Source organism: Centroberyx affinis, unplaced genomic scaffold, assembly GCF_046629955.1.
Source record: "Centroberyx affinis isolate AG114_WGS23_722 - 3 ecotype Tasmania unplaced genomic scaffold, CSIRO-AGI_Caff_v1 ptg000334l_1, whole genome shotgun sequence".
Taxonomy (NCBI): domain Eukaryota; kingdom Metazoa; phylum Chordata; class Actinopteri; order Beryciformes; family Berycidae; genus Centroberyx; species Centroberyx affinis.
This window is the reverse complement of record NW_027279009.1, coordinates 187,531-247,807: the sequence shown is the minus strand read 5'-3', so window position 1 is coordinate 247,807 and position 60,277 is coordinate 187,531. Positions and strand designations below refer to the sequence as shown.

The window sequence follows — 60,277 nt, the reverse complement described above, 5'->3', positions numbered from 1 at the left end:
TATGCAGTCCTTCATTATGTCTGTGGAAACACCTTTAAAGTGCAGTGCCCCTGGTGTCCAAAGTGCATATTACATCCAAATAGGCATTAAAACTGGAGTTATGATCAAACAATTATTTTTACCATGAAGGAATTTCATAAGTTTGATATTAACTACATACCATCATGCTTAAAATATAGATACAAGTGTAGTAATATGCCCACATGTGACTTTTTATCCCAGAAAATCTATTTACATGCTGTATCTATAGTTGCATCAATATCTTGGTAATTATATGTTCTATATGCTCTCTGTAATTACCACAATAAAAATCTGATTTTTTATTAATTTATTGCCTCAATTACTAACCCTAACCCATAAAAGTTTTGCCCCCCAAAATGACTTCTGTATGTTTAAAAGTATGTAGAATATCAACACTAAAGTTTGTCTTTATTTGTTTGAATACACAAGGATTAAAACAATATGAGGACAGTTTGAGACCTAATTCTAATTTAAGTCTAATTTCAGATGGAAAGACTGATACTGATACTGATAACTGATATTTCACAACAAGCTGTTCACATTCAGAAATGCGTTTGTTGCCTGTTACAATGTGTGACTCATGGCCAATATACTATATATAAAATACATACAATAAAATATATAATATATATGAGGATAATATATAAAGATTCTGTCTTTGGGAGGATTTTGTTACACATTACCTGATAAATGTTTCAGACCAACCAAATGCAAATGACAAAATTCACATTATGAATTTTATTTTAAATATATAGTATTAAATAGAATACAAGTACTGCAAGTACATATAATTGATGCCCATGTCTGCACACACAAACATGAAATCAAGCCCGTCCTAGATCCAATCTGATCCCTGCTTCGCTCTGATGTCTCTTCCTTTAGACCTGCTGATGTCGACTACCTCTGTCTCCCTCTCAGTAATATATTACATACTATACATAAGCATCTGTTTTCTGGTAGCCACGCAAATGTCAGTATTTTAATATTCAAATAGTGTTTTCAGATCTATATCATTTACAGGAATGGCAACATACAACATAGAGTAGCTTCATGTTTCCTTAAAGGAGAGGGGAAAACATAGACCATTGGTATAAACAAAACACCACTATTATCCTTTATCACTAGGCAGCTATGTCAAGCGTTCTTCACCTGTTTATTCTGTGTATTTTCTTTATGCTCATTTTGTTTTCAACATTTAAACTTTTTTTGCCCACTTTCGGCTTTGACTGCACGCCTGATCATCCTGGAAGGGGGATCCCTCTCTGTTTCATCCATGTCTTTTTTCCTAATGAGGTTTTCCTGGGAGTTTTTCTTTGTTCTCAACGAGGGTTTAAGGTTGGGGTGGTGTCGTTTTCATTTATCGTTTATAATGTCTGTGTTGTGAATCCCTGTGTGACTGTAACTGTGGTTAAGGCCAATACTCTGGATATTCCAAAGACGACAGAAGATGGTATTCGCTGATCACTTGTCCATCCCTGCGCTGTTATAAAACCGGGTTCACTGGCAGTAGAAGGTGAGGACATTCTGCTGGTTTCCTTGTATCAGCACCGTGGCGCAGTGGAGGCCACAGGTCAGGGTTTCCAGCCAGGCCATGTACAGAGCACTGGGGCAGTCGCTCTGCGGCACTGGGAGGCTCCTGGAACAACACCACATTTACACATGACCATAGTGGAATGTCTGCTTCGTTATGTCCTAGGAATGCATTATACCAGCTAATAAATGCCTTTTTAACTTGGTATATGATGAAAACATTACAAAAGTCAAACTTGCGTGCATTGTGGTTTGCAAATATCTAGTACATCTGAAAATAGCTACTTTGCCTGCATTTGTGTGACAGCTAAAACAAAGAGATGCATGTCCTCTAATCTCTCCCATCTCTCTCTTCTGTCTGAACCACACTGCCATGCAGATGGTACAATGGCTCTGTGTTTGTGTACAACTTTGCATCCCCTTTTGGATGGCAGTCATCTGATATCAAAACAAAGTCCAGTGATATACCAGTCTTTGTATTGTGTGCGCAGGTACTTTCAGTAACAGGTAATTTCATTTTGTACTGAGCCATGAAATCCAATCCTTCTTCAAGCATGTGAACATACCTGCCAATAGGATGAGATAATTTCACTTGTTTCAATGCAATTCTGCTTGTTTCTTCACCCGCTTCAAGATAGTGACATTTGTTGTATGCATATTGCACTATCAAAGAAGAAGAACCTCATTTGGCATGAATCCAACTTGAATGAGTTAGTGAATGAGCAAGGGAGAAAGCGAGGGAGTGTATATGCATGTGTAGTAGGTGCATGAGAGAGACTGTGTGTGTGTGTGTGTGTGTGCGTGTGTGTAGGGGTGTGTGTGTGTGTGTGTATGTGTGTGTGTCAGTACTCACCTGAGCCCCTCTAAGGAGAGTGATGGTCCTCATTTTTTATTCTCCTGTTTTTAAGTCTGATTAGGATTCTTGCTTACTGTACTGTACTGTACTGTTTTTGCCTCTTTTATGTTGCTTTTATTCTGATTCTGCCTTTTATTGTTCCATCTTGTTGTTATTTTACTTTTTCTCTTATTATTGTCTTTGAACATTCTTTTATTTTGACTGTAAAGCACTTTGTAACTGTGTTTCAAAAAGTGCTACATAAATAAAGCTGAGTCAGATTCAAAGTCCATGGTGCATGCTTTAGCTTGTTAATCCATGAGGACTGGTGAGGCATCACAAAACGCAGCGTTTTCCACAATAATAATAAATATTGTTTTATGTATACATATCATAGGTTGTGGATGGCCTGTGAGGCACAGCAATCTTCTTAGGTGCCGGTCTAAGCAGGAACACACACACTGCACACTGCTTCAGACCGGCATGCTTGACTATTAATGATCTATATATGCAGCAGTACAATAGAGCACACAATGCATTTCATTACCAGGCATCACCCGGTTTGCTCATTGTCATACATTTCTGTCATACATTTCTGACCGGGACTGGGCATTGTTTCCTTTGCTGTTTTACAAAGACAACCCCTACAGATTGGCTACAGCCCTTTAAACAAAGGCGTCCTCATAACATCCTCTCCTGATTCAACTGTATGAAAAGGTGTGAAAGGTTTGAAGCAAACCATACAACACAAACCCTGAAACTGACTAGAGAAAATCCTGTCGAGATACATATTTTATGTTTTTTATGTTATTTGGTTCTACAGATAAGAGGTTACTTTCAGGTTTGGTGATGACTGGATCTCATATCAGTGCTTGCCAAGTCTCTACATCATAAGCAAATTGGCAAAGCAGTTGCCAGTAGTCTATTCATTTTCTAGGAACAGACAAATTGACCAATGCGGACAGCATTGGCCAGATTGTTGGCAAGGAAAAGTTGGCTGTTGCCAGTCACATTTATTTTGGTGTATGTCCTGCCTATCACTGAAAGACTAGTGGCAGCAAGCAGTAATTTAAGTCAGTGTGTGAATGATGTGATTATTTGCTCTCTCAACACACATATGGAGGTGTTGTTACCCTAGAGCATGTATGTGACAAGGGATTGACATGTGAGGATGACAAATAAAGTGTCCCATTCTGTTGTCATGCATCTTGTCCAAATGTGGCCATCTCAGCTTCCTTACAGTCCAATGAAGATAAACATCATGGGCCATTGGATACAGAAACTAATCAGAGTTTTGAGAAAGTTCTCACAAACATTTGAAAGGAGTCTATTGTTTGAGGTTTTCTGGGGACAGTTACGCAGGCCAACCCATGGCTCTCAAAACATGTAAAATGATAATCCACAAGATTCTTGTTTTTCTTGATTTTGGCGACACCTTTGGCATGAGCGATCTGAGCTTTGGTGTTTTTATGATAACATGCTTTAATGATAAAACACTCAGTGTAGACTGCAGCTTCTTATACTAAATTGTAAATCTAAACAAACTGCTTTATCTCCACATTCCACACTAAACCCCGCATTATCTGGCCTTTGTGTATGTCAGTAAGTGTATATGACAAGAGAGCAACATTAGGTCAACTGATGCCACCTAATGTTGACTAACTATTTTGTGTAACTTTAGCTACCTTCAAAATGTCAGGTAAATTACATTTCTGAAGTTGAAGTTGCCTGTTTTTCCTTTCTGAAGTTGAAGTTGCCTGTTTTTATTACAGCATAGGTATAAATCTCTTAAAGGTCACCACTGTGTGTCATCATTCTTTTAACATGACATGTTGAGTAGATTGATGGTGAAATATTTATGCTTTTCAATTCGAACTCATGACTGTGACACAACTACACACTCACCGAGCACTTTATTAGGAACACCTTACTAATACTGGGTAGGTATCAGCTTTCAGCTCAGTGTCAACCGGCTGCCAAAGTGACATCCGCCTCCAGGTTGGACGTGTTGCATTCTGAGATGCTTTTCTGCTCACCACAGTTGCAAAGAGGTTATCTGAGTTACTATAGTCTTTCTGTCAGCTCCAACCAGTCTGGCCATTCTCCTCTGACCTCTCTCATCAACAAGGAGTTTCTGTCCGCAGAACTGCCGCTCACTGGATGTTTTTTGTTTTTTGCACCATTCTGTATAACCTCTGGAGACTGTTGTGCGTGAAAATCCCAGGAGATCAGCAGTTTCAGAAATACTCAAAGCAGCCCGTCTGGCACCAACAACCATGCCATGGTCAAAGTCACTGGCCCCCTTTACACCTTGTATTAAAATGCGTCTCGTATCCAGATTGTATCTAGATATGATTTAACCTGATTACATTTACACCTGGTATTAATATGTGTCTCCAGTGTCCACATTGAGATCCGATTGAGATCCGATCACTCTGTCCAGCTAAAACAACTGAACGTCACATCCTCCTCTCGTTTGCGTGGGTCCAAAAAAAAAAAAAAAAAGATGATACCCATCCGTGAAGCCGCGCTATTGTATGGACTAGGCAAATGGTTTCTGCGGTGTGCCTCTGAATGGTTTCAGAGGCTATGATTGGTTAATGGTTGCTATGTTAGTTGGTTACCAGGGAAGTAAGTCTAATCGAGCCAAGTGACAGCTGACAACCGGCAAAAATGGACAATAGGAGGAGATTCTGCGCTCTCCGTGAACACTGCGCTGTTTCCGCATTTACCATGAAATGCTGTGCCTCTGTGGAGAGAACGGTCTTGCCGTGAACACCGGGCACACCGCAGAAACCATAAATTTGCCTGCTTGCTTTTGGAAGTGGGGGAAGAAGCCGTCTTCAACAGCTGGAATGCCGAAGACGAAAGTCGCGCGCGATTACGTATTTCCGCCCACCTAGTTGTTGTATGTGGATTGAAAACGCAATTGCATTTACACTTGTGTTCAATGTGGTCACAATGCGTCCCTGACCACCTCCGGAGGTGGTTTGGCCAATCAGATCACAATCTGTCCTCAATGCGTCTTGGGTGCATTTACACCTGTACTTTCATGCGGTCAAGCACTATCCGATTGCAATCCGATCACCCAAAACGCATTTTAATGCAAGGTGTAAAGGGGGTCACTGAGGTTCCCCATTCTGATGCTTGATGTGAACGTTAACTAAAGCTGCTGACCTGTATCTGCATGATCTTATGCACTGCACTGCTGCCACATGATTGTCTGAATGAATAATTGCATGAATAAGCAGGTGTACAGGTGTTCCTAATAAAGTGCTCAGTGAGTGTATGTGCACCATTAAATGAAACATTTAATTTTGATGATCATGATGCATTATGACTTGACAATGTAAATCATAAGCAGGGAACAAATCAGGCACAGAAACATCTTTCTTTTTTGCCATTTCATGCATTATATATGATTGACAAATGCAGGGATTTCTACTAAAATGCTACATATACATTTTTGAAAACCTTTTTGAAATTCATCAATCAATATATCAAAAACACAAAAAACTATATTCCTAAAATCATTGTCACTGTGTAAGCACAAGTCATAACAACAACAACATTTAGTCAGAATGGGCATCAGTTTTTCTTTATATATAAACATCGAACAAAAAGTTCGGAAATTTGTGTTTGGTAGATTATTTCTCTGTTGTAACAATGCTTCTTGGCAATACATTTTATACCGTTGGAAAGCCTGTTTATTTCCCTTTTAAATGGTGCCCCATTTGTAAGGAACATGCATTTGTGGGATGAGCAGCACAGCTGAGTATGTGGGTTGCGCTCATGAAAAATTTGCCAAATCTTCTCTGCCAGTGCCAAACAGCTTATTCTGCTGTTGCTATTGACTCTTGTTTTGAGCTTCCGGTACCCCCAGGTGCTGACAATCAGGTACCTGATTGGCACCTGATTGGCAGCACCTGTGAGCATGGGCCCTGCTACAGTGGTCAATTGGTGTCTGCTCCAAGAATCGGCATGCCACGTTTGTCTCGATAAGGCCTGTGCGATAGGGCAACTTCAAGCTGGTGTTCCACAAAAGCAAGTTGCGGCATTATTTGGAGTGAGCCATAGTACCATCTCCAAACTGAAGGCCAAGTTCCATGAAACGGGGGATGTCAGAGACAGACCGCGAAGTGGGTGTCCCAAGAAGACGACATCCCAAGAAGACCGGTTCCTCACCTTTTCAGCACTTAGGAACCGTAGGCTGTCTTCTACAGATTTGCAGTCAAGGTTTGCAGGACGATATGGCACACGGCTCTCGGCCCAGACAATCCGGAACAGACAGCACGCAGCCAATCTCCGGGCTCATAGGGCTGCCAGGAGGCCTGCCATGACTGCCCTTCACCATCAGGCCCGTTTGCGCTGGTGTCGGCAACACCTGCACTGGAACCTGAACATGTGGAGGAACGTTATGTTCAGCGATGAGTCCAGATTCTGCCTACGGAAGTTGGATCGTAGGGTCAAAGTGTGGAGAAGACGGGGAGAACGCTATGCTGATTGCTGCACCGATAGAGTAATACCTTTTGGTGGAGGCAGTGTGATGGTGTGGGGCGGCATCTCCATCACTGGAAAAACGAGGCTTGTCATCATTGGAGGCAATCTCAATGCAGAGAGATATCGAGATGAGATTCTGCAACCAGTGGCAATCCCATATCTTCACAGTCTGGGACCGAACTCCATCCTCTAAGATGACAACGCTCACCCCCACAGAGCGGGGTTTATCAGAGACTACCTCCAGAATTTGGGAGTAGAGAGAATGGAATGGCCTGCCAACAGTCCTGACCTCAACCCAATTGAACACTTATGGGATCAGCTTCGGCGTGCTTTTCGTGCTAGAGTGACCGACACGACCACGTTGGCTGACTTGCGACAAATCCTGGTTGAGGAGTGGAATGCCATCCCACAGCAGTGTGTGACCAGGCTGGTGACCAGCATGAGGAGGAGGTGCCAGGCTGTTGTGGCCGTGTATGGTTCTTCCACACGCTACTGAGGCTCCTGACTGTTTGTTAAATGAATAAATTGTAAAATTGCCAATATGTCTTGTTTCTTCCTTGTTACTGATAGACTTCAATCATCCAATCCACCAAACAACACCAAACAAGAGTCAATAGCAACAGCAGAATAAGCTGTTTGGCATTGGCAGAGAAGATTTGGCAAATTTTACATGAGCGCAACCCACATACTCAGCTGTGCTGCTCATCCCACAAATGCATGTTCCTTACAAAGGAGGCACCATTTAAAAGGGAAATAAACAGAAGCCAAGAAGCATTGTTACAACAGAGAAATAATCTACCAAACACAAATTTCCGAACTTTTTGTTCGATGTTTATATCTCCTGAAACTCCTCATATATTCAGCAGCATAAAAGCATATGCATGGAAACCACCGACTTGTGTTTGCAAAATGTTTGCATTTTGAAAATGTATACCACTGCCATTGCCGTGCATTTCTCTTTCCATTTCAAATCACTCATGAATTGGCATGTTTTACTGGCAGACACACTCACAAAAACTTCCCAGCAGTCACCTGTCTAGACACGACTTGATCTGGGGTCCCTGAGGGCCTAAACGTCATCACTGCTTAGTCACTGACGACTGACAGGACCTTCCTTCCCAGTGAAGAGAACAGATAAATAGCCCAAGTACCCATTAAGAAAAGACAGCCTTCCACAATCAGGAAGACAGCAAGGAAAACAGCGAAGAGACCACAAAGTTTAAGCTGATCAAATGGAATTCAGGGCTTTGGTTCTACTGACCCTGCTGGGATGCCTGTCTGTGGAGTCAGCGCTTGGACAGAGAGGTGATATGGACATTGGAGAGTTGATGGCGAAAGTGGAGTCGATGAAGTACTTGGAGGCGAAACTGAATGAGACAGAGAAACTGCAGAGTGATCTCGAAGCTCTGGAGGCCAGGCTCAATGCAACAATTGACGAGCTGTCAGAGCAGAGAGCTGAAATGGACAGACTGAAGAAAGAGAATAAAGGTACAAGAACAGATGCTGTCTGAAGGCATTATCACTGTTTACAGGAGACTTGCTGACTGAACATTATGAGTAATTATGTAAAGTATAATCCATTCGCTCTATTGTCTTCATACATTGTCATTAATATTAACTTTTTTTTTACTTTTACAGACATGCAAATGAGACTGAATGCAACAGAGGAGGAGATCGAGAAGCTGAAACAGAGTGGTGGTAAAGGTAAGATAATCACACATACTGTATTTAAGTTCAGTGTGCAATATTTTGCACCAAAAGATAATTAGCTGATGTGTTACACTGTTTTCTCTAGGACTGCGACATATTTTTTAGTTACTATTTTCTGTAATTATGATTTTCTTTAACAATTGATTTTGAAAAGGCCTCTCTGAAAACTTACAAGGCAAATTATGGCTTTTTTTTTTGTTATCTGACACTATGAGTGTGAACATTCTGCTAGTCAAAAGCAGCTGATGATGGAGGGTGAAACTGTTTATTATGGTAAAACTGCAAAGAATTGTGAAATTTGGGGGCTTTTCCAGGGTATAACCCCTTGAATGGTTGTTTTGGGGGATTGCAGACTCACTATAACCCGTCTTCCATGGACTGCTATGTTTCCCATAAACACTTCAAATATCTCCTTGTTCTGTTCACAGCTGATCCTCAGGTAGCATTCTCCACCTCCTTGGCAAATTCTGGTGAGGTTTACAAAGGACCCTGCACAGACAAAACCCTGGTTTTCAAACAGGTCTTCTCCAACACTGGCAACGGTTACGACCAAAACACAGGTACAGTCTTATGTGTGTGTGTGTGTGTGTGTGTGAGTGTGTGTGTGTGTGTGTGTGTGCCTCAGCTCAGTCAAATAGTGCTTGTAGATAATTCTTAGCATTTGTTTTAACCAGATGGGTGGGGTTTGCCACAAAGGGAAATAGAAAGAGTAACTAGGAGGTTTAGACAATAACAGTAAATTATTTCAAAGTATAGGGGGGGGGCTCCACCCATTTAGCTTTTAACTCAACCAATAACAATATTTCTGCCTCCAGAGCAGCTCTGCCTCCGAGAAATTATTGCATAACTAAAACCCCAATCTGCATGTAATTTGGGTAACAATTCTGACATCTGTTTGTCTTTGCTCTGTTGCAGGTATCTTCACGGCGCCCGTGAATGGCCTCTACTACTTCAGCTTCAGCACCTATGGCTACAACACTCACCTCATGGGGGCCATTTTAATGAAAAATGGCATCCGTCAAGTTTCAACTTATGAAGACCGTTCAGCCGATGGCTCCGACAGCAGCAGCAACGCCGTTATTCTACAACTGGCTGATGGCGACAAAGTGTACATGGAATTGTGGGAGAATGCCAGAGTTTTTGGTAACCTGAATGGACATACAACCTTCAGTGGCTTCCTCCTTTTCCCTATGTAGATGGTCAGACGCATTCTACTTATGCATTTTATATAGTATATTGAGGATAGACACTCATGCAACAATATGATCTCTGTGAGAATATGGTTTCTTTATATTATAGCACACTGTCACTGTTGGACAACTTTATTAGCACACTTTTAATGTTTTTGTTTTGCATTTCATTGGATGGCACCATTTTAAGAATAAAAAAAATACCAAGATACACTACCACTACTATTGCTTGTCATGCCTAATATTGAATTTATATGTAAGATAGAATTAATCTTAAGATATCAAGATGTTGCTAAGATTGTAAACAAACCTCTTGAGAATGCTTTTCTAAATGATAAAAATAATAGTTATTGACATCAAACTCCTTACATGAAATTCAGCATAATCAAATTTTATATCAAACTATATTTTAAACATTTGCAAATAATGCAAATAAGTTTGCTTGATGTACCAGCACTGACATATCCGACCATATGTCTTACAATCGCAAATGTGGTGGCAAACACAACAGAGAGGCTCGTAGGTCATTGTTAGGCCCAGGCATCCTGCCCATGTTCTCCCATCGCTGTGTGGTGGGATCATAACGATGGACCTGCTTAGTATCACTGTAGTCTTCCTGGCTGTACCCTCCAAGCACGTAAAACTTCCCCTCCAAAACTGCCGATCCTGCTCCTACATGGGGCACTGGCAGAGATGCGAAGGCGGTCCAGGAGTCAGCCACTGGATTGTACACCTCACAAGCCAGCTGGTCAACGACAGCCATGTTGTCATCTGTGGTTACTCCACCTGCTACATAAAGATACCCGCCTAGGGTCTCCATACAGTGATGAGCCCGAGCTTTAGTCATGTCCGCCAGATAGGTGTTTCCTTTCTCTGGGTGGTACAGAAACATGGATGCCAGACACTGGTAGCCATTGTTCAGCCCTCCTGAGACAAAGATCTGCCCTTGTAAAACTTTGGCTACGTGACCACTCAGAGGCATGTCCAAGGGCCGGGTGACGCTAAAAGAGAGGATGAATTTAATGACATGAGCCTGCTAGTTGTAGTTAGTAATGGCTAGTACTTGTATGTGAGAGAGAATAGGCGTGCTCGACTTAAACTTCATCGGGTGCCGACTCAAAAACATAAACTATAGAAAAATGTTCGCATTAACGTAGTATGAAAGTCTTTAATTTACCTTATCAGACAATTTACTTACTGAACGGATGTACACCCACACCAAAACAATCTTTTCAGGTATTGCTCTTTTTCTAGCCAGAAATTTGCCTACATACTTCATAATTATTTACGTATACAGCCAATTCTCCAATGGACTTTGATGATGACACCAGCAATGGTTGCTAGAAGATTTGTGATGCAACTACACTTTCTCTTTACTGTGAAAAGTCGATGTCCCCTCCAGCTTACCTCCAAGAGTTTGCAGTGGGGCAGTAACGTTCCACACTGTGTGTACAGTCAGGGTTAGACTCCCCCCCAATGGCACACAGCTTTCCATCCAGCACAACCATGGAGAAAGAGCATCTTTGTTCCTGCATGTCAGCCAGTCTCTCCCAGCTGTTTTGAAGGGGGTCAAACCTACAGATGCAGTAAAAATAAGAAAGAAATAATGATAAAAACAGGTATTTAAAACTAGATGTTTTTAAACGGGATCCTAAATCACCCTCTCTCACCTGTATGCAGAATTCAAGATGTCATTGATGCCGTAATACTTTTTTCCTCCAATCACATACAGTTGTCCTTTGAGCACGGCCACCTCATGACTAAACCTCGGTGGCTCCGGCATCTCTCCCAACCTCCTCCACTCCACGGCCTTCACGATCCCCGTATGGTTTCTCAAGGAATTCCCAAACCACAGTTCCCTGCTGGTGTTGCGGCTACTGAAGTCTTGAGAGATCTGGTCCCCTCCAACCAAGACAAGGCTCTCTTTTGGCAGGTAGATCCTGCATTGACTCTGGGGTGCAGTGTCATTGGAGCAGAAGTCCTTGAAAACTGTCTTGTAGAGCTCTGCCAGGCTGTGATGCGACCACATGTTCATAGATTGAACCTCTTTGAATTCCTTGAAAGTCATCAGGGGGAAGTGAACGGTTTTCATAAGTTCCCTAGCAAGCCTCAGCCTTTTCTTAGGCTTGGCTTGGATCCAGGCCACCACCGCCTTGAATACAACAAGCTCAGAAGGAACACAGAGCGACAGACTGTTCAGGTACTTTAGGAGCTGTTTGGCTGGCAGGTCCTTGAACTTCGAGGTGCGCGCCACCTTTGGGAATTGCCGCATGACAAAATCGTCAGCCACTTCGAGGAGCTGTACCATCTCGTAGGCCTCCGCAAAAGACGCCACATCCAGGCAGGAGTGGGGATTTATTTCCTGTTGGAGGAAGTTAAGGCACAAGGAGAGGGCAGGTTGGTACTGAAGCTGCAGGGAGGTTCCGGTGATTTCGAAGACACTCTCCCAGCTGAGGGGGAGGACCCCGCTGTAGGAGGAGCCAATCAGTGCCTCCAGCTCAGAAGCCAATAGGAAGGGGAGGGTCACACAGGGCTGATGGGATTCCCTCATTCCACAGGTGAACATGCCCCGGAAGTAGTCACTGCTGGCAGCCAGGATGACTCTGTGGACTGGAAGGAGGCAAGATGAAGGCAAGAAGATACCCACTATCATCCCAATAAACATAAAAGAGGCCCTATTATAGGAGTTATTCTACTATTCTACTTATATACATATATGATGAAATATGTATTTAATGCCGACATTGTTAAAATTAGATTTTGTTTGAGTGGTTAAATTGAAATTTATTCCTTTTTTAAAAACATCCCTTTTTACTTTTTTTTTTTTTTTTTTTTTGCAGTTTTGGACTACTACAGTCAACACATCACAATTGGACTTGGCTCCCCTCACTAAACAGTTGTTAAAATCCTTCAGGCAACTTTGCAGTATTTAAACTGCAATTAAGGTGATTATGATTTTGAAGCAAAACAAACCCAAAATACATTTTATTATATTCTGTTTCTTTTGAGTAACTTCTTCAATTCTTCAAGTCTTTGACTTTTAAAAATATGTCCTCTTTGTGCATATATTTCACAGAGGGTAAAAATAATAATTGGTTTAATTACTGTACTATTATACTACTACTACTACTACTATACTAGAAATGGTAAAAATGAGGATGTAGGGGAGATAATGGACATTGGCCCTCATTTATCAATCTATCGTAGAAACCAGCGCAGATCCGAGCGCAGAAATCATCTTACGACAGGGTTCATGTGTGATTCATGAAACGTTCGTATCTCACCAATCACAGCGTAAGAATGATCGGGCATTGATAAACGTGGCGACTGAAAACAATCGTCATTTAAATATCACGCCCCTAAATATTCTCGGTTTAGAGGCCTCATGCATACTACGTCCAAGAAGAGAAACTTCTATGACCTTGAAATAGAAACTCTAACGTCTAAAGTCTAACTGAACCAATTAGTTCTATTTGGCAGCCTGAAAAGTGGCATCAAAGGAAGTCTGCCGTCGACAACCGAACTCCAGCTGAGGTTTGAATATTTAATTTATACATCCGCGATATGTATAGCCTATATATATAATAGTAGCCTAATATAATAGCTTGTATTGCAATTCTTTACATTTAGGTGAAGAAAAAATGGTCAGACCTCAAACAAGTAGGCTATCTCAAAATGACAGAGAAATTAATCTTACAACAGAAAACTCCGTTAATTGCAAACAATTTGAAAATACCTATTTATGTTAGGGATAGGCTATATGATACATATTCGGCGTAGGCCTTTACAATATAGAATATTTTGCCATAGGCTACATATTTTTAAGTGATGAATATGTGGCTGCATATGCTTAGATGCCAGTCAGAATATATGGTCTAATAACAATTCTCCGACTCAGCCAGATTTACTATGCTGCACCGCAAGTCCACGCTGACTGGAAAACTTTGCGTGGAAATGACCGTACGCCCAGTTTTCTGTCGTACGTTCGTTTCGTAAATGAGGGCCACTATGTCCTCTATTAAAGCTGCACTTGGCAACTTTGCATGTTGGTGGCTCCACATGGCGGCAAGAGGTAACTGAAAACTTTAATACCCAGAAATCATGTGACATGACATCAGGAAACTGCAGACAGCATGGTCATGTTTACCAACCCGACCGGTCTGTGATGCTTTTTACCATGTGGATAAGAGCCTGGTAAAATAAAGGTTAAATAAATAAATAAAAGATGCAGAAGATCTAATGTTGGTCAGACCAGCTTTCTCTGGACAGAGAGACAGAAAGACAGTTTTTTTGTTTTTTTTTGCTATTAGATTTCAGTTTGTGTCCAGACCTGACTGAATACTACAGGGTATCAATTAGAGACAATGGGACATTCTTCATTATTTCTGCTGTACTTTTTAGGCTGATAAGATGGGTGTATTTTTACATAAAACTCTTGCTCAGGGACATATAATAACCTACTCACCATAGAGCGATGCCTCAAGAGCCTCCAGAATGACATCACAGCCCACTCGTTCTATCCACAGCTGTCTGATGGACTGAAGACTGATCTTCATCTGTTCTGCAGCAGAGATCCTCTCTTCTTTTTTCTGCTCTCCATTTTTCATGGGCTTTTCCTCTTCTTTAATGCAGAGACCGAGAACTCTGTGGACCCCCAGTGTTTGAGCTGCAGCCTTTATCTGGGCCACGGTGTCTCTGTTCAGAGCTAATGTGGCTCCAGTGTAGGCAAACTCCAGAACCGCTTGGAGCCCCACATGATCCACCTCAGGACCCAGAGACATGGACCACCTATGGACTTCCATGTCCATTTCATCATCTTTTCTCTCTCTACTTCCCCCCCTCAGTCTCTCCCGAATGAGGGAGCTGACAGCAGCCAGGACAGGGGAGTGTATGTCGAAGCTCCTCCCATCCTCAGTGCTCAGAGTCAGGTCGGTGAGGAGAGACGAATCCCTGAACTCCTTCAAGGTGTGGAATATGTCCGCGGGATAACTGTCTTTGCTGTAAACCTTTACCATGTCCTCTTCATCATTTTCCTTATCCTCCTCTATTGAATATTCTGTTTCCTCCTCATCTGCCGACTCTTCCTGCTCCTCTTGGAGCTTTTCCCAGCCATCTTGAAACTCCTCCTCGTGAGTTGTCAGAGTGCCTGGGACGCTGTTTTCATCACTCTGAGATTCTGCAACTGTTTCATCAGCATCTGACAACTCCACTTCTCCTTCTTCTTTCCTCTGTCCCTCTTCCTCTGTTTTTCTTTCTGTATGAGTTGTCTGAGCCCCTGTGATGCAACATTCATTCACATCTCTTTGCAGTTCATCCTCAAATCCCTCCAAATCAGAATCCACATCATCAGATTCCACTGAATCTGAAAAGTTTTCTTCCTCAAGTTTTTTATCTTGTCGCCCTGAGCTTTCCTCCTCATCCTCACTTCTTCTCTCATACCTCTGTTGTCTATACTGCTCTCCCAGCTGATTATCTCCATTTTGCTCCCATACCCACTGCTCCTCCTCCTCCTCTTCCTCCTCCACTTTTTCATCTTCCTCTACTTCCTTCACCTCCCCCTCTTCCTCCTCCCCTCCCTCATCTTCCTCTACCCCAACTTCTTCCTCCTCCTCTTCTTTCTCCTCCACTTCTTCCTCCTCCACTTTCACACTTTCATCTTCCTCTACTTCCTTCACCTCCGCCTCTTTCTCCTCCTCCATCTCATCTTCCTCTTCCCCCTCCACCTCATTTTCCTCCTTTTTCTCCTCTGCCTTCCCCTCCTCCTCTTCCTCTATGTCCTTCTCCTCCACCTCTTCCCCCTCCACTTCCTCCTCTACCTTGTTCTCTTCCTCTTTCTCATCTCCCTTCACCTCCACCTCTTCTTCATCTTCTCCCTCCACCTCCCCATCTACCTCCTTTTCGTCCTTTTTCTCCTCTGCCTCCCCCTCTTGCTCTACTTCCTTCTCCTCCACCTCTTTGTGCTCCTCCTCTCTCCCGTTTTCCTTCACCTCCCCGTCTTCCTCCTTTTCTTCCTTTTTCTCCTCTGCCTTTCCCTCTTGCTCTACTTTCTTCTCCTCCACCTCTTTCTGCTCCTCCTCCTCTACCTCCTTCTCCTCCTCTCTCTCATCTTCCTTCACCTCCCCCTCTTCCTCCTTTTTCTCCTCTGCCTTCCCCTCGTCTTCCTCTACCTCCTTCTCCGCCACCTCTTCATCCACCCCCTCCTCGACCTCCTTCCCCTCCTTATTCTCCTCTTCCTTCACCTCTCTGTCTTTCTTCTCCTCTGTCTCCTCTTTCCCCTCCACCTCCTTTTCCTCCTTTTTCTCCTGTTCCTTTTCCTCCTCCTCTTCCTCTGCTTCCTTCTCCTCCACTTCCTCGTCCACCACCTCCTCTACCTCCTTCTCCTTTTTCTCCTTTTCCTCCTTTTCCTTCTCTTCCTTCCCCTCCTCCTCCTCTTCCTCTACCTCCTTCCCCTGCTTTTTCTCATCTTCCTCCTCTTCCTCCCCCTCTTCCTCCCTGTCATCTTCCTTCTCCTCCTCCTTTTCCTCCCCATCCTCATCTTTCGCCTCCTCCCTATCATCTTCATCCTTTTCCTTTCCCTGAGTCACCTGCAGTTCCGCCCAACCTGCTGAACGACTCAACCTCTCTCTCCACCTTCTCCTGCAATTCTCCTTCATTTCTCTCTTCCATTCCTCCCACTCCTTTTGGTGGTATTGATTAGCTAGTGCCATAATGTCCACTATAACCAGAAGATCTTAAAAGGTTTAAAAAAAAACCCCAACTTTAATCCCCTTAATCCAAACACTCGCAAGTATTTACCACCTCCGGAATGCTAAAAGACTAGATCACTTACTTTTTGCACAGTTTTTGTGGATAAATGCACAGGGAAAATGAAGTTCAGCTCATCAATAGTAATCCATTGTTTGGATATTGGTGTTATTGTTGCAAGCAGCTCTCTCCCCTTCAAACAGCAGCTGTGTCATCTGCTTGATCCTCTCCCCCTTCCCTCCTCTTGCATGTGAACGCTTGTGAATGACACAAGCACTTATGAATCCTCACACAACCAAACAAGTCGCTATATATACTCCAAAACTCATACAGATCATATCACTAAGTCATCTAACAATGATGAACTGTTTTGGGAGTCAGCCTTAAACCCAGCAAAGACTTGTAAGGTGTGGGTGCACTAACTGTTTGTTGATATTGTCCATTTGATGCTTTTGTTTGAGCTATTTTCTTTAAAGATTTCTAACCCTCTTTACCAAATTATTTACCTTCCTTTGTTACCTTAGATTGTTACCTTCCTTTGAGATATTGCCTGTCAGTGGAAAAAGGAAATTTCCAGATGTAATCATTTACTGACTCTTCTCAACTTGGTAGACAACGTTGCACCCTAATTAACCATAAAAATAATTTATGGAAATATAGCAGTTTTAGATTTTCTCCCATTTTATTATATTCAGTCGCAAATGTTTACAAGTTATCCTAATTGCAGTTTATCCTTATATTTTATTCTGCATGATGCAACGTTTTTAACTGGCTCTCTGCAGTCTGTTGCTGTGGTGATCATGTTCTACAGTTTTTAAATTTATACTAGTAAAGGTTTCTACCCTCCCTTAACCATAAATGAAGAAATGATCTAGACTTGGAAGCAGTTTGATCTCTGCCTGTTTGAGGCCGTTAACCAAGACATCTCGAGGCCTTGGCCGCCATTTCCATTGCATTCTGGGGCACAGGCAGGATCAGTATTAAATGCCTAGAGGGTCACCAGTGGGATCACATTGCTCCTCCACGGCCAAAGTGTGGAATCTGGGTCAAGCAGTGGGAGACATGAGGGGAAGGAGGAGGCAGAAGGGAAAGAAACAACACATTTACACCTGTTGTCTTTTGTGCCGACAGAGAAAACAAACAGCTGATTCATTTGCTTCACAGATTATGCTTAGTAGCAGCTGAAAATGGACTCTCACAAATATGCTTATTCCTTGTATTACCACATTATCACAAGTGACAACTGGTGCTGTTTCTTGTGAATAGCTCCGATCTATTGCCAGAAAAGTAATTGCAAACAGTAATAGTTTCTTACTAGAAACTAGTTATTCCTATGATATTGGGCAGTTCAATACTGACAAGTGTCTCACCGGGATAGAAACAAGAGAGCCAAACTGATCAGGATGATGTTACCAAGAGACATTCTGGATTTGTTCAATTGATGGCAGGAACACTTGGTTAGTCTGGTTCAAACCTGTTGGCACGTCATTGAAATAAAGTGCTTTAGGAGGTAAAAGCTTAAACACTCGAAAAGTCGTACACCAACTCTTTGTCAGTGGTTCTGCTCCACTTCTGTTTTTTTGTTGTTGATGATATCAAATTTTAAAACTGGGCTTTTGAGTTTCCAGCAGTAGGAGAGAATTGTTCATGTTAACAAATATTGACTGATCATTTAATAATATTGCTTTTATCACTGAGGGAAATTCTCTTCATTCATGCCAGTTCCAGAGAGGTCAAAGGTCAGGCTCAGCTACAGAGCAGCGCCCTTGGAGCTGGTAGAGATTCAGTGTCTTGCTCAAGGACACTTCAGCAGGGCGGTGCTCACCCTCACATGGTTTTGATCTCAGGTCCTCTGGTTGAAGGTCTGGTCTCTTTAAGCACCAGGCCACCTTGCTGCCCAAACACTCTCGATATTCCTAAAATCATTGGAACCACATGTTAATTCTATGAAGGTGAAGCACCGTGTGCGGGCGTGCAGGAAATAATAACAATAATAATAATAATATTCTTTATTTATATAGCACTTTTCAAAACAAAGTTATAAAGCGCTTCAAAAACAAAATAAAATCACAAAGTGCTTCACAATCGAGAGAGATAAAAGAACAAAGGACAGAACAATAGATCAGTGAGGTAAAATTAATAAAACATTTATAATAATAAAAATAAAACTCTAAAAAGCAAAAAGGTAAGGTAAACAGATCCAGCCATAGCGATAACAACAAATGGAATAAAATGACAAATAAAATGAGAAATTAATAGAAGTCAAAGGTTCTAAAAAGGCCTTACGATGAAAGTACGTTTTCAGAAATGGTACTGGCGCTTTAAAACACACAATGACCCTGCGCTCTTCACAGCAACGCGCATTTGAGGCATCGGACCATCAGTCACATGTTTTAAATGGTAAAGGTTGCAAACCAAAAGACATGCTCTAGTCTTGGAACTCCAGAGACTCCAAGGCTGCTCACATCCCCAAAGTTTTGGCAGGTTACCTTGTAAGAGCATGTGACAGTGGGGAGTACAGTGTTTCATTTTAAAAGTCTTAACAGGATCGTAACGATTCTTTACAGCCAAAGCACACAGATGCACACACACACACACACACATATACACACACACACACACACTCACAAGGAGGTTAAAACAAAAAGTCAAACCTACAGAAACAGGAAGGTTACACCAGCTAAAAGTTAAAAGTAGTTAAGTAATCCTTGTTCTACCCACAGACATGCAATCTGTGCTTTGATACAGACTAAAGTGGGGAATTTATATCACTTGATTGAAGAGCTAGATATGTTGGAAAAGTTTTTTTCCATACCAATACCAATTTTCATACCAATTCTTCAAATTCTTCAATTCTGAAACAACACTTTGGACTGAAAATGGATTTTACTAAGCAAAAGAACAAATTGTCTCCTGTAATATTTGTGCATGCCATCTTATGTAATTTCTAAATACAATGAAATTACACTCAGTGGATTTCTCTTGAGCTCTCATTTTCCATTTCCATCCAACATTTTAAAGTGTATGTACACCTTTTTATTCTTTTCAATCAACACCAAAATTCAATAAGGACCGGTATATTTTTTGGATTTTCGACCTTGCTTGGAACCTCTAAAGTGGCTGCAGCATTCAAGAAGTGCATTTCTTTCCAGACTGAATGTGTGTGTGTGTGTGTGTGTGTGATTGTGTGAATGTGTGCACATTCGTCTGTCAACAAGCACTTTTCAATCCATAAATTTATCCAGAGAAGACTTTCACATATGCTTTCTTTCAACAACACCCTGCTTCACATTCATTAATTAACACACATTCACCCCTAGGTGCTGCCTTGTATAACCATAGTATAACCACCTTCTACTGTTATCTAAGTTAAGACACTGTAGAGTTTGGACACATAAATACAAATAATTAATTTAGGTTTCACTTGGGATCAGATTCAATTTTGATCATATTCTGTGAAAGAAACCAAGAAAACTTTGGCATAAATAAAACCACATAACCAAAATGTATGTCAACAGAAAGGTAATCTGAAGAAGATAGGATTTGCATTCATTAAGCACAATAAATATATTTATTTACTGCCATGTTCACTTCCAGATGTGCAGATGTTCTTTTATTCACATTATCGCCTACAGGAGAGTGTTTGGCTCTGGGCGAGCTCACAATCTAGTTATGAAAAAGTCTATTTCCTCTGCAGTCCTGATTGTTACCATGACGACGCGATGAGAGGGGGAGTGAAGAGTGCTAACCTCGTTATGGGACCCTCCCCCTCAGGCCCTTTCCTCAAGAGCAGCAAACACTGCTGGGCCTGCATTCACGAAGCCTCTGTTCTTCTTCTTCTTCTTCTTCTTAATAGCAGTAGCAGTGGTAGTTACAGTGGTAGTAGTAGTAATAGTAGTAGTCGTAGTATTGGTAGTGGTACTGATGGTAGTAAATGTATAGCAGTATAGTAGTAGTAGTAGTAGTAGTAGTAGTATCAGCAGCAGTAGTAGAAGTAGTAGCAGTAATAGTAGTAATAATAGTAGTAGTAATAGTAGTAGTAGTAGTAGTAGTAGTAGTAGCAGTAATAGTAGTAGTAGTAGTTGTAGTAGTAATAGTAATAGTAGTAGTAGCAGTAGTAGTAGTAGTAATGGTAGTAGTAGGAGTAGTATTAGTAGTAGCAGTAGTAGCAGCAGTAATAGTAGTAGTAGTAGTGGTAGTAGTAATAGTAGCAGTAATAGTAGTAGTAATACTAGTAGTAGTAGTAGTGGTAGTGGTATTAATCGTAGTAAAAGTATAGCAGTATAGTAGTAGTAAGTAATATTAGTAGTAATAATGTAGCATTGCGTTAAAATACAAAGAGGATAATAAGCACATCATCAATCACCCATAATAAAAAATATTTTAAAATCTTCACAAAATCTTCACTCCCATTCTGTGAAGCTGTATGAAGAGTTTTGTCACTACATGAGATATTCGCTGTTTGAAACATATGGAATCAATGTGGAAGTTATTAGCTATCTGAAGACCATTACTTACAAAACAATGACACTTTTGAGGATGTAATTATCTGTATTTTTGAAATACTGACTAATGAAAATTGTAAAGAGATATAGAAGTTTTTCCCAAACTGGATATGGGGTATTTAGGAATGCAAGCCTTCATATGGTTTCAGGTCTTTTGAATCACTCTGTTGGTGGAGACAGCTACAGTACAGTCTGTTTAGTCCTTATGTTTCATAAGAGTCATGCTGAGACTTTTTCCTGTCCTCCCCCACATCTCTCTTTTTTTTCTCGGTCACTCTCTCTCTATATGGCTTGCAGGTTAAGAAACTGAAAACCACAAAAGGTGTTAATTGTGAATTCATAAAACAAAAACGTAATAAAAACAATTCTACAACGGACACAATATACATACGTACATAACATAACAAGGGAAACTTTTCTTTGTCAAAATACAATCTAGTTTTATTGAATTGCTATGGCCCCATGAAACACAGAGGTGAACATAATACACAGAAACAAAATATAAGACAGGTAATACAACAGTGTGGAAGAGATCAAAAGAAGAAGGTCTTAAACATTAAGCAAATGATGGTATGAGCCTTTTGCAGTGTAACCTGGTCTAAATTTAGAATCAACACTCGTCTACAGGGCTGCTGAGCAACGGCAACACGGTGTAAACATTGAAAAATTAATCAGAACATTGAAAGCATCATATACAATAACAACATAACATGAAACATACAGTACAGAAAAGCCTGGGCAAAATGGCTTTTTCCAATTTATACAGCTTGAAATAAGTAGTATGACTGATTGTGCTTTCAATCTCGCTAAACAATGACGATGATGTTTCAACTGCAGGGCTGAAAAATTGCTTAATTGTTTGGTTTAATTGTTTAATTGCTTTCCAATAATTAGGATCCCTTTTAATTATAAAGCTATTTTTACTTGAGGTTGCCTTATTTTACTGATACAAATACACTAAGTGGAGCCGGGAAGGATAATAATACGTTCCACCATCCATCTGTTTTCAAAACTGTTGCCAAGTCAGTCTGAAATCAACACGTGTAATCCGTTTAAATTCCACACCGTTAAATTAAAACAATAGATGGACTGTACATCGTACAAGATGGGAGCTATATCTGATCTCTCCTGCTATTGCTTTTTAAACTAGGGCGAGCTCTATTTTAGAACCATAAGTCCCTGCATTCATAAAGTATACACCTCAGAGAGAGGGAGAGAGAGAGAGAGAGAGAGAGAGAGAGAGAGAGAGAGAGAGAGAGAGGGGAGGGGAGGGGCAGGAAGGTGACGACAGTGCCAAGGACAGAGGAGTTAAGATACCGCGGTAGGAACAGAGGGATTGCATAGTTCAGCTTCATCGTCATTTACATATTTTCCTATTGTAGCCTGCCGTCCGCACCTGCGCGCGCAACCCTGAAACCTTTCCCCCTCGTACCGCTCCCGTGGCTCGTTAGTGTTAAGGAGCGAGATGAGAGGTCTATTTTTACAAACGAGGGGGTGAGAGAGAGCGAGAGAGACGGGCGGGCGAGATGTGAGGCAAACACAAGCGGGGCGTTTCTGTTGGTTCTGTGTGGACGGATCGGCGCTGGGTGGGAATGTGCAGAGTGCCGTTAATCCAAGGGATGTTCAAACGTGCAGTATGAAAGATCTGAGTCAAACATGTGAAACACTGGAGGGATTTCTCAGGGATTCAATGCATTCAGCCGCCATATTACACAAAGTGTAATGAGGAATTTGTTTCTTTTTCTCCTGTGACTTTCTGGTTATGGGATGGTCCCGATAACCACGAGACCAACCGTTCCCAAAGATCGGTATGTTTACATTTTGGGAGAGTTCTGGGATCCTTCCAGCAATCATCGTCCCTGCCTGATTAAATAATATGTTTCTGCACAGGATTTCAGACACTCTGACCCAGATCTTACACTTGAAAACAGAGAAAAAGCAAAAAAACAAAAAAACACAGGACAGAATAACAATCAAAGAGCTTCCTTCCAAAATGTCATACGGTCTATCCATTCTGAGCGGAAAAAAAACAAATCATCACCATTCAATATCTCTAAAATATGGAGGATCACGTCCGTTAGAATGTCATTTTCTTCAAAACAAGCTGGCCTATTCTCCTTCAAAAAGCACCATGATCTGTTTTAATTTTGTGCTATCAATTTTAGTTTTTGTTAAGGGTAGGTGCAACTTTTTTGTCTTTGCATTTTGGAATGAAACTCTTCGCTTGTAGAACTGTAAAAGAGAAAACGCTAAGTCAAGCGCTGGCCCACGGCAGGAGGAAAGACATGATAACGATGAGCAGGGAGAGGGAGAGAGGGAGCGAGAGGAGGAGGATCAGGGGAAGAGAGAGGGACGAGGGCCACAGAGAAATCAGCTGTTTGGGGCCTCTGGAAAACTCGACGGAAGTCTTCTGGCCCTCGACGCCCGGCCGGCAGATGACCAGCGGCCTGACCTGCGACACACTCTCCTGCAAGATAGATGAAGAGAAAGAGAGATGAAGCCTGTGATCACATCACTCCTACAGTTTGTTTTCTTTGGTCTGGAGTTTACTTTGTTGCATTTTTGTATTTGGTTCGTTCAGATTCTCACTGCCCAGTAGCTTGTTGACACATCACATTTTTCTTTATTTTTACTATTTTCCATATTTTAGAATAACAGTAAAGACATCAAAACTCTGAAATAACACAAATGGAATTATGCAGTGACCAAAACAGTGTTAAACAAATCAAAACTATCTTATATTTTAGATTCTTTAAAGTAGCCGCCCTTTGCCTTGATGGAAAGGCAAAAGGCTTTGGACAGAAATTCATACAAAGGATCAACTTCACTATTTATATTTGTCTAAGAAACAAATTCCAAGCATTTACGCATAAGCCTTTAGATCAAAATGGCTTTAAGAGAATGAAAAACATGGTACATTCAATCAGGTGTGTCCAAACTTTTGACTGGTAGTGTAGTTTCTCTGGTGATCACACACATAAGAACACATGAAGAAATAGCTGAATATGAACATCAGTCCAGACTGCGCTTTGCCCTTGGATCATTTTGTTATGCTAGACGTTCCATGCATGAAGAACTGCTGGCTATCAGATTTAACGTCTGTCACCTTATACCCATAACACCTTGTGTTTTGAGGTCGTTTCCTGTATTTGCTTGAGATTGTGTTCTCTCTCCTAATGAACCGCACTGCAGTTCGCTTTGCAGAGGACAGAGACTCACATTTTCAGGCGTTTGGGAGAGGTTAGTTGGTGCAACACGAGTTTGAATGGTATTGTTCTCACCTATAGATGCATAGGTACAATAAGTCTGTTGTTTAATGCACACCTCTAATATTGTTCCATGGTATAGATTGTTTTTAATACTGGCACAAAGAGATGATGCAGTGGTAAAGACCCTGAAGAAACCTCATATCCCATCAGAACCTCCTCCTTTCTTCTCCCCCAATATGTTCCCACTCCCTTAGTATGAATACTAAGGGAAGAGGACTGCTCACTCTCATTTAAATAAAAAAAATAAAATTGGGTTCATACTGATGCTTACAGTTGGCAGGTTAACTATCTACCCAGCTGCAGTTAAAGTTAAAGCTACACTAGGCAACTTTGCAGGTTGGTAACTCCAAATAGCACCGAGAGTTAACTGTTTGAAAACTGTCTGATCTAATGTTGGTGAGTCCAGCTTTTTCTGGACGGAGCGCTCGCTTGCTGCTTTATAGGAGACAGATTTGGATTTTGGTCTGAAGTTTTGATTCATCACTTTTTGTGGGCGGAGAAGCATCCATACCTGACACTAGAAATTCATTTGGGCAAACAGGGTGAATCTGTGGCGTCTCAATTAGTGGGGATGGGGCTCTTTTCCCTGCTGCAGCCCCACTTTGTGATTTAGGCTGATATGACGGGTCTGTTTTTCTCTGATGTTCTTGATCGACACCTGGACTTCTCAGTGCTGTCACCTACCTCCAGTATGGTCCTGCTGTGGGCTCTGTGCGGACTGAGCCTGAGGTTCCAGCGATGGGATCTGTGACTCCGCCCACCGTCGTCCTCGCTCTCTGTGGTGTCTTGCCGCGCTATCCGCGGACGCTTACGTCTCCGCGAGCTGATTCGCTGGAGAGAGCCTGGCTCCTGCAGTCTGAACCAATCGAGTCAAAGGCAGGAGGTCAGAGGTGGAAAGAATGAAAAGAGAACAGATACCGTGTGTGTATGTGTGTGTGTGTGTGTGTGTGTGTGTGTGTGTGTGTGTGTGTGTGTGTGCACGTCAAACCTGCAGTCTGTATCTTCTATGTCAGCGTCTGCGTCACTCTCCCCCTGAGGATCAGACAAGACACACTCCTCCTGCAAAGGTATAAAATCACACACACACACACACACACACACACACACACACACACACACGTATACATTACACATTAACACTAAGATATTTGAATCCCACAATAATAAACTTTATAATAATTTTTAGGATTCTTTATTTATATAGCACCGTTCAAAACTGTTTTTTTTCTTTTATTTGTTGCCTCACAACAAATAAAAAAATAAAAATATATGGTAGTGCCGATGAAAACACAACTAAAGCAACAAGAGCAATTCGAACAACAGTAAAACAAGGAATAGAAAATAAACACAAATAAATAATCATTTAAAAAGCCTCATAGAAAAAGGCCATGATAAAAACACAACTACAGCAACAAGATCACCAGTTAGTAGCAGGTTCAAGTTCAAGCTGCGTTTGGGTTTTCATCATGGGTCATCGTGGGTCTTGAAGGGGTTTCATGTCTCAGGAATCTTAGGCTAAGTCTATAGAGAAGCACGTTTTGTCTCCACATTCAAGTTTTAGGTTTTCCTATGACAGCAGCGATTTGAAGCTGTACAGAAGAGCTCAGCAATCTAACTATTAAGTAAAAGTAGGCGACTGCTTTAGGCCCCAGCAGTCAGACGGCCTCACAAAAGACAAGATTATCAATTAATATGAACTTATTTTTTTATCAATTTAAAAGAAATGTATATAATGAAAAACACCCCTCCTCATATCACAATAAAAATGCCTTGAGTCATGGCCACCCGCCCCCCACCCAGCCAGGCTACAGTGGACTATTCCACTTGACTTCTAGCTCCATATGGTCACTTGATTTTAAGCTCACTGCACCAGTTGCTGCAAGAGAAGTTTAAAAAAAAAAAATGGAGCAAAGCCACACAAGTGGCGCAACCAAACCAAAAAAGAGGAAAGTAAACGCTTTGTTGTCAACTTTTTTCATGAAAGAATCAAGCTGTAGTGAAGCTAATGTTAGCTCTACTAGCAACAATGATATGATATGTATATAAATTATATGTATAAAAAGCATGCATTGAAAAGGGTGAGGGTTTGTATTCGGGGGGCCCATGTTTGCCTTTGCCTAGGGCCCCCAAATCACTAAGTCCGCCCCTGCAGCAGTCCGATGAATCATCACTTACTCCCACTATGAGTAAACCAAAAGCAACAAGACTTGATGGTGTGTGTGTGTGTGTGTGTGTGTGTGTGTGTGTGTGTGTGTGTGTGTGTGTGTGTGCACATGCGTCACTTTACATTATCACCATTGTCATTATGCATGATTCACCAGACACCTCTGCACACTGGTATAGTTCATGAGTAATTAGCTCAGTGACTCTATGGTGACTTGACATAAAATGTGGTGGGTGGTTCATATTGTCTGAGATACTTAAAGTCACACTGAAATGAAAAATGACAAGCCATGATACCATACACCTATTTGACAATTTGTGCCAAAAAAATGTATCTTATAGGGTTATAAGGTTTTTATATCAAAATCTCATTACTTTTACTTCCCCCGGAAAAAAGGAAAATCTTTAGTGGCGACTTCATCGTGACAGACATTAAAATTCCAACCAATAAAACCATCACAGATTTTGGAACGATCCCGCCCCTCCGCCCTTCCCATCAAATAAATCTGATAACTGATAACCCATTGGTTTACACTTTTGAATGATCGCTCCTCAATATCCTGCTTCAACAGCAAATACATCACATTAAGGAAGCAAGATGCTCTCAAAATGCGGCTTCAATGTGACTTTAAGCTCACATGAAAATACACAAACCGATAAAACAGTCTACCATAGAGTAACATGTATAGTCTGTTGTCAATCTTATGTCTTCCACTGTCTCACTGACATTGAATACTGACACAAAATATGTCCAAAAATGTCTATATTATCAGCCATTCTGTCGAACCCTAGTGTCAATCATGTAACACACACTCGCATGCTAGGGCCTTGACACCTTGAAGCTTACACACACGCATACAGGTGACTGCCAAAATAAAGGCAACGCAGAGATAAAGTGTCCTCAGAGGGTGTCGGGCCGCCTCATCAGGCTGTCAGATCAGCTTCGCTCTCCATGTGTGCGGGTCTCTGCTGGACAGATGCAACACCATTCTTTCAAAAGAAATTCCCATCATTTTGTGTTTCGTGGATGGAGTTTGTGTTGTTTTCACCTGTAATTGTCTAAACTTTCTAGCACTCGTTATGCCGTCTAATGTGGCAACCTCCACTCTTCTAGCGCCTAGTCTAGTTCACACCAAGCACGTTTGGAGCGCTTTATTCGAACTCTGGAGTGTTTACTCCTTTGGTTCGGTTAGTTTGGAAGGTGAGAACGACGCCATTTTAACTCAAGTGGCAGCAAATAACCACACCAAACGAGTCTCTGTCCTCTTTCAAGAAAACTGCAATGCAGGTTCCTTAGAAGTGAGAACGTAATCTGAAGCAACTGCAGGAAACGTGCCCAAAAACAACACACAGTTTTATGGGTATCAGGAGACAGGTGCTGACATATGATAGCCAGCAGATGCTTGTATTTAGTGACATTTACCTCGTCCTCTAGCGGACGACTGGATCCCTGGAACCAGACCAGGAAAACGGGCCCGCATGCTTTCCATATGCTTTGTGTTGCTCATTTACTCACATGATTTCTTCTTCATTTTGGCAGAATGCATGCAGATACACACACACACACACAGACTGGACAAAACATAGAGAAACAGACACACACACACACACACACACACACACATACACACACACATATTACCTCTGTGCCATATCCCTCAGAGTGCCTGGTTATCACTACCCTGTTCTTCCCACAGTGTTCACACATCAGTGTGTCCTAAGTATGGAAGGCAGGGAGAAAAAGAGAGCGAGAGAGAGCGAGAGAGGTAGAGAGTATGTGTGTGTAACAGAGAGAGAGAGAGAATGAGAGAGAGTACGAGAGAGTTATTGACTGATTGATTTAATTCATCCGACAATTTCAAGAATTGACAATCTGACAATATTTATATGGACATTTCCCTTCAAATGTACAGTACAGAGGCAGTGAGAGAGAGACAGTGAGAGAGAGAGAGAGAGGGAGAGAGGTCACAAGGAAGTTAAAGCCATGTATTTAGAGCACGATTACAGACAAAGAAGCGCTCTGCGATTTGAGCGGGCGGAGCGGCGTCCACAGACACTTAAGTCGGATGCAGAAGCACTCACCGGCGTAGGCGTGTGTGCTTCTGAATAAAGTGTACAGGGACCAGGCTCGCACAGACACACCACATCCACCTCTCCACAACTCGCCCCCATCTGAGAGAGAGACAGACAGCCAGACAGGAGAGAGGGGGAGAGAGAGAGAGAGAGAGAGAGAGAGAGAGAGGGAGAGAGGGAGAGGATCATCAGATGTGATCTATTGATTTATTGGAAGCTGTTGATGCATTACTAGAAAGCAAGCAGCATATTAGCAGAGGTTACACACACAGTAAGTGCGTACAGTGAGGCGCTGATAGACACACAGTGGCAGACGCTTACATAAACCTGGTATAACATCACTTGGACATCACACTTGATAGTTAGTAAATCTTTTATGAGACGTTCCCATTTCACAACCTCAAAGACTTCAGTTAAAGGGGCAATAAGTACAATTTGTAGGTTTCCCCATAGCACAAAATGGCCTTAATACATCTGTGGGGGGTTGATAGGTTCAATGACTTAATGATTACTTCACCAGGTGCTTAAATTTCTGGCTTTCAAATCTGACTTTCCACCCTGTACTCTGTTGTGACGCAAAAACCCTCCCACCCATTGCCATTTTAGTGTATATCTCAGTTTTTACCATTGTGTTTTTGTATTTTATACCTGTTATAGCATTTCAAATTTCAGTTTTTACCTCTGTGTTTTTGAATTCTACCCCTGTTTTTGCACTTTTGTACTTTATACAAATAAATGTATTAAATGTATTATTATTCCAAGAAGTCCCCCACACCCATCCACCTACTCACGTGTTCAACACCTCAACGAGATCGACCAGCGTCGCAAGACATTTCAGCTACGAAGGCTAAAAAGCCTCGTTCACAAGCCAAAAAAGCAAATGCCACAGCAGTGTTATTATTCCAGTTGCTGCATGGTGATATGCTGTATTATCTCTTCACTTGATGTTTCTGTTGGATCTCTGCTCTAATTAGCGCGCTTACTCATCTCTATTTTGAAAATGGGACTTTAGTGTTTGTGTCAATTACAGGCCACCAAATGTGACGCTAAGACTAGCTTTACATCACATTTATCTGAGCTCACCTCTCACACCGTGTGGTTTGCTCCAAGACATGCACACAAGCCCACACAAACACACACACTTCTCATATAAATGCAGAGGCTTATAGCATGATGCACATCTGTACACACACACACACACACACACACACACACACACACAGAGCGCTGCTGCTGCTTCGCCTCACCTCACAGTCGTTGTCGGATGTCTCTCTGGAGGAAAAGAGGCCGTGGGAGTCTGATTCCCTCCGCAGCATGACCTCTGACCTGGCTCACACACTCACATAGACCGACCTGGGCACAACACCGCACACAGCAGGGTTAAATAACGGCACTGTATTGGTGTGTTGTTTGTTTTTTAGTAACACTTTATAGCACTTTGTTTGGAAAAGTGCAATAAGTCCCAAGTGCAGTCCATCACTACAAAAATGTATGATATGATTCTCCCTCTTCTTCATCTTCTTCTACTTCTTATTAGCAGTAGGCTAGTAGCCTATAGTAGTGGCAGTGGTAATAGTAGTAGAATTATCATTATTATCATTATTATTATTATATGTTTCTAATCAGTTGTGAGGTGAAGACACTATCCATCTTCTCTGATAAAAACTTAATGTTGCGGAATAATAAACTGGACCACAGAGAAAAGGGAGAAAGAGAAAGTTTTTACATCAGTTAAAACTACAAACAAAAATCTCTAAAATAAAATACTAATAATAGTTCAGTAGGAGTCCTATAGGGACCTATAGGGAGAGGGTGTCTGTGGTAGGCTACTCAATAGTGAGCTTATAATGACCTATGACATATGATATATGTTTTACCTCCTATGGCATCACTATAATACTCCTATAAAACCCTAATATGTAGGCTATATGGAATATTCCTGGCTTTGCTATAATATTTATTCTAAAATGTATTATAGGATTACTATAGTTTGTTAGGGTACTGCATGTCTCTATGAGGATTATGGTGAATAATTTCAATTTTTTCATTTTTAATTCATTCATTCATTCAAACTTTATTCAAGGCTCATCAGACAATTACACATAAATAGAAGAAAAGAGAATACATATACAAGAATAGAACAGGTGAATAAGTTACAGTAAAAATGCAAAGGGTCCATTAGTGATCATGGGGGAGAACAAACTTGTGTGAGATATTGCAGGCTGACACAGTGATGCTGTAACGCAATAAGCAGCGAGGTCGTGCTGTCAGAGATTTGTCATCACAGCACCTTTCTGTAACATCTGCTCGGCAGTGTCCGCACTCCCATTACGTAACACGGGAGTCAATTTTACAGCCGGACAACTTTTCACATAAAGACGCGAAAGGGAGACGCGGGCAGATGATGCTGCTGCTGCTGCACTAAACCGCGCTCATCTCCCAAACCCCCCCCCCCCCCAAAAAAAAACACAAATTATTTCTGATTATATCTATGGAGACACACAATAACTTCAAATCAAAGCGATAAAATAGGCTACAACTCTGTCACCTACCTTAACTTGAATGCATCCTGCCCGCAGAATAATAATCCCGTTAAAGATGAATCGGCTCTTTATATTTTAAGGATGCGCAAGGAAACGCGGCAACGATTCTCCCCGTAGCCCGGTGAAGCCATGAGCTCGCAGCGCTTGTAAAATATTTGACATTGTAATCCGCTGTGTGATGTCAGCCCGAAGCGGATGACAGATACAGACTCGGGAGTGCGCTGACCATGATAACGTTCCCAATACAACGCGGGAGCGCGCAAAAGCGGCAGGCAGGAGGGACTTCCAGTCGGGATTTTCAAAGTAAGGGCCCGAAATAAGGTATATAGCCTACATACAAGGTGAAAATAAAGACAGAATCTAAGGAAGAATTTATACTAAATGAAAATGGGACAATGATAGGTTTTCAAAGGAGAAAAAATATGACAAGAAAAAAAATATGACTAGAAAAAAATATCAAATCAAAATGGGTTTGAAATGCAATTTGAAGTCCACAACAATGTAGGCCTATTTTGTGTATGCATGTTTGTTTTATAGTGTTTAAGGTTGCATTATTTAAGGTTGCAAGATTGCTGTCAAGTGGTGCAACAGCTCTATAAAAATTTGATATAAAGCTCTTTCACTCTTGGCTATTTACCACTGGCCTACTGAAAACCTAGAAACATTATTTGTAGTATAGCCTATATTGTAGCATTTGATTAAGAATTGTATTGAGAAAACTGACATTTTTTTATTGGAGTTTAGTTATGTTATTTGTGTTTTTGGAGACAGTTGCATCACCTGATATCTTTGGGACATCAAAACTCCAAAATTAATGTCAACCTAAAAAGGGGGGAAACTCCATTCTGCAAATAAAAAGGTCAGTGAAGTGATTTTAGTTGTTTACCCTCCACAAGGAATGCTGTTCCAGTGTTTCTATAAGTTTGCATCCATCAGTTAATTTAACACTTTTGGATAGTTTTGAACAGCTGCCTCAGAGCCCAAATCAGCTCTCTGAGTGGACAAACAAATCTCCAATCAACACTTGTTAAACTCCAAATAATTGTCAATGTAAAATCAACACTTTAACACTGGAAACTTTGCTGTGTAACTGTCTTGATGCGGCTCTCTGCCGGATCGTGACCTGAAAGTGGTTTCTGTGAACCCACCAATCATAAGGTTTGAGAAGAGCCGGCCTCCACGTTCATACCACCGCCGGTCACGGCTGCCACTGGATTGTTATAATGTGCCTGTGGCGCACCGGTATGTAATTGTCTTTTAAGAAAATTAGACGTTTAGTCGCTCAGAGATAAATGGTGAAAGGTGTGAGCTGTGTGCTTTTTGATCCTGCTCTAAAACCTCAGTGCATCATGGAGAAAAGTGGGGAGCACAACTCAGCTCATCCTAAGCAGCATGTGAGAACTTGTCGGTCCAAAGGACTTTTGTTTCATATTACATTCAAATCAATATAATGTTATCAGTATGCCCCAATCCACACACAAAAAAGTCTGAAAAGTGTCAGTGTCAGTGTCAGTAAATGACATTGAATTGTGTCTTCTGTAACAGTTTTCCATGGCAAAATCCAAGCTCTGTTTCCTGACTCCGACGACTCAAAACCGTTGATATTCTCAAAGCGGACTGGGAATGATTACACGTAATTTTTTTGCCTTGATCTGTATCTGATGCTTTGAAGGCCCAGAGGCACACAAACAAACACAAATAGCTCTGCACAGAGTCAGACTGCATATGTATGGTGGGACGGACATACGGTACACACATACACACACACACACACACACACACACACACACACACACACACACAAACACAGTCATATCCCTGGGAATAGACAACATATTCATAAACGCACACATTCACAATAAAATAGAGAGGAACAGATGCACAGACATGCACAAGCACAGTCACACACACAAACACACACACACACACGGACGCACAAACTCGGAAGTCCCAGGGCAGTTTCATCAAAGGAAATCACCCGGAAACGTCCGTTCCCATGGGGAAATCTGTCTGTTGGGTTTCACTGACTGCACCATGTTCCGATCAACAAAGGGCTGCACAGTCGGGGCAGTGAAGGGTTTTACCAGGATTTGAATAACTTAACAGCAGAGCCAGAATATTAATGCCCTCGCCAAATCCAGTTTAATTCTCATTTACATATATTTTGACACCTAGATATTTTGCGGCTTCATTCAGTCGTAGTCATTCATTTTGGTTAATATGAAGTTTGAAATCTCCAAATAAACCTGTCACCAGTTCTGTGAGGTGTCATCTGTTTGTCATAGATTCAGTAATGTAGCCTACAGTATTGGGTGGGGAAAATGGATGAGTTACACTCTTGCCTCCTTCAACAAATACCATCGAGGAAGCCTTGAGCAAGGCACTAAGCCTCCAAAACCTTGTATCTCCAAAATGTAAACTTTTCAGCAACTAAGAAAACCAACCTTGTGTTTAGCTTGACGATCATTTCATAAACCCAAGGGTTGTATCTCAACCCCTAGACAAGCATGAAATCCTTCAGTTGACATTAAAACATGCAAAATCACAGAAATTGGAATTATGATGTTTTCATCCGATAGAGACCATTTGCTCCTGTGAATCTACTCAGCAGCCAACAGTATAAGACTGTGACTGCAGCTCCCAGGTGTGAATGTATGTAACTGTATGAATGTGAAGCATGGAGGGGCTGAAAAAGAGCATTTATCCTCAGAAACCTTCCCTTCATAAATAAAAGTTAAAAAGAGCTGTTTTTGACCCAAATGTCCCATGAGCCTCACTGGCCCCTCCAGACAGCAGGGCCACTATACCAGATCAAGTGTAATTAGGGGAGACCTAATGACTGAGGGAGGGATCCTCATTATGGCTGCATGTCAACCATGCAAATGACTCCTATGAACACAGTGTGCACTGTATGTTTTGGGGCGATGCAGTGGACATTGCAACTTCATCACTTAAGGATTCAGAGATACTTTCCCATGATCTTTGATTCCAATTTGTTTCACCCAGTAACTGTGTGATATTTGTTGTGTGCATTGTAATGTCTTATTAATTAATATTTTTTCCTTTTTTAGATGGAGCATATCAATTCCCCTTATGCATTGTCCATCATCATCATTTTCTCTTAGTTTCTTAATATGGTTTGAATATGGTTTCTTAACATCAATTACAAAATACTGAAACTTATTGAATGTAGAGGTTTTTGCCATATGTGAGGTCCTGTCGTCCTTGTGCCATGTGTGTCAGTATATAATGTGAAACTCTGTCTGTGCATGTCAACAAGACAGCTTCCCATTCATTTAGTGTCCTTGTTATTGCATCTGTCAAACACACGTCACCACAAAGCTGTATGTAATATGAAAGTGATGCAGAGCAAACTTTGGAGAAAGAGGCCAATATACACATACAGCGGAGAGGGGGGAGGGAGAAAAAGAGGGAGGGAAGAGAGAGATCTTCAGAGGCAGATAGAGTGGCTTGTGTATACACAAGTAGCAATACAAACAGGAGATGCTGGCTCGATAAGGAAATTAAGGGAAAGGGTGCAACTCAAATAAACCGAGACTGATGCACCAACTGTTCGAATGGGAGAGAGAGAGAGAGAGAGAGAGAGAGAGAGAGAGAGAGAGAGAGAGAGAGAGAGAGAGATGAAAGAGAGGATAGCTGCAGAAGCAGGTCAGTTGGATATTTTGGAAGTGCTGCGCAGAGCCGTTCCTTGGATTTTCTCATTAGAATTAGACTTGGGACTAAATTCAACCCATCAAGAAATGCAGTATGAAATGCTTTCTCTTCAAATGGATTCAGTTTTCGACAACTTTCTGAAGCGGAGGCAGGACAGCAATCGAATTTTGGATTGAAGTGTCAGTTTTCGACAACTCTCTGAAACTCTGAAGGACAAACACTGCACCCAAGGCAATTACAGGTTGCTTTACTGCGAGAACACCCAGAGGTGGTTCAAAGATTATGGTTTGCTTGTGTGAGTTATGAGCTTCTGTGGTCAACGAGTGAGGCAGAGCATCCAGAGACATTCAGATGAATACAAGGAGTCTCTGAGTGGATTGCTGACAGCACAGTGAGAAGAACAGACAAGAGGGAATCAAGTTTAGCTGCTGAGAGGAACCTAAGGAATCAGCAGTGACAGAGTACACTGTTTATCTGAAAAGGCCTCGTTTTCTGATATGAGGAATGAGTGTGCAACACTTTTGGAGGCACCTTTTCTCAGGCACAAACAAATCTTAACCCAATTTATCCAGTTACTGCTACTGAACAGGACATTTTTCTCGATTTAAGGAAAACTCTGAAAGACCAATGAAGGAGTCGGACCAAACCAAGGACTCCCACCCCACCTGGGATTTCGACCAATCCTGGGCCTCTTTTCCAAAACCTGCTCCTCGTCTCCGCCTCAACACCCTGGATTTCTCGGACCTCTGGGACGAGGAAGACCTGGGATTAGACAGCGCGGAGGAAGACGGGACCAATTCCACCAATGAAACGTCAGGATGTGTCCAAGCCCCTCCGGCCCCGCCTCCTCTTCCTCCCCTAGCCCCACCCTTGCCCCCTGCCTCCCTTAAGGGCACAACCATTAGAAATCGTACCTTGAAGCTCCACTGGAGGGAACTTCAGAGTTTGCCTCCCCTGCCCAAGGTGACCCGCTTTGGGACCCAGACTATTTGGGCTGGGCTTGAGCCGGTCCACGTGGATACAAACCGACTGGAGTACCTGTTTGAGTCCAAGGGCAAAGGCACCACCTGTCATGTGGTTGGTGGGTGGCGGGTAAGAGCTATGAGAGAGGATGGTGCTTCAGGAGCAGCAGCGATGAATCAGACATTTGTGTTTCAAAACTGATGGCTTGCATCCTCTTGTTAGATAGTGCTGATTTACTTATTTTTCTTCACTTCACAGTCTCCCTCTAATTCAATATACAGGTTTATGAAGCAACCGTGGGTCAAGTAGGAGCTGCAAGTAATGATGCTGTGTTCGTTTTATGCTTGGGATGTATAGAGTATTGCTTGGCGTATTAGATGGGTGGGGTTTACCATATCAGGGCAATTAATATGGTGTCAGGTCAGTTGACAATCACAGAAAAGTATACTAAACCGATTTTCAAATAGTTTCCTTCCATCGAATACTTTCCCTAAAATTCTGGGAGTCGATGTATTGTCCTGTGTGGCAAAACCCACAAGTGTGGTACCAAAGTGCTACGTCATATCGGAAGAAGTGAAAGGATGGGATGACGTCACAACTTGTTAGTGTTCATGTGTATGACTCATTGGAACACTCAAATCTAAAATCATTTTTATTTATGGATTTAAAATCAACCATGGACAAATTGCGGGAGATATTACTCGCCTTTCATAAGTAGAGCTGATTGTATTACTGTGATAATTTTATCTTGGACTGTCGACATCAGTGGATTCTCTTTCGCAATTTGTGGAAGTCCTACTTAATTAAAAAGTAATTAAACCCCACCCAAATCTGTGGTGAAGAGTGACACCTAATGGTGAAAAGTAGGGTACTGAACTGGTCATTTGCTATTGGCTGGTCTTTGGTCACCACTAATAGCAGATGACCAGTTCAATACCTTATTTTTCACCTTTAGATTTGGGTGGGGTTTAGTCACTCTTTAAGTCCTAATTATCACTAGGATTTTTCCCAGTTGGCAGCTCATATTTATTATAAATCCAACATCACATGAATGCAGCATAAAATAAACCCTAAAATGTATTTACTCTCATGATTGCATCTCATCTCCCTCTCTGTTTCTTTCCTCTCCCGACATAGAAGCAGCCTTCAGTCTCAGTGTTGGGTGTGAAGCGGAGTAACATCATAACCATCGCCCTGAGCAGCCTGCCCCCTCCCCGCCTCCTCCCCCCTGCCATCTACAGCATGGACAGCAGCGTTCTGGACAGAGAGGACGTCCAGGTACAGCAGTGGTCACGTCCTTCAGAAGTCGGGCTTCAGCATTTGATTGACCTCTAGATCTGTTTTTTGTTGGGTGAGCAATCTGCTGCCCTTAGTATTTCTTTATTGGGAATGTATGAAACCTGAGAGAGATGCAGAGTATAGACACAAGAGAGAAGGTCCTGATGAAATTTGGTCCGACAGGATATATGATGGGTACCAGGGCCGGTGGTATCAAATAGATTATGGACACAGATAGCCCTGAATCTATCTATTCTTCTTTGTCAGATTTGATATTGATACGTTCTCTAAAATTGTCTCTAACATAAAGCTTTCTTTTTTTGATTATTTTTTGCCACTTTTGCCTTTATTAGACAGTTCAAAGTTGAGAGAGAGAGGGGCATGCGTCATGCGACAAAGGTCCTGGGTCGGTTTTTACATGGTACATGTCTTAAACCACTGAGCCACCAGGACACCCCCACATTAAGCTTTCTTAACCTTTTCTAAAATGATTAAAATTCAATAACATGGATTCACCATCTCTATTTCTGAAGCGACCTATGTGCCTCTCCCCGCCTTTCTATCTCTCTTTTTCACATTCTCCATCTCCCTCCACACCCCCCTCTAACACAGCGGCTCCAAGCGCTCGTCCCAAGTGAGGAGGAACTTTGTCTGATCCAGGAAGCCAAGGCCCAGTCGCCCCGCTCCCCTCTGGCCCCGGCCGAGTTCTGCCTCCTCACTTTGGGGGAAATCCCTCACCTGAGCTCCAGGCTTCAGCTCTGGGCCTTTGCTCTGGACTACGACACTTTAGAGAGGGTGAGCGAAGGTGGAGAAGCTGATGTGGAATGAAATTGAAAGTAATAATCCACAACATTTCCATATAATTAAATGTCTGTTTTGCCACTCTCTAATAATATAATGCAATAGTGATTCGACCTATACCCAGTTCATGAAAGCTTTTACATTTGCTGTTCTAAACACCCGATGACTAGGCCTTTCCCAGGAAAGATTCTCTGGCGCATAGGAAGTGATGCATTTTACGTTTCCGGTTTGTTTGGAATAAATAAGATCTGGGTAGTTAGCATGAGCAGCGATAGCCTTCATGGCTGAACAGACAAAGAAAAGAGCGCCATCTACAGAAACTCAAACTTCATCAACAGAAAATCCAATGAAAAAGACGTCACAGTACTGGACACACTGTTTGAGTGACAGGTGATCTCTGGGAAGTGCAGTGCAGAAACACCACACGAGCGCTTATTAGCACAAAAGATGTTACCAAAATAAAATAAACATGGATTACCTACTCTGTATGAATCATCTCATTGCCCTCTCCATGTGTCCCTCCTCTTAACAGGAAATTGCTGAGCCTCTCTTCCACCTGAAGTTGGCCATGGAGCAGCTAGCAGCCAGTCAGACCTTTAGATGCATTCTGGCTACAGTGCTAGCGATTGGTAACTTTCTCAATGGATGTAAGGTGAGTGCTTAATTGTGGCCTTATATCTTCTGTGATCCATCTTTTATGCATCTCCGAATGTTATTAAGTCTTTTTGTGAATGTCGATTTCTGCCCCATAACACATACAAACACACAAAACACATATAAATGCACCAAGGCCCGTGGTTTTGAGCTGAGTTACCTGGGGAAGCTGTCCCAGGTGAGGGATACACACTCTCGCCAGCCGCTGCTGCACCACGTCTGTGTCCTGCTGCTGCAGCTCTACCCACAATCCTCGGACCTCTACTCTGACATCACCGCTGCTACCAAAGCAAGCAAGGTGCATACTTGTGTCTGTGTGTCTGTGTGTCTGTGTGCGTACGGCTGGGTCTATGTATATGTGTGTCTGTGTGGGTGTGTTTGTGTGTGTATGTGTCTGTGTCTGGGGCAGGGTTATGTAATGTTCTGTAAATAAGTGATTGGATGGCAAAATGCTTTTAGTCAGGGTTGTAGTCAAGACCAGACGAGGCCAAGTCAATGCCAAGTCCAGGTCCAAAGGAGGCTGAGACCAGGTCAAAACTAAGACTAGAACAAATCAAATCCTGTTCAAGACCAAGACCAAAACAGGCAATAAACCGTGTTCATGTATTTCCGAATGCAAAAATAATGTTTCTTAAGGATGAACAGAGATGTACTGCAAGTCTATCTGCAAATCCACTCTGTACTATACCCTTGAACATCCAACTAATCAATGCATGGGAACTGACTAATCAATGCATAGAAGTTTGAGGACCATTACATACACAGGCTTCCACATGTGAAATCCCTTATATTGTTTGTACTGCTGGGGGAAAAAATCAAGCAAACATCAATAAAATTGCTCATTTTTCAAATTTTTAGATTAAAGTTAAAGGTTGAGTCAATATCCAATAGTAGCTGAGACCAAGACAAGTCCAAGTCAAACAAGAACAAGACAAATCCGAGACGTTCTTGAGACCGGACTCAGAGAAGTCTGTCTCTCTTTGAATCGGAGAGTTGGACTTACCCCAAAGTGCACAATCAGAGCGTACCCTCTCTTTCTTGTCTATATAGTGCGACTACTCCTTAGTCCAGTCCAACCTCACCCAGCTAGAGGCCCTGTGCAAAGCATCATGGGAGCAGCTACAGGTACTGGAGCGGGTGGAGGAGAGGAGGAAAGGAGGAAAGGGGGAGAAGAGGAGGGGAAGAGAGGAAGAGGCCTCGGCCCCAGACGGCTCCCTCCGCCGCAGGCTGCCTAAGTTCCTGAAAGAGTGCGAGGGGAGGCTGAAGGTCCTGAGAGCCGTCCATCGTCGAGTCGTCAACAGGTAAGGGAAAAATTCACAGGGATGTTGGCTATCGCTGCTCATAACTACCCAGTTCTTCTTCCATTTACTCCAAAAAAAAATGTTGCTGCTGCCAGAAACACAAACCGCATCACTTCTCCTACGGTTTTCCCAAGAAAGACCTCCCTGACACCGGGTTTTTATAACAGCAAATCTAAAAGCTTTCATTAACTGCATTGAATCGCGACTGTGTTTTATCAATCAGCGATAGAGAGACATTTATTTATATTAAATTATATATAATATAAATGAAATTATAAATGAAATTATATTAATATAATATTAAAATTAAAGTCATAAAAGAGTGTGTTTAACTCAGTGTACTACTAATTACTGGCAAAGTCCTTGGCTGCCAGTATAGTCAAAAAACTGTGTAAAAAATAATCTGTACTAATCTGAAATTCCCTGAGTCATAATGATTCCCCATGAGAGTGAGGTGTCACTTTTAACAGGAATGGGATATGCTGGATACACAAATTTAGGATATGATGGAGACTATTAACAGTGTCGTGAATATGTTACACCTCTCTATTCTTCAGTTTGATAATGCCTTCTCATTCAATTTCATGAATCTTTTTCTATTCTAACTTCCCCTGTGGACCAGTTAGTTTAGTTTAGTTTAGTTTAGTTTATCATCTGTCATTTATCAAATTATTCTACTACCAATTAGGCCATGAACAAGTACAGCTTGTGAAAAATGTATTCACCATTTTACCTTATTCTTTAACCCTCATCTAAGTATAAAACAGCATCACAAACCAGCAGCTGCCATATGATTGTCTGGCACATTAGGCAAAGGCCAACATTTCCCTTCTTTGCGTTTCATTGTCTTCCTCTTTATTTCTCTCATTTTTGTCCGTCCAGGTTCCACTCTTTCCTGTTATTCCTCGGCTACTCCCGGGCCGTGGTGCGAGACACAAATGCGGAGGACTTCTGCAAAACCGTCAGTAACTTTTCTCTGGAGTACAGGACCACGCGGCAGGCCATCCTTCAGCAGAGGGAGAGAGAGAGGGAACGGCAGAAAGGTGGAGTGGAAAGCCCGGGACCCAACACGCCTGGAGCTAGAAGGAAACGTCAGCAGACTCCACCTCAGGTAGGGAGACAGAGATTTACCAGTAGATTTGATGTTGTGGTCCTTTGTGCCATAATCCAAGGTGAGCATTCATACAGAAACCTAATTCATATGATAAAAGAAGGACGAGCTAACCCACAAATGGAGACTATGGAGGATATCAGGTTATGTGAAATTGCCCAGTGCAGCTTTAAATAGACCTGAATGAACATAGAACGACATACCCGTAATAGGCTTTGCTGAAAATGTGATCACATCTTTATTTTTTTTTACAGCATTTGCAAATAGGCTTAATAAAAGGAGCGGACAGTGCGTTTTGCTTGTTGCTTCCTCAGGTTTACTTTGATACATTAACCTTGTTGCTAACATCAGCTTTCAGTTAAGTTTGGACAGTTTACTGAGCATTAAGCACAACAGACACACACAGTTCTCAAGCAAGTGTGACAGACTTTGGAAGAAATTAAGGTTTAATCATTTACATGCATTAAGTATAACATTCTTTCTTTTGTGTGTATCTGTTTGCAGAGTGGAGAACTGCTGAATCCTTCATGCAAACAGGTACAGACTAAAGAAAGAATATAGCTACTTAATAAATGATTAAATCTTAATTTCTTCCACAGTTTGGTAAACAATTTGCATGAAGGATTCAGTACTTTTCCACTCTGCAAACAGATACACACTAAAGAAAGAATTATATACTTACTGCATATAAATTATTCAATCTTAATTTCTTCCACACAGACTTTGGCCTTAATGCCCAGACTTGCTTTGTCACCATAGCAATTAACCCTTCAAATCCTATAATCACAATTTTATGCTGTACTTGCCAAATGAACATGGCAAGCAGTAAAGGACCGTTCTATCCATTCAAGTTCTATGGAAGTACCATTCTGGATAACATACATTGCCAAGGCTTTATGGCTACAATAACAAAGTGATAGTAACAGTATAACAGAATAAAAACAAGTCATTTCTCATCACTTGCTCTTATTATCTGTTAACTACTGACTATCTGTCGATTATCAGGAGAGTGAGGAGCAGTGTAGGCTGGAGGAGGTGCTGAGGACGCCGGAGTCCGCCTCAAGACCGGACCTCACCCTGCCTCGAAACCGCAGGAGGATGGCCGACATCCAAGGTACTGCACTTGATCACGCTTGAATACACCTCTCTCTCTCTCTCTCTCTCTCTCTCTCTCTCCCTCTCTCTCTCTGTCTCGCTCGTTCATGACAAACCCATGTTTGTTTACATTTCAGGTCCATTCTCACAGAAGTTGAAGCGGTGACCTTGCTGACACATTACTTGATCAAAACCATTCAGTCACAGGTGTATCAGCGGGGTAATGTTTTAATAAAATAGTTTGTGATTGTTCTTTTTTTCTTTTCTTTTTTTTTTTTTGACATTGTTGTCACAGTTAAGTTTGTGCAGCACAATGTTGTTTACCAGTATGAAAAAGGCCAGGTGTGTATCACATGCCTTTCAATTTTTAATTATGTTTGAGTATAAATGCATAGATGCAATAAAAAAAACAGTTTTGAGTATGTGTGTGTGTATGTGTGTGTGTTTGCCCTAATGAAACATCACTATAATATTCCTATAGGGGCTTACAGTGTGTCATTGAGTTTAGTGACCTCATCATACTTTATGGTATTTTATCTCCTATGGTGTCAGTACAATATTCCTATCATATTCATATAGGATATTATATCTTTATAGTTTTATTATATGGTATATAACATTCTTCTAGGCTATATTCTTCTGTTTTTCATTTAAAATACAAGAAAATACCAATAATCAGATACCAATAATCACAAAACATGTACAGTAACACTTAAAAAAAAAAGGGAATTACACACAATAGTGCATAACCAAGAGGCAGACAACAAATAAAACAGAAATAAAGAATGAATTAAAAATACATCTTATTTGTTGTCAACAAATCTCAATTATGTGATGCAATTAGGTAGGATCTCATCAAATCTTCTTTAAAAGACTAATATTCTTATTGAGTCATGAATAAGTGTTCATATTTAATTACAATCAAGAATACAATACATTACAAGATCACTATTTTTCTATTTCGTAAGGCTGTGTCGTCATTCGTGGTCTGGACTGAGTTGCGTATCCACCAATCGGGGAAGGGTATATCCCCACAGTCTGCTGTTACCAGCCAATCAGAGCTCGGTATTCAGAAGAGGGCGTGACTCTTCTCTTATGTGTACAACTCGACGCCATTTCGTGTCCACTGGTTTCAAGGTGATGGTATCAGCCAGCAGAACCGTAAACGGATCGTAACCTACCCAAGTAAAACAACGTTGAATTTTACTCATTTTTAATATTAAGCTCCTGGTGAGTATTTTTAACCGAGAGATTTTTTCTATTTTTTTTATTTTTTTCTGACTTTGAACCATCTTTGGGACTTTTTGTTTTTATTTTTAATGCATTTTTCTGGCTGGTATTCTGAGACTGTGTTGGCTTTAGTGGCGTACATTTTGTGATGCAGCGGGTGGCAATATAAGCTGCGCAGAACTAGTGTTAAGTAGCTTCCACAGCAAGATTTTTGCCTTATTTTTCGAATGAGACATTTCAAACCTCCATTTTTCAGGGCTGCTATATGAGCGTATTGTTTATCTGATTGTGGTCATGTTTTCGAGGAAAGAAATATCGAAGATTGTTCCAAGCTTTTCTGGACAAATGATAGTGTGCAAAACTGGTCGCCCTTTTTCTGGAAGTATGTTTTTAAAAGGCTTTTTATTCTCAATCTCTTTGTTTTCCCCCCACCTGTAACTTGATGTGCAGTCGTTGAAAATTGACTGATAAGATCTGTTTTTCGTGTTTTCCTTGTGCTTTTGGCGGTGCTGAGACAGCTACTTTCTGCAGTAAATCTCTCAGGAGTGATGTAATTTTTCAGGCAAGATGTTTTTTTTTTACCTCCCAATGCGAAGTGGGGGCGTTTTTCAAGGAACATGTACACAACAGTGTTTTGGTGTATTTGTGCAGTCAAAGACTCATTTATTGGGAGTCCTGTAGCATTGGTGCGACATAATTTTTTTTGCATATTTTGGTAATTCTGATAAACATTAAAGTCCTTTTGCAGATTGAGAATCCCCATGCAATCATTACCAGTTTATTCTGCGTTGGTGAACAGCTTATACACAGACAGGAGGAAGGCCTACAGATAGATGGGCCTATTAGGAAAACCTTAATAGGCTGTAACCAGGCCTAGACCTCTTAATTGCTCTTTGCTTTTTGCATTCATAGATATTTTCTTACCGCCTATAGCGAATGATCACTTGTATCTATGCAGTGTTCTTAGTCCAGTTATCCAAAAAGGCTTCCAGAAGGAAAGCAGGGTGGCCAAGTGGTTAAAGAGATCGCTCTGAAGCTGCAGGGTCCCAGTTTTTATCCCCCCTCCCCCTCCCTCTTCCTATCCCCTCCCCCTCCCCCTCCCCTCCCATGTCCCCAAGGGTGTCCTCTGGAAGTGTCCTTGAGTAAGACCTCCTCCCCCCGGCTCCAGGGGCGCTGTTCTGTTCTGCAGCCTGCCGTGACCTCTGACCTCTACACGGAGGCCTAGTGGGCCGTCACAGGTTCCCTCAGTCAGATGTCTGGGTTCTAGGTCAGCGGTAGTACAACCAGAGATCAGTCACAGGAGGCTCGCAGGCGTCATAGCTCCCTTCCCTCTTTATTTGCATAGTCGTGATATTATGATACCATATTCGTATGACGTATGATCCCCCTGGCTGTGTGGACGCCAGGCTGAGCCACGCAGGGGATGGAGGCCTTGACTGTTATGGTGTTATAGTGCCACGTTTTACTGTGGCACTATAAACCCCTCAGCTGAACTTGATTTTAATATGAAGTATAGGGCTGAAAGATATTGACTAAAAAAATCTAGGCTAAACAGAATATTGCAATTGCTATTTAAACTTTTTTTTTGTTGTCATTTAAAAAAAAAAATATTTTAAGAAAGGTGATTTGGAAAACAAAATAGATGTCAGTGTGCAGGATTTACTGAGTTTGCGTATGATGAAAGGTTTTCCCCAGTATTTTAGTTTAGTACCAAAGATTACCTGCAGCTCTAAAACACCTTGTTCAGAAATCCATTTTGGATGCACCTCTCTCTCTCTCTCTCTCTTTTAATGCAATTAATTGCAGCCTCTGCGATTTGGAAATTGCAGAAGGTCATATTGGGATTTAGATTACATTTTTTTTATTAATTGTTCAGCTCTAATATGAATCCAATTATGTTTATGTCACTAATAAAGTGGCAGTTTAAGGGACAACACAAATTGGAGCTGCTGTAGCGTTGCAGCGAAAGCAAAGCAGAACTGGACACCAGCGTGAGCAGACTAGGCTCTGTTAAGCATGATCAATTAATTAATCATTCATTAAGTGATTCGTGAATGGCTGCTCTGGCACCCACTAGTCCTCAAAGCCTAACCAGATTTGCTGCTGCTTTACCAGAAGTCCCTTCTGGTAAAACTGTGACTAATCTGGTTAAATCAATGTTAAATTATGAAGTAATAATAATAATAACTTCACAGCCTTCCATTCCATTACATGCAAAGTCTCTGGCTGCTAGTGTATCTATGATTTGATTTATTTGATCATTTTAAAATACGTTAAGCATTAATAAAATCACTAGGCTTATTCCCATTCCCATTGTGATGACCATTTTAATGGTATAATGAAGCAGAAAGCCCTAACCAGATCATCACTCCATTACTGAGAAGCTTGATAAATAAAGCCATGTTTACTTTATTATCTATTAGAAAATGGCCTAAATCCTTTCATTACTGTTTTTTTTCCTGTTTGAATCATGCAGGGTTGGAGCCAGTTTCCTCGAAATTCCTCAAGTCAGTCAGCTCAGCAACTGAATTTGGAAATCTTTTTAATTAAAAAAGGTTCAATCTATAATGAAATTACTGAGGCTGAAGGTTTTCATCGTGTCAATTGTAGTCTCAAAGTGAATAAAGCATTATTAATGAATGAATGAGTGAACAGCCCCCATACAGAAAGCATGCATGTTTTATTGCATTACATTTCAGCCCCATGCTATAGCAAATGCTGGTTCTTTAGGGTTGGAGTTGGGACAAATTCACAGTGGGAATTTGCCAGTGGCACTGAGGATATTTAATTTAGGCAAATCTTTTGTTTTTCACTTAGTTTTCATAGTTTGCCCTCTCACTCTTCCCTCCCCTGCTAGCTGTAATGACAGATGTAGGTCATTTTTAAAAGGGCTTAATTTCTAATATTACCTTTTTGTTTCCCCCTGTTTAGTTTTTGAAGCCACTTTTTTGAGCAGCGACAAATCGTAAGTTGGTCTCAACCTTTTTTTGGTTTATTTTTCACCTCAACTTTTGCATCGTTTTTTTACATTCCAGTTCTGTTTTCTCCCCTTTGTGATTTAGCCTGTTTTTCCCCCCTTTTGGATTTTCCTAGAGCAAGTAGCATGTAGTGTTTTTCGTGCTGTGATAGAGAATCAACGCTTAATTTTCAAACTGTTTCACATTGGTCGCCTCCTAAATGAGCCCCCCCACACAGCTCCCAGTTTAGATAATTAAACGCATCATGTTCACCGTTGATTAAGGGAAACCCAATTTGTAGCTTTCGCCGAATAACACACTCCCTCGACTCCCTCCTGCATCAAGTCCTCGGATTATGGGCTGGCACTGACAAAGGCAGAATGAGTCCTGATTTTTGTTGCCTTTGCTTTGTAATGTGATTTTCTGTATTTGTGACTGTGCATGTGATTTGATAGAATCACATCTTGTTTATTAAACACATACACACACAGGTCCCTGCCTGTTAGAGGTGCTGCTCTTAATAATAATAATAGTGATTTCATCATTATTTCTCCAAACAATTGTTTTGTGATCATTAAATAAGCATGCTTAAATTGTATACCCATTAATTACTAACTGATTCAATAATTACTAATATGGAATCTACTTGATTAAAGGTGATGAGCATTTTTTTTACTCTCTATAGAGTAAGCAAATTCAAACATCCCTATTAGTAATGGCATAGAGTTAGGGGGAGGACTTGATATTTCGCGCTCTCAGATCCATCACCCATTGTATATACTGAAAATATATAGAATTTTTTTTACCTCATTTAACCAGGAAGGTTAAATTAAGAACACACTCCTATTTATAATAAATGCCTGGATCGGATTTACTCCCAAAATCTCTTAAGAACACACACACAAAAGTGCATACATGTGACACATCTGTACCCACTGCCAAGCTGCTCCTTCTGCCACTGATTCTCGTTAGGTATTTTGTCTTGTCTGTCTTCCAGCATGAGTCTTGAGAGCTGCAGTTGCAGTGTCTTTCACAGTTGAAGCACAAACATTAAACCACTACTCACTCATACCAATGAATTCTTTGAATTAACTCACTGGCCAGCCAAAATGAATTTTTGAGGATGTCCGCTATGTGCCATCTCAGAAGTCGGCCATATTACTTATTATACAATGAGGCCCAAATGAGGCAGAGGCTAAAATGTCAAAAGATCTCATAAGCTGTTAATATCACGTGCCACTTGGTGGACATTTTTAGCCAAGGGGCCATGAATGGATAGTTTTAGTGTGTGTCCCACTGAGAATTGAACCCCTACTGGCAGTAATAGTGTCATGTTCTACCATTTAAGCTACAAGCTCACTGCAAAAAATGGCAAGCTGTCCAGTGATTTTAACTTGTTGCCAGACCTGTCAAGCTTATTTTGTGATATTTCTAGTCAAATTATTTCACTGCACTGGCAGATAATCTTGCTGGTTTCAACACATTTCACTTGATACATGCCAAAATGACTTCATTCATCCACCATTCATCATAGATATGATTCATAATTGATATTCATCATAAAGTAAATGTCCTGAAACAAGTTACAGTATCCTGAAAAAAAGTCAAATTTGTTGAAACGGGTAAAATAATCTGCCAGTGCAGTAAGATGATTTGACTAAACAAATAAGCTTAGCCTGAAAGCCTAAGCCTAAAATAAGCTTGATACGTCTGGATACAAGATAAAATGATTTAGCAAGTTTGTTTGTTTGTTTGTTCTGAATCAAAAACACTCATGCAGAAGATGTATATTGCTAAGTAATTCCAAAGTCTCTTCCAATAAAGAGTTCTGCTGTTACCATCCAACAATGAAACGGCCCTGGATCTGGATATGACCTGATTGGTTGTGTTCAATATCCGTCTCTGTCATGCAAATAATGTGGAGTGCCCATGTATAAGCCATCGATATTCCACTCTGAATATCCTGGTTGCAGGCCTACATGCCGCAAAGAATTATAAACATTACTAAGCGGCCTGTGATATTTCCCCCTCCTGTTCACACGCTGTGTTGTAGACAACTGTCAGCTTGCCAAGCAATAGAAACGTCGCTGCCAAATCATGTAGAGGAGAGGAGAGCATTAAGCTTTGGCCAGACAGCCCCGCCACAAACAATGTAATCCCCTGCTAGTAGCGACCGGCCAGAGAGAGAGAGAGAGAGAGGAGAGGCTGCCGGGTTACAGCTCAGCCCGACCGCCCGGCAGCGTCACCAACTTTGGCAGTTGAGATATGGTTTTGTGATGGCTTGAAGTGGTTGATAATAAGATGAGCGCTTCTTATAGGGTTGAGTGGGAATTAGCAGCAGTCAAGAAAAGACAGTCCTTTCTCATTGCAAGGTGTGTGTGAACGGATGCAGAAATAAAACCCCCACAAAGCTTTACATAAAAGTGAACAATTCAAGCATGTCCTAATTTACACTGCCAGTCAGAAGTTTGGACACATACAATTTTCTTTATTTTCTTACTATTTTTCACATTTTAGAATATTAGTATAGACATCTAAACTGTGAAATAACACACATGGAATCATGCAGTGACCAAAAAAGTGTTAAAGAAATCAAAACTCTTATATTTTAGATTCTTTAAAGTAGCCGCCCTTTGCCTTGATGGAAAGGCAAAGGCTTTGGAAAGAAATTCATCCATAGGATCAACTTCACTATTTATATTTGTCTAAGAAACACATTTCAAGCATTTAAGCATAAGCCTTTAGATCAAAATGGCTTTAAGAGAATGAAAAACGTATTAGTCAATCAGGTGTGTCCAAACTTGTGACTGGCTGTGTACATTCATACTTAGAGAATGCAAGTTATCAGTTCTCGAAATGCTTTTTAATTGAATGTATTTGGCAGTTAAAAGCTATTTTCTCACTGTCATGCAATGTCATGTTTTACCATTATAACAAACATTTATCCCGCAGGTTTTTTTTTTAATGACAGCCTCCATTCTTTTTTTTTCTTTTTACCTCCACCTGACCAGCCCTTTTTCACGGAGCCAGTCCCCCACCCCCACCACCACCACCACCCCTCGTTATGTACCTCTTGGTCAGTGCCAAAAAACCCCAAGAGAAAACACCACTTTTTGGAGGTTTAGTTCCGTGAAGGTGTAGTAGATGTTTTCCCCTTTAGTCATTGACTCCATCTCCCATAGTACCCCCCCCCCCGCCCCCCGCCCCCCCACTGAGGCCCCCCCTCCCCCCTCCCCCCATCAGGGATCAGGGACCAATAACGACGCTCTTCTCTCCAACAGAGACAGACAGGCAGGCAGACCTCCACACCGACCAGAGTACAGACAAAATGGAGTGAGTTCTGGCTGCTTCAAAACCCCAATCACACTGTATATTATGCTGTCTGATACATGTAGAGCCTCCTGTCTAACTTCCCTCAATGGATGGAAGTGCAACCACACAGCTAGTGTGTAAAATATAGGAAGCTACCCCCCTTTTCTGCTCTCTAAACTGCACAGTAGGAGGTAGGAAGTAGTCAGACCTTGAATATTTACGTGATTGACAGTGAACACAACACTCATTTATGTTTTATGTATATTTAAGGAAGAGTACAGGTGTTTGCCGTATATTAACATTAGTAAATGAGAGTATGAGGTGTACTTTGCACAATTCAAGTTGCGTCTTAGCTACAGTCGCAAAGCTCAGTCAGTCTGATAAAGCAGGTGCAGTGTTTCCCCAGATCCATACAGTCCAAAAGACGCTCTACACGTCCATCCACTCATCCTCTGTCTCTTTCCTCTCTCCCCCTCCTCCCACTTCTGGTCTCACACCTCTTCTCTCCACCGCTTACTGCTTCCCCGCTCATATTGTCTCTCCTCTCTCCCCCTCCATACTAATCCTCCATCTCATATTTTTCCCCCTCCTTTCGCTCGGTTTCTCCGTTTGCTCACCCCTGTCCTTCTCCATCGTCTTTACTATTTCCCCTTTCCCCTATTCCATGTCTACCTCTCTCCATCCTCCCCCCCCCTCCAGTTGGTCATCCACCGCCGCCAGCCTGATGGCCAGCAACGTGACCAACAAGACGGACCCCCGCTCCCTCAACTCCCGCGTCTTCATCGGCAACCTCAACACGCTGCTGGTCACCAAGGCCGACGTGGAGGCCATCTTCTCCAAGTACGGCAAGATCGTGGGCTGCTCCGTGCACAAGGGCTTCGCCTTCGTCCAGTACTCCAACGAGAGGAACGCCCGGGCCGCCGTGGGCGGAGAGGACGGCCGCATGATCGTGGGACAGGTGCTAGGTGAGGAGGGAGAAGCGAGGGGTTCAGCAGGTGTGGTGTGGTGCGGTGCAATGAGGAATCCCAGTGGTGGAGCTGCTCTGGGAAGTCATTGAGTCTAGTATTGACTCTTAAAATCTTATTTTTCTTAAAATAATTACAATCTTCCTGTTCACTTGTTTCCAATGCAAATCAACTTGTTTCAAGAATTTTCGGGAATTAGTAGCCTGGTTCCTCTTGAATCACATCCCGCCCACTTTTCAGATTTTGTCGAGCGATTCAGAGAGTCTGGTGTTGCTCTAGTCAACGGCTTGTTCTCGCTCTGAGAAACAATCGAGCCAATCAGCGCCTTTGTACACGAGACTAAAGTTTGAAATGTTGGTGCAATGGTTTTTATTTGGCATTTCGGCTGAATAACATTTGTTGAAATCACAAGAACATCACATCCAAGAAAGTTCTTTGAAACAATATTTTAAGACTCACTGTTAGACTAAATTACTTATTAAGGCATTTTTGCAGTGTGTGGTGAAGAATGGAGATAAAATAATTGTAGGACGAGCCAACCAAGAAAGAGGAGGATCAGGCTGGATATAAGTGTTTGTTTTAACATGCTTGAAGCAGCAGATGGGTGGGATTTATCTCATCCGGACTCATCCAGATAGTGTCAGATAACAGTTTCAGTCACAGGGAATTGTACTTTTCAAATAGCTTGACTTTCAGATAGTTCAGTGATAAAAAAGTGAAGTGATTAAAAAAGGAAGATGGAGGGATGTGAATTACTATTTAGTGCAGGTGAGATAAAAAAAAACCCCAAGAGGCTTATGGGAACCTCTCACCTGAAAACAAACAAAAGAAAGAAGCAGCCGCTTAGGTTCTAAACTTTCTAGAAAACTTGACCCGTCTGCTACTCCAAGCAGGTTAGAGTAAATGCCAAGAAATATTTGCAAATGCCATCTGGCAGGGGCGAAGCCTTCGGTTGTCTTTCGAAGTAACTTACCATCAGGTGGAGGGGAAGCAGTGATAATAGGTGTTAATTGGAATTTCGCACATTCTGTCCATAACACCTTTTTCTCCTCCATTCTGCCATTCCTGGCACCTTCGCTTTTTAACTCATCCTTCCTTCCTTTCTTCCTTCCTTCCTTCCTTCCTTGACTCGATGCTTTCCTTCCCTCAGACATCAACCTGGCAGGCGAGCCGAAGCCTCACAGATCGAAGACGGTGAAGCGTTCTGCGGGAGACATGTACAGGTGTGTGCCGCACACTGCATACGCTCACCATGACAACACACACACACACACACACACACACACACACACTCTTCGCAATTTCATCCTCTTCAGTACTGCAGCATGCTGACAGGTTGGGAAACGGTTAACTTGGGAACACAAAATCAAACTCTGTTACGTCATGTCAAAAGGTAAGCGCATTCTGCTGTAGTTAATCTTTCTACCCCGTTTCCACTCTCTCCACAGTTCCTCTTTTGATCTGGACTATGACTTTCAAAGAGATTACTACGATAGGTAAGCTGCCCATTCTCTATCATTTTTAAGTGAATCGTTCATGCCTATTGTCAGAATAAATGATTGTGTTTTCTAGCAATGTCCCTATTGTCTGTTGTTGCTGAACTCTGAATTGTCCAGAATGTTCTTGCATGTTTGTTGTTATGATGCTCATATATCAATGTACTTATTTTTTTACAACTATAAATGACAGTTTGTTCTCAGTGCTGTCCCATTTAAATAAAGATTGAATGAAAAAAATAATGAATTAATGTGTTGATACATGTACCGAAAAATCTCCAGATTTTGTGCAAATTAAAAAAATTTTTGTAATAGAATAACAGTTTTGCTGTAAAAGTGTTTTTACCTTTCTAATAATACAAGGTTACCCCTCATGTCTGTCTTGGCAATTTTATCTCTTTAAGGTCCTGTATGTCTTCCTTTAAATGACTCCCAAAAACATACTTTTATAAACTTGTACTTGTGTTTAGATTGATTGCTATCATTTTCTAATTTATTGTCATTGTATTATTTGTTTATTTTATTTCTGCTGGTTTAAGGTTTTGTTGCTTTTATTGATTTCCTTCTCTGCTTCCTTTTCTGAAGCACTTTGTAACTTTGTTTTGAAAAGCTCTATAAATGTATTTTATTATCATTATTATTATTATTATTGTTTATTAGGATGTACTCGTACCAGTCCCGGGTGCCCCCTCCCCCGCCGCCCCTGTCCCGTGCCGTTATCCCCTCCAAGCGTCCGCGGGTCAGTCTGAGTGGAGGTGGGAGCCGACGAACCAAGACCAGCTTCTCCTCCTCCAAGAGCAGCCAGAGGACCTCTCGCACCAGTAGGTGGCACACACACACACACACACACACACACACACACACACACGCACACACACACACACACACACTAAAACACACAAACCAAAAAGAGAATTAACCTATTTCAATACCAAATGAGTGGCCACAGAACCATAGAATGAATGCCAAAAAGTTTAGACAATCACAAGACACTATTTGAAAGTAGTTTAATACACACACACACACACACACACACACACACACGCAGGCACACACACACTGCTCTTTCATGTTCAAGCCACACCTTTGCACATAAATATGTCTGAATACTACTACTAAATACTCTCTCTGCCCTTGGATCAAGTCATCCACTGAATGGTTGCTTCCCCTCCTCTCTCCATAGTGAAGGTAGATGATCTGCAGACCATCAAGAGAGAGCTCACCCAGATCAAACACAAGGTGGACTACCTGCTGGAGAGCCTGGAGCGCATGGAGAAGGACCACAGCAAGAAGTCCGGTAGGCTAGGCAGAGGGAAACCCAGGAGGCACGTTAGTGGAAAGCAAACTTTACAAACAATGATATGACATCCAGTTTGAAGTCTTAGCTATTTCATTCAGTGTAGAGAAAATGCAAAATCACAACCAATCTGGTTACCGCAAGAGTTGGCTTGCTTTATGGAAATGATCACAACAGTTAAGACTTGTCTTTGACCAATCAGATTGCTCGGATGTAACCACCTGTTAAAGCTGCACTAGGCAGCTTTTGGCACGTTGGCGGCTCCAAATGGCAGCGAGAGGTAATGCGGTCTGTGATGCTTTATACCAAAGGAAACCAAAGAGACGAGAGAGGAGAAGATCTAACGTTTTTGACCCTTGTTAACTCCACCTCATCACCCCCAATCCTCCAATTCATGTCACCCATCTCTCCCTCTCTCTCTCTCTCTCTCTCTCTCTCTCTCTGTCCCACTTTCTCTCTCCCTCCGTCCGTTCAGACATGAAGAGCTCCAAGCCGGAGCCCGGCGAGGTGTCGCCCCTCCACTCCTCCACCTCCAGCAAGAAGGAGGACAGCCTGAAAAGGGACAGAGAGAGGGAGAGCCAGGAGCTTAACGACTCCGAGGAGGAGGGAGATCTGCTGGAGGAGGAGGAGGAGGTGAGGAAGGGATGAAGAGAGGGAGGGAGGCAGAATGAAAGAGGTTACAGGATGAGGAGAAGGAAAGAACAAACTCTATTGAGCAAGGATTGAAAAATCGAGATTGAAGATGGTGAGAAAGGCAGGGGTTAAATGAATGAAGTCTCTTTTTTAATAATGGGCAATATTTAATAGTAATAGTGCACTCTGCAGTTTTAACACAATTTTGCATGTTTTTATAATATCCAATCCTGCCTTTTCCTGTTTTTGTGTAAATGTTGTAGGGAATTTAATGGATTGTCCCCATTCAGTCACATCATGTAGGATAAATAAAGTCCCGTTAAATTAAATTAAATGAAATATGTTCCAAGTTGATGTAATTTGTCACGTTCCTGTTTCTTTCTCTGCAGATGAAAAGCAGAGGGAGAGATGAAGATGAGGAGGAGGAGGGAGAGCAGGAGGAGGGAGAGGATGATGGTGATAGCGCCAATGGAGAAGAGTCCTAAACACTACAACGTACTGGCTGTTTCAACACACACACACACACACACACGCACACACACACACACACACACACATTTACATACACATACACATACACAAAAGAATTGTGTAGGATTGTATTATCACACCGGACTTGTACACAGTGGTCATGTGCTCATATCTGCTGAATTGATTGGACGTTTCTATACAGTGTATTGTAGATATTGCTCTCTCTCTCTCTCTCTCTCTCTCTCCCTCTCTCTTTCTCTCACATACACACAAATACATAAATATGTAAAGTCCTTATTTCTAGATTATCCAATTTTCTGTTGTGTCTTCCATATTCCGGGTAATTTCATTTTCCATACGTTTGTCAGTTTTCATGCGTAGACTTTTTCTGCCTAGCAACTATGAAGGAGGAACACGGCATTGGATACATGCAAACTCTACCATGTTACATTTAGACACAAATGCACGCTCAATTTAGAATAAATGTAACATACGTCTGTAGCACTGACACAGGGTCAGCTTCATGTCCCTAAATCCCTAAGGCCCTAAAGTTTTGAACCAGGTCTGCAGTCCAAGGTGCAAGAAACAGACCAGGTCTAGTCTGGTCTGAGACAAAATCTTTTTCACGACCACAGCGTTCAGTTGGCAAATGATTGCACTCCAATCTTGTTTGTTTATATGACAGCCTGATACACTGGATGGAAAAAAGCAATGGCTAAGCTGTTATAGCTTTGTAGATTTAATGTGTTGACTTGGTGCCACAAAATGTAATAAATTGCCACCTGGCAGTGTCTGAAACTGAGGCAAAACCAAATCAAAAGATGCTTGAGTGCAAGAAGTTGGACTCAAGGTCAGTCTTGAGAGAAATAGCAGACTTAGTACTGCAGCCTTTAGAGGGATTTGGAAAACTGATCCTGTATCAGTGTGATTTCTCCCTACTGCTCAATCAGCTGTTGTACAACTGCCTCCTGACCAGCAGGGGCCAGTGTATCATAACAACTTCACACACAAAAGACTACAAGGAGTGATTTCTGTTGGTCAGAGGACCTTTTTTTATGTCACTTTTCTGCTTGGCAAATAATAATAAGAATAATATGAGCGCGCACGGAATGCTCTGAAGCTGATTGTTCCGAAAACAGTTTTGTTTGTTCCAGTGTCAGGAGGTGTTACGACCTTAGCTGACCTTGACTTGTGTAATGCAGTACTGCTCCATGTTTGTCTGTTTCTGTTGATGTGTAAAAATTTACGTTTGTCATTTGACTGCACTGGTGAATTTGAATAAACATGTTTTCCTAGTTGGATCCTATGCGGCCTGTTGTGTGAATCCAAATGGATGTGTGAGCCTGTGTGCCGCCCGTGTGTGTGTGTGTGTGTGTGTGTGTGTGTGTGTGTGTGTGTGTGTGTCTTTATGAAATTATAGGTTGTGCAAGAGGTTGTGCGTGTGATTAAAACTGAGCAGATAGCGGGTTGAGGCTGGTTTGAGTTTGAGGTTTTTTTTATTACCAGCTCTCATCTAGAACTCTGGACTTCTCTATTTGTCAGCCTTCTTTAATCCCTTATATTCTTTATTTTTGCTTCAAACACTTTTTCACATGGTCATGAAACATATTTTAAAGTTGAAATATGCAATTAAACAATAGTATTTGATTTAAAATATACTTCCTTTGTGTTGATTCTACATTCATTTGGCGATTTGGTGATTAATTTGGTCATTCTACGTTTAAATATGATTACAAGTTTCAGTCTTAACAAAAGAAAGAGCTATTAATCGTGATTAATCACAGCAAACTGAGATGAATTAGTTATTTTTTTTAATGGATTCAATTAAATTCTAGTTAAAAGAATTATTACAAACAAGACTAGTGATGAGCGTTTGGGTTTAGAGACACAGGAAACGAGTGTCTAAATAGATCCTGTGTGCATTGAACACGCGTGTGTTTGCCTATAACTGCATTCTGATTGATCACACAGCATCAATACATAGCTTCCTTATTATATCCAGTATATTAATATGCAGTATACTATCCTGCCAGGAGCCTGTCGAGGCCTCGGACCCCGCTAATGAATGCAGGAGCAGAGGGGGCTGGCCCAAAAAGAAAGAGGGATGAATAATCAATAGGCGGTCTTCATGTTGAACTGTGATTAACGAGGGAACGACGGGGGGGGGGGGGGGGGGGGGGTTGATGAAGGAATGGATGGAAGATGGATGGAGAGATGGGCTACGCAAGACTGGAGACAGATGGAAGAGGAGCTGACAGATGGAGAGATGACAGGACGAGCGGAAAAGATTTTGCATTGGAGAGAGAGAAGGGGGGGGGGGGCGGGAGGGGGCATGATGGAGGACAAGGAAATGGCATAACAGTTAATGTTCTGACTCAATGTGTTCTCAGTCATCATGCTAAAGCCCCGGTTTTGTTTACATTGTGATTTATAAGATTGAAGAGATATATTTCCATCTTCAGCAGAGTCAAACTGACTTGATGAATCGACTGAAATCGACTGATTTGTCTCTGGTGAAGACGCTGCCTGTGTCGAAACGTTAGCTGTGTTTTGCACTGACTTATATAATAAGTAATAATATATAATAATAATAATATAATAATAATTATGCGGAGGTGGGACATTCCTCTCTACTGCAGCTCCCACTTTGTGAATTAGGCTGGTAAAATAGGTGTATTTTCATAGAAAAATCTTACCTAGTGCAGCTTTTAAGTAACCTTTGACCCTCACTACCCCACCTCATTACCCCCAACCCTCCAATTCATCTCACCCATCTCTCTCTCTCTCTCTCTCTCTCTCTCTCCATCCATCCAGAGATGAAGAGCTCCAGTAGAGATATACTGCATATTTTCAATGTGAGAGATATACTGTATTTTCACTCATCTTTTTATACAAGGACCAGCAATATGTGACTGCTAAACACCTGCATTTTGAGTTATGATTGATTAAGAAAGTTTTCAAACTCTTACAGTATGTGAATATATCCTTTCGATGGTCGAATGAACTGCTGATTATATCATCGAGTCTCATTCCACAACAGGCCCGAAAAACAGCAACGCTCTTTATTCTCCGTGAAGAATGACAGCGTTTTCAAAGAAGACATAAAACACTCTTCTGCAGTCGGGACAATGACTCATTGTTCCATGCCAATTGATTTATCACAGGAGTTTAGCAGCTTTGAATACTAAGCCTCGGCTCACATGGTTTCATAACGCGTTATATTCGTTGTGCTTGTTCTTGTACTTCTTCAAATCAGTTGGAAGCTTTGAAATGAAAGCGTCGACCCACATGACTCCATGGGACGCTGGTGGGCCTGATAGTTACAGAGCCTGTGATTAGAAGGTCATCGATTTGAACCCCCGGACCTTTGGGAGGGGACAGTGAATGACAAACACTCTCTTCTCCTTCAACAAATACTGTGGAGCTGCCCCTCGGCAACGCACTTAACCTCTAACTGCTCCAACGAAGCAGAGGGTGTGTGAAACGGTGTGAATGTCAAGCAAGGTGTTGCTGAAAATTGTGTGTACAGAATAAAAAACAGATTAAAAAAAAAAGCATGAATCGAATGACACTTGTGACCATAAAGCATTCATTCACATCTTACCATATGATGTTAATGGGTGACACCGTTATGCTGTGGCTAAATCAGTTAACAGTAGGCTGATGAAATGAAAGTGTTAACTTGAGTACAGTGCAGTGGGATGTTAATGTGGTGTAATAACTGTAAGATGTGGAACATTGCCAAGTCCAGCGTATTCAATGGCTCAGTAGCACAGATGAGCTTCATGAGCAAATGCGTGAGGCACACACACATGTACACACACATGCACACGCACACACACACACACACACACACACACACACACACACACTCTCTCTCTCTCTCTCTCTCTCTCTCTCTCTCTCTGTCTTTTTCTCCCTTTCTCTCTCCCTTTTTCTCTCTCTCTGGCTCTCTCTCACACATTCACACACACTATCCCTCTGTTTCTCTCTGGCACACTTTATCTCTCTCCTACCTCTCACTTGTCGCACACACAGAGAAATAGAGAGAGCTTCAGTACATACACTATGTAAACATGTTAGGTTTGCTTATGGATCACGACTGTTGCATGAATATGCAAACATACTTACGGTAGCAAGCGGTTGACATTTTGCAAACGCACGCGTACACAAACATTAGAATGGTAACAGAGATATATGGAAATGCTGTGTGTGTAATGTGGGAGGAGATGGGCACGGGTAGATCATCGGATCTAATGCTAACATTATAGCATACGTTATGTTGAGTGATAGTAAATGACGAGGCATTATCTCAGAAGTGAGAGAGTGAGAACTTGAAGCTGCTAAAACTAAATATAAACAATTTGAAATTATATGCAGCCAAGTCTGGCAGCTTTGTGTGGGAGATTAGTGAAATCTTTATGTGTTATTATACACAAGCAGCGTAAGGTTTGGAACTACCAGAGAATACTTTCCCTGTTTCCCGGTAGTGAAGGGACTGTGTACAGCTAAAAATCACTGTCCAGCAGATGAATACATGATTGCTAAACTGAAATAGTTCTTAAAATAAACCTTTTTATCAGCCTGGTCTCCAGACATTTCGTGAAATGAACACAATGTCTTCAAATGCAAATATGTGCTCCGTGCACGAAAAGTGAGAGAAATAATGTTTTCCCACCATGAAAGCATTACGTGAAGCAGACAAGACAGGAAAGAGGCAGCAGCTTGACATTGAAATAGTAGAAGATGTTGTGGTTGGAGCGGTGGATGGGCAGAAACATTTGCCAACAACTGTGACGACCTGGGTTCAATTCCCAACTCATGTGAAGAAGTTTTCTACTATGAGTGAAGTTTTCAATTTTAGCCAAAGTGTTTTTTGTTTACCCATGACCAAAACCTGTTGTTTTAGTTGCCTAACCATAACCTTAACCTTAGCCAAAGTTGTTTTACCTGCCTAAAACTAACTGTAACCTAACTTTTTTTGCATGACGAACAGGTGAAAATGGTGCGTCCAATTGGTGCTATTGTCACATAATCCAGTTTGGTGTTTTGTCACATAATCCCATTGTGATGGAGGAGAGTAATCTTATTCATTATTCATGTCCACAACATGTAATCTGCGTTTCAGAGTTTGTGCTCATTTTACGAAATGATATGAGACTGCGTGGCACTTAAAGGTCTGTCGCCTTACTTTAAATACTGCTAGTCGCCTACTATCACTCAACATAGTGAATGCTAAAGAGTTAGCATGGAGCACTGGAACGAATGATCTACCGCGGACACATGGATGATTTTGGTGTCTATGTTTTCATCACTTCATGGGTGAGTTGACCAATGGGCCAATCTCCCTAAAACTTGGTGGATTCCTTTATTAAGCGTAAATCGAAGCATGTAAACGTTAGGTGTGAAAATGTAACAATGCTGTATTGAGTGATACGGCTGTGCAGGTGGTGGAAGATTGAGGTGAAGGAGGGAGGGAAGATAAAAGCGACACAATAATCTGAGCCAAAGAGAGGTCACAGCCGAGATGGAGGGAGAGGAAGGGAAAGCGAGGGATAAGAGAGGTGTGAAAGAGGAGGGGAGGAGGGAGATGAAAGCAGGGAGTATTATAGCGGTAGAGAGGTCATGAGACAGGGAAAGAAAGGAAGGGAGAGGGGAAGAGGAGAGATAGAGGGATGGAGCTGTAAGCCTCCAGGGTGATTTATCAGTGTCACTGGGAGCTCTTTGTGTGTGTGTGTGTGTGTGTGTGTGTGTGTTTGTGTGTGTGTGTGTGTGCGAGCAAAGGGAGAGAGAAGAGTGAAACAAAAACATGATGAAAGAGACTCACCGAAGTAGTTGAGCCTGTGTGAGTGTGCATCTATTCGGCCTCAAACAGAAGAATTCAAGTGTGGTGTGTGTGTATGTGCATGTGCGTGTGTGTGTGTGTGTGTGTGTGTGTGAAAGAGAGAAACAGAG

The 60,277-nt window shown here is 41.7% G+C and overlaps 5 protein-coding genes across 6 annotated transcripts; 3 read left to right on the top strand and 2 right to left on the bottom strand.

The window, feature by feature from the left end:
• Positions 1–8,069: 8,069 nt before the first annotated feature.
• On the top strand, positions 8,070–9,959 carry LOC139641053 (cerebellin-1-like). Its single transcript, XM_071515282.1, has 4 exons — positions 8,070–8,374; positions 8,525–8,590; positions 9,025–9,156; positions 9,512–9,959. The coding sequence occupies exons 1-4, from the start codon at positions 8,119–8,121 to the stop codon at positions 9,790–9,792; spliced, it is 735 nt and encodes a 244-aa protein (XP_071371383.1). The 5' UTR covers positions 8,070–8,118; the 3' UTR covers positions 9,793–9,959.
• A 305-nt stretch (positions 9,960–10,264) lies between these two features.
• On the bottom strand, positions 10,265–16,452 carry LOC139641047 (uncharacterized). The gene is made up of 6 exons (XM_071515276.1): positions 16,417–16,452; positions 15,603–16,049; positions 14,252–15,536; positions 11,457–12,396; positions 11,194–11,361; positions 10,265–10,787 (listed from the first exon to the last, which is right to left on the bottom strand). Exons 1-6 carry the CDS (start codon positions 16,450–16,452, stop codon positions 10,265–10,267), a joined length of 3,399 nt encoding a protein of 1,132 aa, XP_071371377.1.
• Positions 16,453–22,220: 5,768 nt separating this feature from the next.
• On the bottom strand, positions 22,221–31,192 carry LOC139641051 (uncharacterized). Its single transcript, XM_071515280.1, has 7 exons — positions 31,093–31,192; positions 29,788–29,893; positions 28,550–28,639; positions 28,110–28,184; positions 25,293–25,363; positions 24,989–25,160; positions 22,221–23,502 (listed from the first exon to the last, which is right to left on the bottom strand). Exons 2-7 carry the CDS (start codon positions 29,854–29,856, stop codon positions 23,290–23,292), a joined length of 690 nt encoding a protein of 229 aa, XP_071371381.1. The 5' UTR covers positions 29,857–29,893; positions 31,093–31,192; the 3' UTR covers positions 22,221–23,289.
• Positions 31,193–34,768: 3,576 nt separating this feature from the next.
• On the top strand, positions 34,769–42,350 carry LOC139641049 (FH1/FH2 domain-containing protein 1). Of its 2 annotated transcripts, XM_071515278.1 has the most exons (10): positions 34,769–35,850; positions 36,859–36,999; positions 37,612–37,794; positions 38,333–38,452; positions 38,591–38,752; positions 39,505–39,755; positions 40,638–40,866; positions 41,371–41,403; positions 41,872–41,980; positions 42,099–42,350. In XM_071515278.1, the coding sequence occupies exons 1-10, from the start codon at positions 35,386–35,388 to the stop codon at positions 42,125–42,127; spliced, it is 1,722 nt and encodes a 573-aa protein (XP_071371379.1). In that variant the 5' UTR covers positions 34,769–35,385; the 3' UTR covers positions 42,128–42,350. The 2 variants fall into 2 exon arrangements, with proteins under 2 accessions (XP_071371379.1, XP_071371380.1); XM_071515279.1 differs by lacking the exon at positions 41,371–41,403.
• Positions 42,351–43,117: 767 nt separating this feature from the next.
• On the top strand, positions 43,118–55,427 carry LOC139641036 (heterogeneous nuclear ribonucleoprotein C). The gene is made up of 10 exons (XM_071515254.1): positions 43,118–43,191; positions 46,123–46,156; positions 49,430–49,481; positions 50,160–50,425; positions 51,576–51,648; positions 51,874–51,921; positions 52,582–52,742; positions 53,105–53,218; positions 53,694–53,851; positions 54,241–55,427. Exons 3-10 carry the CDS (start codon positions 49,477–49,479, stop codon positions 54,334–54,336), a joined length of 921 nt encoding a protein of 306 aa, XP_071371355.1. The 5' UTR covers positions 43,118–43,191; positions 46,123–46,156; positions 49,430–49,476; the 3' UTR covers positions 54,337–55,427.
• The last annotated feature ends 4,850 nt before the right edge of the window (positions 55,428–60,277 follow it).

Coding starts and splice junctions, on each gene's coding strand:
- LOC139641053 (XM_071515282.1), top strand. CDS start 8,119: ATGGAATTCAGGGCTTTGGTTCTACTGACCCTGCTGGGATGCCTGTCT. Junction 8,375..8,524: donor ACTGAAGAAAGAGAATAAAG/GTACAAGAACAG, acceptor TTACTTTTACAG/ACATGCAAATGAGACTGAAT. Junction 9,157..9,511: donor CGGTTACGACCAAAACACAG/GTACAGTCTTAT, acceptor GCTCTGTTGCAG/GTATCTTCACGGCGCCCGTG.
- LOC139641047 (XM_071515276.1), bottom strand. CDS start 16,452: ATGGAAGAGAGAAATGAAGGAGAATTGCAGGAGAAG. Junction 15,537..15,602: donor AGAAAGAGGAAGAGAACAAG/GTAGAGGAGGAA, acceptor GAGGAGGGGAAG/GCAGAGGAGAAAAAGGAGGA. Junction 12,397..14,251: donor TCTTGAGGCATCGCTCTATG/GTGAGTAGGTTA, acceptor GCCTCCTTCCAG/TCCACAGAGTCATCCTGGCT.
- LOC139641051 (XM_071515280.1), bottom strand. CDS start 29,856: ATGCTGCGGAGGGAATCAGACTCCCACGGCCTCTTTTCCTCCAGAGAG. Junction 25,161..25,292: donor ATAGAAGATACAGACTGCAG/GTTTGACGTGCA, acceptor CGATTGGTTCAG/ACTGCAGGAGCCAGGCTCTC. Junction 23,503..24,988: donor ACAGCAGGACCATACTGGAG/GTAGGTGACAGC, acceptor TCTATCTTGCAG/GAGAGTGTGTCGCAGGTCAG.
- LOC139641049 (XM_071515278.1), top strand. CDS start 35,386: ATGAAGGAGTCGGACCAAACCAAGGACTCCCACCCCACCTGGGATTTC. Junction 39,756..40,637: donor CATCGTCGAGTCGTCAACAG/GTAAGGGAAAAA, acceptor TTGTCCGTCCAG/GTTCCACTCTTTCCTGTTAT. Junction 41,981..42,098: donor GAGGATGGCCGACATCCAAG/GTACTGCACTTG, acceptor TTTACATTTCAG/GTCCATTCTCACAGAAGTTG.
- LOC139641036 (XM_071515254.1), top strand. Junction 51,922..52,581: donor CAAAGAGATTACTACGATAG/GTAAGCTGCCCA, acceptor ATTGTTTATTAG/GATGTACTCGTACCAGTCCC. Junction 53,852..54,240: donor TGCTGGAGGAGGAGGAGGAG/GTGAGGAAGGGA, acceptor CTTTCTCTGCAG/ATGAAAAGCAGAGGGAGAGA.